At 37.2% G+C, this 62,817-nt stretch overlaps 6 protein-coding genes across 9 annotated transcripts; 3 read left to right on the top strand and 3 right to left on the bottom strand.

Moving 5' to 3' along the window:
- The first annotated feature begins 5,744 nt into the window (after positions 1-5,744).
- LOC137728690 (F-box protein At5g46170-like) lies at positions 5,745-8,021 on the top strand. Its single transcript, XM_068467431.1, has 2 exons — positions 5,745-7,147; positions 7,667-8,021. Exon 1 carries the CDS (start codon positions 5,817-5,819, stop codon positions 7,125-7,127), a length of 1,311 nt encoding a protein of 436 aa, XP_068323532.1. The 5' UTR covers positions 5,745-5,816; the 3' UTR covers positions 7,128-7,147; positions 7,667-8,021.
- Positions 8,022-12,326: 4,305 nt separating this feature from the next.
- LOC137729771 (transcription factor TCP2-like) lies at positions 12,327-18,797 on the bottom strand. Of its 3 annotated transcripts, none has more exons than XM_068468792.1 (4): positions 18,529-18,797; positions 18,006-18,166; positions 15,614-17,553; positions 12,327-12,546 (listed from the first exon to the last, which is right to left on the bottom strand). In XM_068468792.1, the coding sequence occupies exon 3, from the start codon at positions 17,110-17,112 to the stop codon at positions 15,661-15,663; it is 1,452 nt and encodes a 483-aa protein (XP_068324893.1). In that variant the 5' UTR covers positions 17,113-17,553; positions 18,006-18,166; positions 18,529-18,797; the 3' UTR covers positions 12,327-12,546; positions 15,614-15,660. The 3 variants fall into 3 exon arrangements, with proteins under 3 accessions (XP_068324893.1, XP_068324894.1, XP_068324895.1); XM_068468793.1 differs by lacking the exon at positions 18,529-18,797 and adding an exon at positions 18,361-18,515; XM_068468794.1 differs by lacking the exon at positions 18,006-18,166.
- Positions 18,798-36,947: 18,150 nt separating this feature from the next.
- LOC137728064 (endoplasmic reticulum oxidoreductin-1-like) lies at positions 36,948-40,769 on the top strand. Of its 2 annotated transcripts, none has more exons than XM_068466951.1 (10): positions 36,948-37,307; positions 37,641-37,772; positions 37,937-38,192; positions 38,345-38,455; positions 38,937-39,055; positions 39,198-39,302; positions 39,460-39,662; positions 39,885-40,008; positions 40,182-40,491; positions 40,590-40,769. In XM_068466951.1, the coding sequence occupies exons 1-10, from the start codon at positions 37,161-37,163 to the stop codon at positions 40,601-40,603; spliced, it is 1,521 nt and encodes a 506-aa protein (XP_068323052.1). In that variant the 5' UTR covers positions 36,948-37,160; the 3' UTR covers positions 40,604-40,769. The 2 variants fall into 2 exon arrangements, with proteins under 2 accessions (XP_068323052.1, XP_068323053.1); XM_068466952.1 differs by having other exon boundaries at positions 36,949-37,307; positions 40,182-40,495.
- A 140-nt stretch (positions 40,770-40,909) lies between these two features.
- LOC137728065 (uncharacterized) lies at positions 40,910-43,566 on the bottom strand. The gene is made up of 3 exons (XM_068466953.1): positions 43,208-43,566; positions 42,168-42,280; positions 40,910-41,462 (listed from the first exon to the last, which is right to left on the bottom strand). Exons 1-3 carry the CDS (start codon positions 43,341-43,343, stop codon positions 41,376-41,378), a joined length of 336 nt encoding a protein of 111 aa, XP_068323054.1. The 5' UTR covers positions 43,344-43,566; the 3' UTR covers positions 40,910-41,375.
- A 699-nt stretch (positions 43,567-44,265) lies between these two features.
- On the top strand, positions 44,266-47,752 carry LOC137728991 (uncharacterized). The gene is made up of 3 exons (XM_068467808.1): positions 44,266-44,989; positions 46,765-47,062; positions 47,335-47,752. Exons 1-3 carry the CDS (start codon positions 44,333-44,335, stop codon positions 47,394-47,396), a joined length of 1,017 nt encoding a protein of 338 aa, XP_068323909.1. The 5' UTR covers positions 44,266-44,332; the 3' UTR covers positions 47,397-47,752.
- Positions 47,657-49,877, bottom strand: LOC137728990 (pentatricopeptide repeat-containing protein At1g11290, chloroplastic-like). Its single transcript, XM_068467807.1, has one exon. The coding sequence runs from the start codon at positions 49,870-49,872 to the stop codon at positions 47,758-47,760; it is 2,115 nt and encodes a 704-aa protein (XP_068323908.1). The 5' UTR covers positions 49,873-49,877; the 3' UTR covers positions 47,657-47,757.
- Between the last annotated feature and the right edge of the window lie 12,940 nt (positions 49,878-62,817).

Genomic DNA, 62,817 nt, shown 5'->3' with positions numbered 1-62,817 from the left:
AATGTTTGAATTTTCATGTTATTATGTGAAAATTTTATATTATTTTGTGGAAGCTTATGCATTTAATAAAAATAAACTGAAAAAAAAAAAAAAAGATGGAGACGAGTTTCAAACCCATCACCTAGGCCGATGTAAAGAAGCGGTAATACCACTTGCGCTTAGACTCAAGTTTATAATATTTTACACATATTGCTATATATACGTATATACATGCAAATTTGGAAAATCGGGGGCCCTTCTGATTTTGGGACCTTGTACGGTAGAACCACTTCCACCCTCTCAGGACTGGCATGGGTCTTGTAGGATGGCGAACCTTTGTTTGAGCTGGCAGCAAGTGTGTTGCCCGAGGTATAAGAAAAATGATGAGTGGTCGTCATCCCCGCCTTCCTCATGATGTGGAGATATTTTTCAGTGTAATCGGCATACGGGGTGGTACACCACGTGTCATTGTATAAATGGTGAGATATATGTGTTAAAAAGTTAATAACTTAAAAAATAAAATTTCTCACCACTTACATAAAAACACGTGGTGTACCATCCGTGTTCCCCTCTCAATGAAAATTTTTTCCATAATATGTTGGGCAATGGGGGATGTTCAACTGGGGTTCGGTACTCTTCAATTGCTCTAAGCGAAAGATGAGTAGGCTGGTTGAAAGAATAGTAGCCGACGAATAAGCTCAGGTGTGTAACTTACGAGCCTAACTTTATGTGGCCCCAGGTTAATGGGAAAGAAGAGGTTCCATACTTTGCTTTCATCTGAATCAAAGTTACCATTAAGCTTCAAGCAAATCCCAAAGCGTCATTCAAGGTACAAAACAGCAATAAAATTGTTTAAAAGGACGGGAAAAGCAAACTTGAGAGCACAATAAAAAAAGGTGAAAAATGAAATAGGGCCGGACCAAAGCCTTAAACCAACAAAACTTGACCTACTTTGCGGCCTTATGTTGCGGCTTTTTACCGTCTTTACCCGACAATATAATCATCTTAGGATCACAAGTTGTGGACATCCCCTACCTATCCACCCACCCACCATCTTCTTACTTTCAACCACCATAAATTTTATTTGATTCTTACTAGTTACCAATTGAACCGACGTGGATTATTCGAGTTGGTCGGAATTTACTGTTTGTTTATTGTACATAAATTCATTTTCAATGAAATAGAGATATTTTTTTTGTAAATCATCATGGGGTGGTCTAGTGGTTGGGATGAATTCTAGACACATATTCCGCACGATAAGTCTTGGGTTTGATTTATGTAGTTGGTGAATTGCACAATGATGGCTAGGGGGAGGCTGAAATGCCTCTGTGAGTCTTTCCGACTTCTGAAATGATCGCCATAGCTAATCCCCTTTTAAATAAAAAAAATTTAAAAAAGAGAGATATATATATATATATATATATATATATTTTTTGTAATATTAGATGTTTTATTAAAACCTTCGCTAAATGAAGCTCACATATTGTCACATCCCGGCCCGGGGGGAACCACTTCCCAGGCCCGCTCCACCACCGTAACACGATATTGTCCGCTTTGGGCTTACCATTCCCTCACGGTTTTGTTTTTGGGAACTCACTAGCAACTTCCCAGTGGGTCACCCATCATGGGATTGCTCTAGCCCCCTTCTCGCTTAACTTCGAGTTCCTACGGAACCCGAAGCCAATGAGCTCCCAAAAGGCCTCGTGCTAGGTAGGGATGGGAATATATATTTAAGGATCACTCCCCTGGGCGATGTGGGATGTCACAATCCACCCCCCTTAGGGGCCCGACGTCCTCATCGGCACACACGCGACCAGGGTTAGGCTCTGATACCAATTTGTCACATCCCGGCCCGGGGCGGAACCACTTCCCGGGCCCGCTCCACCACCGTAGCACGATATTGTCCGCTTTGGGCTTACCATTCCCTCACGGTTTTGTTTTTAGGAACTCACTAGCAACTTCCCAGTGGGTCACCCATTGTCCGCTTTAGGCTTACCATTCCCTCACGGTTTTGTTTTTGGGAACTCACTAGCAACTTCCCAGTGGGTCACCCATCATTAGATTGCTCTAGCCCCCTTCTCTCTTAACTTCGGAGTTCCTACGGAACCCGAAGCCAATGAGCTCCCAAAAGGCCTCGTGCTAGGTAGGGATGAGAATATATATTTAAGGATCACTCCCCTGGACGATGTGGGATGTCACACATATTATGTGTGTAAATATAAAATTTTATGAAAAAAAAAATATGTGGAAAAAAAAAGAGAAATGTGAGAGAAAGAGAAAATGAAGGTTTTTTTTTTTCTTTCTAAATTATAGATGTTATAATGACATGTGTGTGAGGTTTTATTATTATCTTTTTTATTTTATTTTTTAATCAAACGATATTACCTACGCTAAGATGGTGAAGGAGCGGGCTAAGTCTCATAATAGACTAGCAATAATGTGGTTCAAATTCGTCTTTGACGATAATTGAACCTAAGACCTCTCACTTACCAATGAAGAGAAATGTCACTAGACCGTAGTACTAAGTAACGACATGTGTATGACATTTCAAAAAAAAAAAAACAGTAAAATTTAGTTTGTGTGAAATTACATTACTACCCATGATTTTATTTTGTAATAAAAGACAAACAATATTGTCTTCTCACCATCTTTTAATTGACAAGTAACTATTTGTCTAGTGATACTCTTTTTTTTCAATATTGTAAGCGTTCAAGTTCGTGCTAATTACTTTATTGCAATTAGTAGAAATAATCACTGTTTGATATTTGATTGCAAAACGATAACATAACAATCACAAAATGATGACATACGACACGTGATTACTTTTGCAATTAAATGTCAAAAAGTGATCATTTATGCTAATTATTTAGCATGTTTTTTAAAGATACTATTGGACAGTGGAATTGAGACCGGTCGATTGCTGAAAATTTTGACCAACTGGTTGCAGGAAAAAGTTGGCCCGTTGTCCACACATATAGCTCCCGCGGCCCCGGCTTTTGCCTCTATCATGGTATGTTTGAGCGACAATCATGTCATTATTTTGAATTATAGCAGTATATTTTGGTTGACTTTTTCAGTGATACCTAAACTAAAAACAAGTTATATTAGCTAAAACTTTTCTTAGAATTGATACTCTTTTTTTTAGTACGAATCGGTACTTAAACTAAAAGATCCCTAGCCCAAAAAAAAAAAAAAAAAAAAGAAAAAAAATATCTCCACAGTCCTCTCACAGCTAGTCTCTTACATGCATGTGGCTTTCGTTTACCATCGATATTAGGATGGGCGGAAGTTTTTGCCAAATTACCATACCAACTATACTATATTAAAGTTGTGTCAAAAAATTTGTATCATTGGCAATGGTACGGTATTTGTACCGTACCATTGGTAATAGTACGGTATTTGTACCGTACCATACATTTTTGGTACAATAATGGTTCAAAACCATTACTAGTGGTATATCGTACCGTACCACTACTATTAATATTATATAATTTATTTATTCATTTATATATAATTAGGTATTATTATTATAATATATACATTTTATATTTTTTCCTAGTCATTTATTCAATCATCTTACCCTCTAACATCTACTTTCCGAATAAAAAAACCTAAGCCTTCTTGCGCTGCGACTCTTCATCTTTTCACTCATCTAGCCACCGATTTCATCTCTGTTGCTCCAGTTCCGGCGACTCTCTCTCTCCAAAGTCCATCTCATCTTCTCCTTCATCAAATTGGGATGTCTTTCTCCCTGGCTTCGTCTATCAAGTTAATTTTTGTACAATTTTAAAGAATGTAGAGATGAAATTTAGGAATCTTTGTACGATTTTTTTTAGGGATATTGGGTTCTTTCAGCAATTTTTCCATCTATTTACTTCTTGTTTCTTAAATGAATCTCTATAAAATTCTCATAATTAAATAAAAAAGTTTGAGAAACCCAAAAGGGGTGGCCAAAACACGTTTGGGCTTTGAATTGGGTTGAAAAAAAAATCAAATTTTGGCGCAAAACAAAGTGGTAATTACCATTACCATATCATGTCAACCGAACTATTTAGCATGGGTATACTGAAAGTTTGGTACTATAATAGTAATAAATTTTGTCATACCAAAAGTTTGGTATGGTAATTGGTACATGAGTTTTGATACGGTAATCGTACCAGTACCACCCCTAAGGATGGAAGGATTAAAACTCGAGACCTCAAATGTACGGGTTAATATTTTACCAATTAAGTTATAAAAATTTTACAGTAATTATAATTGAGAGGACACAATTATTGTCTATAAAAGAATGAGAGGAAAAACAAAGCGTAAACGTTGATAAGAAAAATTGAAATAAAGAATAGTTCCTCATTTTACACTTAACATATTGCCATTCCTTTTAGGAAAAACAAATTATTACAATATTTCATGTTTTACATAGTATGGGTTCATGTCAAAAATAATTTTTAAAAATAAACCCTTACATCCCGGAACCATGGTGCTCTATCGGCAGCGGTCCTACGCCAACGCCAATGCCCAGGCGAACTCCAAAATTGGCATTGCCGGCTATGTCTGCGGAGAAATGTTAAGGAGAATTTAAAAAAATAAAATTAGATTTTTTATACTTTCTGTCATTTTAAGTTTTTGCTACAATATCTTATAATATTGAGAAATAAATTAACGTTAAATTGTGGAGTGACGGAGAATCCATAAAAATAGAGTTTCTTTAGTATTTCTCTTATAGAGAGACGTTGTCATGCCAACGCTCAACATTCAATCACTCGCTATTCATGTATTGATGCCAACTTAATTATCATAAATGTGATAAAAAAATATTAATTAGCAAAAGTAGGTTAACAATAAATTTCTCAACTTGTAAGAGAAAAATTTCATATTTGATATTTACGAATGACGATTTCAAGTTTCGTTTGACCAATTTGAATCTAGTCTCACGCCTCTTACATGAAAATGAATATCACAAGACTATAGTACTAGTTTGTAAACAAAATAGAGTTTTAAAAACATAAACAAAAATACAAAAATAATTAAGAAAAAAACTGATTTGATTGTTTAGTTAAAATTAAAGAAAACTAATCAAAATGATTTGAAAACTTTGAGTTTATCGATAACGACAAAATAAAAAGTAAAGTGAATAGCACCATGATTGATTTTTTAGTGTAAAAATGTGGTTTTTCGTTAAAATAAATAGTTTTGGGAGTTTTTTATTAAAGGTCCCTTAAAATTAATGTATTTTGTTACTTAATACTATGATTTAATGGATCTGAACCGAAACTTGATATTTCTTTTTATTTATAAGTATAAGGTTTTAAGTTATTGTGGGTGACCCAAGTTTCTATTATATGTTTTCCGGGAATTACTTGAAATCATAGAGAAGAGATCCTCTCTGGATCTCTTTCATCAAGGTTACCGGATCAAATGATCTTAACCTTTTAAATTTCATCTGACGATCCACTTGTATTAACTCTTTAAAAATTGTAATAATTTATCTCTTCTCGAAATTATAAGCTCAAATAGAATTTACCCAAGAGGGAAAGGAATCAAAGTTAAAGGGTGAGAAAAAGGAGGGTAAAGCCAGCAAAGTAGAAGACAAAAGTAAGAATATATTTTACAAACAAACATAATATTGTGCCGCGTCTCTCTCTGTCAATCCTCTCTCTCTCTCCTCTCTCTACTCTGCGCATCGTAAAATGACAGAACGAGAAGCCTAACCCATCAGCGTGGATATATCTCCTCCTCCTACCATTTCTTCCCCCATCTCCCCCCCCCTCTCTCTCTCTCTCTCTAAGATTTTCTCTCTTTCTCTCTCTAAAATCCCTCTCTGCAACCTGCAATCCGCCATGCATTTCCCCTCTCAGATCTACGCACCTCCACCCCAATCTGATCTCTTCCAACTTTCCTATCCGTTTCAATCCGACCCAGAATCCACACGCGAAACGATGTCCTCTGTGCGCTCAGATCTGACCTTCTCCTCTAGAGTTTACCCGGAACCCTACTCCTCCGTCGACGACGACCACTTCGATCGCCTCCCGGACTCCCTCCTCCTCCTCGTCTTCAACAAGATCGGCGACGTCAAGGCCCTCGGCCGCTGCTGCGTCGTTTCCCGCCGCTTCCACTCGCTTGTCCCCCAGGTCGATAACGTCGTCGTCCGCGTCGACTGCGTCATCTCCGACGACGACTCCTCCCCCTCCTCCGCCTCCTCGTCTTCCTCCTCCGACAAGTCCCGGGCCCCCTTCTCTGCCCTCTTCCGCCTCGTCCTCGGCGGCATTGTCAAGCCTCTGCAGGCGCTCGGGCAGTTCCTGGGACCCAACCGGCGATCCCCGAATGGGTCCCACTCCGCTCTCTCCGTCGATGACCCAGATTCCTCCGCCGCCGACAGCAACAGCCTCGACCAGTCCGGCGTCACCCACCACTCCCCGACCCAAGTCTTGAAGAATTTCAACGAGATTCGATTCCTCCGGATCGAGCTTCCCAGCGGTGAGCTCGGCATCGACGACGGCGTTTTGCTCAAGTGGAGGGCCGATTTCGGCTCCACCTTAGACAACTGCGTCATCCTCGGCGCATCCTCAGTCATCCACCCGGGACCCACCAAACCATCGCTCCTTCCGGACACTGGGTCCGATGGGTTGTGCGCCACCAACAACGCCACCGTGACGGAAGACAACGGAAGCATACCCGACTCGTTTTACATCAACGGCGGCCTGAAGCTGAGGGTTGTGTGGACGATCAGCTCGTTGATCGCCGCCTCAGCCAGGCACTACCTGCTTCAGCCAATCATTTCCGAGCACAAAACGCTAGACAGCTTGGTTCTGACCGATGCCGACGGTCAGGGGGTGTTGCACATGAACAGGGACCAGCTCGAGGAGTTGCGGGTGAAGCCATTGTCGGCCTCTTCGGCGTCGAAGCGGACGCTCGTGCCGGCACTGAACATGCGGCTCTGGTATGCTCCCCAGCTGGAATTGCCTGATGGGGTCGTGCTAAAGGGTGCGACTTTGGTTGCTATAAGGCCCAGCGAGCAATCTCTGACCGCCAAGAAGGAGGTTTCCTCTGATCTGTCCTGGATTTCGACCGCCTTCGAAGAGCCGTACGGGACGGCGGCCAAGATGCTGGTCAAGAGGCGCACATACTGTCTTGAGATGAATTCCTTCTGATTCTATTTCAGGTGTCTCAGGTAAATTTGCTGTTAATGTATTCGTGTATGAATGATTCGGATTGAATTGGATGATTGCTTGGGTTTTAATGTCTCTTGGCTGCAATTCAATGACTGGTTGGCTTCAAATGTTCGGCAAATATTTCCTGTGCATTAGAACCAGAAGTCATTTATTTCGTCCTTGTTCTTGCTTGCAATCCAAAGTTCCCAAATTTAATGGTATTACAGGGAATTGGGTTGATCTGCATGTTGCTCTCAGTCCAAAGTTCCAAACTTTAAATTGTATTAGGTATTGGATTGCCAAGACAATGCATTATAAAGTAGCTTAGAAGCATATGTCATTTGGTAAATAATTGAATGAGAGTTTGGATAAACAATCGAATGCATAATGTTAGGTAGCGATTTTGGCACGAGTATGTTTTTGGATTTCTTATTCCGCTCTGGTTGTCTCTATGATTGCTTAATGCTAATGTACAAGTTTCCATGTGATTACTCATTCATGGTTTGGTACTGATTTAGTTCAACTTGGGATTTTGACAGGGGAATCTCAGTGTCCTTCAAGGGAAAATGGGGAGCTGCATAATTGAAAGTGGAGAAGGGGAGAACAATTTTGCCTCATCGGAAGACTAAGTTAACTGCGGTGCCTCTCAGTTGAAACGAATCTTGATTGGAACGATGCAGAAAGAGGAGATACACCGACGGAACATGCACTGCAGATCCTCCACTCTTGTATGCTTGAGCTGAGAGTTGAAAATGCTTGCTGCATCTGCTGGATGTTTCTGTTTCGGGCATTACGCTTGTAAGAGTGAGTGCTCGCATGCAACTAAGATTGATGTTATAGAGATTTTGGGTTTGCAGTGATCTAGTTTGACCTTTCTTTCTTCCAAATGTATGTGAATATTGTAGGTATCATGAAACTGTTCTCTGGTTATGTGATGTATGTCAAAAGTTCATTTCAGAAACAACTTCCATTCAAAGTTTCCGTCCTCGTAGAAAATAACAGAAATGTGCTTCGTTCTCATGACTGCGGGTATAGAATCGATAGCAGGAAATGTCCGAATGGTGTAACGTTTGAATGTTCTGTGAGAGAACTTCCATGGAGATAATGAAGTAATTGTTCCCTTTTCTTCTCCCATTTATGTGCTAGGATCAGTTTGTGAGATCCACAAAGAAGGACGAGTTCCGGGCTACCGATCCTCCTTTGTGGGTATCATGTTTGTGAGACCCACAAAAGAGGACGAGTTCTGGCCCGGGCTACTGATCCTCCTTTGTGGGTATCATGTTTGTGAGACCCATAAAGCAGGACGAGTTTCGGGGGACTGAACTTGCTTTGTGGATCTCACAAGCACTCGCGATGGCGAGGATAAAAAGGAAATGTTCTTTGTGTCACTGTGTCGTTCACTCAACCTAAAAGGTATCTTGGCTTTTCAATTTCATCGCATTAAGCCATGGAAATGTTCTTTGCGTCACTGTGTCGTTCACTCAACCTAAAAGGTATCTTGGCTTTTCAATTTCATCAAGAGCTTAGTTTAGTGAAAAAAATTACGTAATAATTCTGGAATAAAACATCACTTTCTGGCTCCCAAATAGAGAGGGAATATCATCTTCTCTTGGTTTGTGAACAAATGCTTTGTCTCCCAGTAGAGAAGCAGCAGGTGGTTTAAAAATAATTACACAAATAAAATTCTGTTCAATTGCCAAGTGGGTTGAATTTTGTGTGACTAGATTAGGCGATAAATGAAGCATGAAAAAGATGCCTATTAGTTTGCGCAAATAGTTCGTGTGCGTATCGTTTTCGTGTTATAATGATTCAATTTGTTAATGGGTCATGTCGTTTTGTATCAAGTTAACAAGTCATGCAAGACATTGTCATGACTAATGTCTAGATCAGACAAACGATATTTTATCGGATTTTTAACGGGTTGGTAACCGATAATCCAAAATCTATTATTTTCATATCATTTCATATCAAATTAGTGCAAAAAATAGTCAATTCTATTATTAGTATTCGTGGCTGCCCCTGCCCTGCCCTACTAAAGGGGGAGATGCTTCAAAGATGTCATCCATCGTCGTTTTGTTCTTATTTATTTCAACTTGCATGCACCAATATAATCCTTGTTTTTTTTTTTTTCCTTTCCCATAAAATAGTATGTCTTTATTTAAAATGCGATATATTATTTTGACTGGGAAGGGATCCTTTTTACTTAATCCACCAAGACCATAAATCCGGACCTTTAAAATTTGATCCAACGGTTACAAATAAGGGCTCACTTTAAAGGTTATAATAAATTTAGTCGTTGAATCAATTTTCAAAAGTCCGAATTTATGATCTTGGTAGATCAGAGGGAAGGGATCTGGATTTGTGGTCTAGATTCGTATAAATCTCTATACTCAAGCGTCGTTGTATTGCCACCGTCATCTTGTAGATCGAATTCAGCCACCATCGTGACAAATTTTAGTGGGAAAGGTAACTTTCACTGTAAAACATTTATATTGTTTATTGGGAATATATTCCAACTTCCAAGTTATGGACGCATTTAATCGCATCTTCAATGCCCTTGTAGGCTGGGAGTCGGAGGCAACAGCGTATCGTTTTCCTTATATATTTTAATTTCGTGACATATCAACTATATCTTCTAATTATATTATAACATCTAAATTATCAACGAAAAAAATACCACGTGATAATATTTCGTTAAGACTATAAATTCCAGAATTTCTCCAATATCGTAAGCGGGAAAAAAAAAAAAAATGGGGTTTAGGAAGTTTCCAGGTAACGTTTTCCAGCCACATTATTTATTTAATTCAATTTATTTTGATATAATTTTAAAATATGAGCTGGTTGTGCTTCCACCTTTATCTGTTTATTATCACATGAGATTTATTTGCTTTGTACACCCACACAGTCACAATCCACGTGATTTAAATTAAAACCTGGACTCAAAACCTAACACCCTCCAAACGCTCCACTCTATTAAAACTAGAGAGTTTTAACGAAACATTTTCGGTACCGTTTACTTTTAACGAAAATGACATTTTTACTCTAAAAAGTCACTCCCGGTCCTTTTGATTTGATTAAAACTCAAAGTTTTCAAGTTTTTTTCATTAATTTTCCTTTAAAACTATGCTTATAGATTGACACCTACTGAAAAACCACTCATCTTAATGTTTTGATGTGATGGTCATGTTGTCGCACGCTGTTACTAATTTATTGTTTTTGTAACCAGCGTATGGTTGGAAAATAAAAACAATGAAACTCAATAATCAATTTCAACAATTGAAGAAGTACACATGCTCCTTGAATTTTCCTGCTAACAGTTGGAGGGTTTGTTGATTTTAATTATTGACATTCATTGTAGTAGTACTAATTCTTGTTTTTCTATTGTTCTTCCAAAATTGATATAAGTTATGTTTAAATTGACAAAGAATCCGACAACCAAAATTTTTAATGCATATTATGCTTCGATTCATACTAAAATACGAGCATTGCGACAAACTCTGCGTATGAATATATTTAGGCATTGTTGTTTGGGTACGTTGAGGATGAACTTTAATTGTATGTGCGAAAGCAAAACTTACTTCGAGTGTGTGCTCTCAAAAGAATGAAAGTACTTTGAAGAAGCTTTCTGAAAAGTACAAGTACTACATTTGGACGTATGGATCTTTTCTTTTTCTGAAAAAGTACTTTCAACTATTAACTCTTAGATTATTTTGCCCTAAAAAGCCTTGATGCTTATATATTTTGGGCTTAATTCATGTGACCAGATTTTTGGGCTAGTACATAGGTTCTTTTTAAGTAAGTGTGAGTTTGGTTTCAGTCGGTTCGGTTGTTTGTCAAAATTGAAAATCTTATTTAGTTTGGTTTTTTTTGGGTTTTTTAGTTCTACTCAATTCGCTATCATTTCGTTTCAGTTCGCTTTTTATTTTATTTTTTTATTAAAGCTGAAAATTATTATTAATTTTTTCGAAAAAACAAATCTAAAAGTTAGTCCTTTTAAAAGTAGATAACGTGTTTTGAGTTTGAGCTTGAACTTGACACCTTTGAACTCATTTGAATATAAATTTTTTCTCTATTAACATATTGATTTTTGTTATTGATTGCATCAACCAGTTTGACAAAATAAAACAAACCGGTACAACTGAACAAAGAAGACGCACCAGATAGAAACTAAGAACATAAGACCATTATTATTAAATACACTCCCTAGATCCCATCTCAGAACCTCAAAACCATAGCAATCAAAATAAATAGCAGACTCCCCAATCGTTTTAAGGGTTTATGAGTTTCAGTTTGATTCGGTTTGGTTCGATTTTTAAATTTTGAAACCTAAACCAAACCAAGAAAATTCAGTTTGGTTTGATATTTCTAATTTGGTCCCTTTTTTTTTAGGAAAACTAATGAAAAGGGTTTGAAAACTTTGAGTTTTAATGATAAAGACAAAATAAAGGGTAAAGTAAATAGTACCAGGTTTGACTTTTTAATGTAAAAATATGATTTTTCGTTAAATTGAACAGTACCATGAGCTTTTCGTTAAAACTCTTTTTTTTTTTTTTTTTCTTCGATTTTGATATTCAATTTTTTTTTTCTTTCAATTTTCGGTTTTTTTAATCCACCCGTGCTTTTATGATGTATCAGGCAATACAAATCTGCATGCATCGTGTAAGTGGCAGTTAGTTAAGAAAGTATGTTCCTCCTGTAGAAGATATTAAATTATTTATTTGTTAGTGTTGCTTAAGCCTTATTACTTTTGGGCCTACATCATACACCTCTGTACCTATTAGGCTAAAGTAATACACTTAAGATATTTTTGGGCCCACTCTAAATTGAATTTCAACAGCAAACTTTCCTGAAAAATACTTGCATTTCAAGTTCAAACTTCAAACAGCAATATCACTAAAAGAAATTGAAGAGGAACATCCTATCTGCCAGAACAATCCACCACTTTCTCTAACTTTCAAGTTACGTTAAGCAAGATTTTATGTTTGATATGCATATAAATCATGTGCGCACGAGTTGGGCAAGACCTTGAGTGCAAAGGAGCGGGAACACTATCTCGGCCAACCGACCTAACCCCGTATCGAAGATTACCAACTTAGCAAGCATGTCAAGTATATGCATGCACATTTTCCTAGTCAACTTATTGGTCCAAACTTGAGCTTCAACAAAACCAAATACATTCAAGATCACTTGAAGAGCAAGAAAAGGAGAAAAGAAAATAACTTCAATCAAATTGTCAGTTACATCTTCTCCAACACAGACAAATAAATATATATATCCGAAAATAAAGAAACGGAAAATGGTTAAAAGCAGAAATACCAACAATTCCAGAACGATTATAATATTAAGTTATCATCCGATATGCAGAGAAAAGCACATGAATTCCCTCGCAGCTTCCCCTTGCTTGTTTAACTTCACTTTCCTGCATAAGAATTTATGATCGAAATTATCATGCATGAACTAATAAATAACTAAAGAAATAATTCTAATTGAAGATATTGGTAATAATTAGTTAAATACAAGTGAAGGACAAAGCCTGCAGTAAACTTAAGGGAAAATGCAGAAGATATTATGATTTGAGCAGTATAAATCGCAAGAAAATTGAGACTGCATGCAAATACCATTAACATCCGTCAGTGTACCAGGAACACGACCCCATATGTCATAATATAAGTGGAAGGACACTTGAATGAAAAACTTCTCTCCACTTATATTATGTCACGTGATGTAACGGGCCATGTTCCGGTCACATAGAAAAATCTCCCCTACTGAATAAAAGCAATCAACAAGAACTAAGCGTGACTACAGATTTTCTAAGATCTGACCAGTGAGCACCTTTAAATCACAGCAACAAGCAATATCTAGCACATGAAGAACATACTCGGTTTGAAAACTCAAAGATTAAGTCTGCAAATGATCCGAGGTCTCAAAGTCCAAATCTCGACCGCACTTTTAAAGGCACACTATGAAGCATTAAAAAACACTACAAGGGTTGATCACCACTGAAATGGACTAGGTTTGAAATACTACCAAGGATAATTCGATCCGACTAAGAAATTATAATGTCCATGAAGCCTAATTATATCTTTATTATCTGTCTGCCTCTTACCCTAATCCTTTAATCTGGAAAGATGAAATAAATACCCTTTCACAGAGTCCTTTTTCGGAAACTGTTTCGTTTAAACTACGAACAGAACTGCAAATATTTGCCTTCCTGCATTACTTAATTAACTAGCAACATCAATAGTAGTATTGAAGAAGAAGAAGAAGAAAAAGAAGACACATGCTTCAACTCTTTCCTCCAACCGCCAGTCTTATGACACTAAACTATACAAAACAAAACAAAGATGAGGAAGAAAGAAAAGAACAAATTGGGTTGCATGGATTGTTGAGCAAAAAGATTTACGCACAACTAATTTCAAGAAATGTGTTTTGAAAGGAAGGAACCTAAAGGATAAGAAATAACTAAGCAAGCAAAATGTGTACTATAGTTCTTGAAATTTTGTCATTAATGGCAGTTCTTTAAATATGGAAACCCTAAAGGGGCCCATTGTACAACGTCTTGCCCATTAACATAAACAGATTAGTAAATATTCCGAAAGAGAAAAAGTATATGAATATATGTATGGCAATTGAGAAGCTTTAACTAAATTGGAGTTGTGGTGGTGTGGCTCAATGCAAGCCAGAGATGGGTAACTGTGATCACACAGAAACATATCACAACAATCTATAAATTAAAAGTCTATTTTCCCTACAAATAACACCGAGGTCTTTTATAATAAGAGAAATATTAAGGAGACTCTCAAAAGTGGGACTCCCTATGAACTCTCTGTCACCTCATATATTGGCACCATGTTTTATAATACTATCACGAAAATAAACGTTAAACTATAAAATGACACAAAATCCATGAAGAGTCCCACTTTAAAAGAATCTACTTTTCATTTCTCTTTTAATAAAACACCAACTTATAGAGGTATACTTCTGAGCCAGAAACAAACTACAAGATACCCAACTATTAGATTAAGTTAACTGCCATCTAATCACTTAGGATAGAGAGTCGAGAACATACCCAATTTATGATTCATTTTAACCCTTATGTAATAAACTAAAACTAAATAAAATTCTATACAAAACATATATAGTTGTTATTTTATAAATATTTTGCTCCTTTCCCTTAACATTTATGACTTAAACATATTTCTTCTCCATTTCAAACCCTTTCTTTTTTCTCTTTGGTGTCTGATTTTCATATACACTCCTATTTTATCTATTTTCACTCATTGTTTTCTTGTTTTGGTAATTGAGTAAAGAAAAAGTAAAACTAAAGCATAAAAATACAAGGACCTGCGAACGCATAAAATGAGTGTCAAAATCGCTCCAACTTTTCTGTAAATAGGAATTATTTTTTTAAAATTCTTTTTCCATATATACATGTATTCTTATGTTTCTTGTACATTTTAGAGAGAACAGATTGAAGCAACTTAGTTTATTAATGCCAATGCTTGCCTACGTGCATGGGATCCTAATAAAAAGGAACCAAAAAGTTAGTTAGGGCTCATGCTAACTGCTATATCCTATATGCTAAATGCTAAGCAAACAAAGTTGAAAGTTAGCTCTCCAATACGATTCACCATGCTAATTAGCAAAAGACAACAACTCCTGCCAAATTATTTACAAGCAAAGACCGACAGGCCACCGAGCAGTTTGTCATGTGGTGCAGCTTGGAAGGGCAGAAAACAACAAATTAGGGGAACTGGATCCTCTCCTGAGCTCAGGATGGGAATCCTCATGAGCAGCCATCCGAGCCGTTCAAACTTGATCCAACGGCAGCAATTATTATAATTTTTAGAGGAGCCCCCTGTTTGAAGCCTTTGGATCAAAATTCAACGGCCCGGATGGGCTGCTCAGGAGGATCCCCATCCTGAGCTCAGGAGAGGATCCAGTTCCCAAATTAAGTATCCTAAAGCTAACCAGAAAAGCAAAGCCTCCTCCGAGTGACAAACGACATGGCCTGAGCCAAGTGATTGCCAACACCTGTCAAGCCTCCATGGAGGACCTCATATGCTAAGAGAGAAGGGAACCAAAACAAGAGAACAAACGAGGAGACAACCAGCCGATCCCCCCATTCACTCCACTCCATGCAGGAATCAAAAGCAGACAGACAACAACATATTTTAAAATCTCCATGAAACCTTTGACCCGATTCCTTCACTTGTTTATGATTACCAAGAAAAGCAAGCAAACCCTACTTCTATGCAAAATTATAAACAAATTAACAATTATATATCAATAATGCTATAAAAAGATGGTATAAATAGGATTATGTAGATACACACATATATATATATATATGAGGCAAAAAAGAAGCACAGAAATAGAGAAGCAAGCAACCAATGCAAAGAAAAGAAGCAGAAAATGTATATCATATGTAGAGAAAAAGAAAAGAAAAGAAAAGATAATAAAAAATCAGATCGTTGAAGGTTTACCAGAAAGAAGCTTAGATGGGTTATCAAGTACTGATCGTGGAAAAAGATCAGTTCTTTGCCTTGCCCTTGTGGTCTGAATGCCGGGTTGCGTCACCGTAGAGCTGCTGCAAGCGGCGATCAAATCCACCAGGGAATTGCTGCTGGTGCTGCTGATGGTGGTGGTGGTGGTGATTCTCCATGGTTGGAGAAGCCGCAGCAGCGGCAGCTCCGATGAAGAAGGGTACATTGGACGATCCGTCTATGGGAGAAAACCTCTGAAGGTGATGAGGCAAAAGAGACGGTGAAGAGGAAGAATTGGACTGAAGGGTCCCCCTATTGAAACCAGCAAGGCCGCCGGAAGAAGAGATCGAAAAGTTCAGGTTGTAGTCAACGCCACTGCCCGGTTGCGACGAAGTAGTGACCGGGATGAGGTCGGGAACAAATGAGAAATGCTGAAGCTCCGAACTGTGATGTCCGTGGTGATGTTCCCCGGACACATTGAACGGGGAGACAACCGACATTGTCTGCGGAATCGAGTTCATCCCCAGATGGATTTGTCCGGAGAATCCGGACGAGTGATGGGTCCGGGCCGAAGACGACAGCCCCAGAAGCCCGGGGCTGAAGTAATCCATCGGTGCTGCTGCCTTGTGGAACAAAATGGGCTCGCCGCCGCCACCATGATTCTGCTGATGATGCTGAGCAGATGCGGTCGGAGAATTGTTGTTGTGAATGTTGCCGATGCCGGCAGTGAGAAGCTCAGTGAAAGAACCATTTTGTTGGGATATGTTGTTTATGTTCCCTGGGTAAGTTGACTCGATGCTCTCTTTCTCTTTGTCCTTAGCGGCTCTCTCCCTCGCTCGCTCCCGGGCCTTCGACCGGTTCACCCGAATCTCCGACCGAGAGAGGGAAAGCCCCGATCCCTTGCTGGTCTCGGAAGTACTCGAGCAAGCAGGTTTCGACAACGAAAGGTGCTGGCTTTGATTCCCGGGCTGGCTCTGATTCTGGTGGTAATTCTGATCGAACTCAATCTCCGCCGAATCAAATCCGCCACGCTCGCAGCTCGCCCTCTTCTCGTCGCTGAGCTGCTTCGGCGTGTCGGGGAACGAAGAATTGTTCAGAGAAGGGAGCTCAGCGATGGCATCGGCAGCGGCTTTGATCAGCCACTCAACTGCTTTGCTGGGCTGGTCGTAACCCAACCGATCTTGGAGATCATAGAACTGAATAGCGGTGGTTACAGACAAGCGGACCCTCCGGTCTCTCAACCCTTTTGAAGTCCACACCTTGCTGTGCCGATCTTTGCCGCCGGATGCTCTGGAAACGCGGATGATGCGGGAGTGGTGCCACCCACGGAGACGGTTGCCCGCATCAGCTGCGGCGGTGGCGGCGGCGGCAGCCCTCTTCAGGTCTAGGCATGATGGGTCTTGATTGTCTTCGTCTTCGGGTGATGGCTTGTGATCTCTGCTGCTGCCATTTCCGATTCTTGGGAACTTGTTGCTGGCTTGAATCTCCTCCACCTCCATAGCAGTAGTTTCATGCCTTTCTCACATAAAGACTCATTCAATTTGGGCACTTCTGCTGTTCTGCTTTGCTGGCTTCTTATCCTTTTCACCACTTAGCTCTTTCTAGAGAGAGAGAAAGGGGAGGAGAGAGAGAGAGGGAGAAAGGGGTTGAATTTGGGGGAGGGAGAGAGTGGTTTTAGAGAGAGAAAGAAGGGAAGGAGGAGTGCAGAAGGAGGTGGGGTTGCAGTGTCCTATGCATTGATGACGATAACTCAGAGGGTACTTTGGCTGTGTAGTGATAAAAAGGCCTTTTTTACGCTGCTGATATATCACGGTCTAAGTCAGGAGAGAGAGGCTCTCTCTCTACTCTCTCTCTCTCAAGCTTTTTGCAGTTCCCGCAGTGTGCTTTCAAAAGCAGCAAACCAAAGCCTGCACAGTTTTACTCTTCACAGTCTCTCAGCTCTGCAAAAAACCATCAGCAGTAATTTTGATATTTCATTTCCATTTTTAATTCAATAAATGAAAAGAAAACGAAGAAAATTTTCCCAAAATACACATAACACAAAAGCAAGTAAAAACAGCTGATCAGATGCCTAAATACAGTACATATTTACACTCAAAAAACCAGCTTTCAGAGATCTCAAGCTAATAAAAGTTAAATGCCTAAACCTAACAAAAGGGTTTTTAAAGATGAACTTTTCAATATAACCAATTTAGAAACCAAAAAAAGTATAATTAGTATGTAATCCCTTTTCTGCTTTAGATTCAAGCAGCAGCAGTAAATTTCACACAATTTTTTTCCTGTGCCCTAAAAATGCCAGGCATGTTCTTGCTCTCCTCTATATATATTAAACAATTACAAACTAGAAGAAATGATAATTGGTAGCTTAAATAAAAAATGGGAAAATTAAAACCTTGAATAATGTTGTGGGTTTTGATTGGGACAGACAGATGTCAAGCTCTCTCTGATTGTTAAAACTTAAACAAATGTAAAGACAGCAGAAATGGAGCAGTGTGATTCTTTGTCTGCAGATTCATGAGCAGTTTGAGATTTGGAGCACGCAAGCTCACAGATCTGCGCATTTAAACTTGATGGGATCAGTTCATTTGCTGCAAAGAATCCGTCAAATCAAGACAAAATGTTGAAACTTTATCCCTCCCATTGCCTCCAATCTCAAACCCCATATTAATGACAACCTAATTAACACTAATTACAATTAAAAATGCAAAATTCAAACTGAATCAAGAAAATTAGACTGATGAGATGACCTAAGAACCTCCCAAGTTGCAAGGACTACCCTTGGCATACAAATCCAGACTTCCAGAAACCAGAAAAGCACCACTAACTGGCCTAACCAAAGAACCCAGAAACAAAAAGTAAACAGATTTGAGCTTTATCTGCAGAAAGTTGAAAAATTGAGTGAGAAAAAGACTCACAGAAGCTGGATATGTGTTTGTGAGCTGAGAATTCGAGAGGGGTCGGGAGGTGGGAGCGAGTTAGGGTTGATGTTTGGCGGGTAAGAAAATAATCAGAGAAAATGTGGGAAATTGATGGAAAGCGGAGGGGAGAGGTTTCAAAACTGAAAAATGGAAAGTGGGGTTTGAGAGGGTTAAGTAGCAGAAGAAGTGAACAGTGAAAGAAGAAGAGGAGAGAGATGGAAGAGGAGAGAGAGAGTTGTTTGCTTCTTCCCCATTTGAGCAAACCACGGGGCTTATCGGGAAAAGACAGCACACAGCGCCGTTCTCTCCACTTTATAGATATATATTATCTTTCTCTCCCTTTTACCCCTTATTCTCTTTCCTTTTTACCTCTATGCTATTACGCTCTTTGTTTGTTAATTTTATTATTATTATTTTTTTCTAATTATAAATTCCGACAAGAAAATTAGAAAATGGACGACTAAATATATTTTGTATTTTCTTTCATTTGGAGGGGTGAAGAGTTTGAACTAAACAATAATATCAAATCTATTAATATGTTGTTGATAATCTAATGAATATTGTCAAACTTTTCAGTATTTTAAAATTTCCGTCATATGTAGTTAATTAATAGCAACTAGTAGGCAATTAAGAAGGCAAAAGCGGATGAACGTGACTCATGCACGCAGGATGATAGTTGGCCAAACTCAATGTAGACTTTAGTATAACACCCACATCTATAAATGGTTAGCAATCAACAAACAGTCAGACAAAGCAAAAGTTAACAAACATCGTTCATGCATGAATTGATAATTGCTAATTGTAATTCAATGTAAATTCAAAAAAAAAAAATTGTCGAAATACAGTAAATTAGAAAGAAAGACTTTAAATATCTTTTTATTTATTTCTTATATGTATAATCTGTTCAAGATAACATGGATTCCCATTATTGGAGTGCACAGTGCAGCCCATGTTATGACTTAACAGTCTTAACTGTACAAATTTAGGCTGCAAAGATCCATTATTTTACCAAAAAAAGTTGATTCCCAATTAAAATCAGACTTCTTTAGATCCCCTAATTTAATAAAATCTGCCTCAATTTTCAGCCACCACTGACATTAGTTGTCATCTAATCAGAAACAAGTTAATTTGCCTCCTTGTATTTGACTTTGAAAACTTTTTTTTTTAGGACCAGCTGGTAGTTTTGTTACGACAATTTATTTTTCCTGTCAAAATAAAAATGACTCATAGAAACATTTTATAAATCCCTCTGGCCGGATTAGATTCTCTCCCTCCAATTCCCTTTCCTTCCCTCTCCTTCTCTCACACTTTCCACTTTATCTTTCTCTAAGAACTCATCACAAGATGTTGACGTGTCTTAATCGTAAGCATTCAAATAGAAGGAGAGGGAAGAGGAGGGAAAGAGAGAGGAGAAAATCATGCTCTCTTGTAACTACCATTCATACGATTCACTAATGTTAAAATTGAAACAAATTAAAGCATGGAAAAAAGTGAGAAATAAGTTAATTTTACCGGTTTGTTTTTGCAGTTATTTTAACTTTTGATGGTAAAAGTTTCAGCATTGAATATTTTTACCCAAGAAATTAAATATTGTGTTATTAGAGTACAATGTGATTGCATAATTTGAAATCAATGAGAATCTACCAAGTTTTAAATTTACAAACTGAGGGAAAAAAAATATACCAAGAGATAAAAGTTCATAAAGAAACACTTACGAAATTAAATTCTAGAAATGAAAATGATTTCATATGTAGTGCAATAACAATTGTTCATGATTTGTGTTTTTTGACATTTGCTTTTGTTGGTTTGGCATTTTCTTGTGATTGGTTTGAATGTTTTTATCACATCCCATATCAACTCCGCTATAACACAATATTGTCCGTTTTGGGTCTCGACCACACCCTCACGGTTTTGTTTCTAGGAACTCAGACGAAAACTTCTCAGTGGGTCACCCATCCTGAGATTGCTCGCGCCCGAACTCGCTTAACTTTAGAGTTCCGATGGAATCTGAAGCTAGTGAGTTCCCAAAAGGCATTGTGCTATAGGAGGTGAGCATGTACATATAAGGCACATCACCCCCTCTTCGTTGGTCAATGTGGGATATTAAAACTCCGAAGTTAAGTGAGTTCGGGCGAGAGCAATCTCATGATGGGTTACCCATTGGAAAGTTGCTCGTGAGTTCCCATAAACAAAACCGTAAAAGAATGGTAAGCCCAAAGCGGACAATATCGTGTTACAGCGAAGCCGGTTTAGGATGTGATAGTTCTGCTCATCGTCGTTGATTGATAACAAGATTTATAGATGCGTTAGAACAAAAACTTTAAATGTTTTTAAAATGTAATTGAGTTTTGAGAGGCATGTTTACGAAGAACCCATTAATTAATTATTGTTTTGAAATGGCAAAATTGTAATTGAGAGTTAAGCAGGAGGATTAGTGCTAATTAGAATCCATCACAAAAAGGAGAGCACCAACAAGTTCTCCTCCAAAAATCAAGTACAAGAATAAAAGGCCTTTCCCACCACCCAAATGTCGAGTTGAGAACTTACTCACCTTCCCAACCAATCAGCCTTTAAATAAAGTGTCCTTTGGGGGGTGATTTATATTTAATTAATTCACTTGAAGCAAGGACTTGAGGGGCATATAAAAGAGATAAAAAAATAAAATTCTCCAACAAAATTAACAAGAATTCTCTCACCTATATTTTTTTTCTTTCCCTTCTCTCTCATTCTATTTGAATACACAAGATTTCATCTTGTAGAGAGAGAAAGAAGAAATAAGAACAAAAAAAAAAAAATTAGTTCATGGCAGTCGATCTACTTTTTCGTGGACTAAAAAAAAACTTACAGAGGCATTTCAATATCTCTAGCCTTCATTGTGTCATTCCTACGTTTCAATAATTGAATTCATAACGTATTATGCAAAATAAGAGCATGAAATTCGTTTTCAATCACTAGACCATCTATGGTGGTTATTTAAAAGATTTAATTAATGGGATTAAGCCTTATTGGTCCGTACGGATCATGATGTGTCTCTTTCCTACCCATCCTTATTATGTAATTAAATATTTTTGTTCTTTTTCTTTAATTATGTTTAGCGTATAAACAATGTGGCAGCAGTCTATGGGCCAACCATATGAAACTATGATCTCTTTGCTGGAAAACAATGTACAAAAGGGGGAGATCAATTATTTTGATTTATTGAGCACCTATACTTAATCAAAGGGATAAAAAGTTTTGCATTAATATTAGTGACTACCGGATAAATAATTCGAACTGTTCGGTTTTAAAGATTAAATTTTGGGTATTTTATGGTTATGAGTAACTACCGGATAAATTTTTCAGTTTTGAATTCAATTATAGTTATTGTAGCATCCACCTCGAACACATACTTGAAACCGAACTATTTTCATATATATATATATATATTGTATTATATATAGAGAGTTATCAATGGTCATCCATTATTAAATATGACAGTTCGTGCTAGTAATTATATGCTTATAATTATCAATAACATAATTTAATAATATTTTATTATATGCATTTTATCACTTATATTAATAAGTAATCTAGCTAATCTTATTTTTATTTAACATTCCCTATTTACTTAATAATATAAACAGATATATAAATATCATAGTGGGAAAAACCGTTTTTTGATAGAAATTCATTATTCGACGAGTTCATTTACAGGAAAAATCCGTTCAAGGTTATTAAGGTTTCAAATTCAAAGAAAATATATAGGTTCAAGTATGGAGATGGCACATTTGAACTCGATCTGACACGTTGTCATCCCTACTCTAACATGACAAGAACAATTATATTTTTATAATTGTGTTAGGGGAGACAAGCTTAGAACCCACATTCTCATATATGCACAAACCTACAAAAATCCCATGTAGGCCACTCAAGTTATTATACTTTGGAATGGAGTGGTGTTATTTTTATTAGAAGTGCATTATTCGTGTCCACTTATGTCTTTTTATATGTTGCTATCATGTTTCGGTAAAATAATGTAAATAAAATGTATGTAACGTTTTCACTTGTAAATAGTATTACATGTTTACTTTTGAAACATACATAATTTTTTTAATAAGTAGACAAAAAAACATCTACGACGTTGATTAAGTTAATTTTAAAAAATCATAAATTTTGGTTTAAATGAAGTTTTCTTTGAGAAAGAACAAATTGTAGCAATGTAGGCCAAAATTGTTATAGATATGGAGGTATTTTCTTATTGTATAAAATGTTACAAAGAAATTTTGTAGATTTTAAAATTTTGAGAAGTTTTGCATTGCATACTGTCCTGCATGGCTTGACCTTTATATATTGAGATTTGAAAAACCCGAATACCTGGAGTATATAATAATGCCAAAATTCATAAATATTATATATGCATAATAAAAAATAAAATAAAAACATCGCTCTTGACTTCGACTGGTGGATTTATCTTGAAAGTTAGAGTCAAAATTGTCACTTCTTCCTGGGCTATCCAACGAGTTGGACCGTTATCAAGTTACCTATTAACGAGTCACGACGTTATTATGTTACCGATAAGATATCATTTGTCAGATATAGACACTTGGCATGACAAATTCTTAGATGACCCATTAACTCGACATGAAACAATGCGACTTGTTAACAAATCGAGTCACTATCAAATCACCTGTTAAGAACTCATTAAGATAACGGGTTTAACACAACACGACCCGTTAAGACAACATGTATAACACAAAAACAACATAAATGTGACAAACACGACTTCATTGCATTGCACATTTCGTATTGGGAAGGAATGATAAGAAAGATACCATGCTGGATTTGTCCGGGTAGGGTTTGAAAGTAGAGTTGTTTGGGCCCAAAATAATATTGTTGGGCCGAGTGTGGGTTTATGCTCGGTCCAAGGCTATTTCAAATATACTACGGGCTGCCTGGTGATCTTGTGCCATTCAGCAAGGATGGTCGAGTCATATCGCAAGAAGGAGTAGTTCGGATGAACAAAGGGGTTGAAAAAATCCTAGTGCAATTTGGATTCTCGACCAATAATGAATGTAGCCTAAAAAAAGGGGTGAGTTCAAAGTCCTAATCCTAATAGGGGTAAGATTGGTCGAAGTAGAGTTGGAACAGAACAAAAGGTCCCAATCCAGATATGATTGTAACTCGATCTCAAGGAGGATTTGGTGCTATAAATTCAAGACATCATGCAACAATTAAAGGACCGCCAATTCAACACACAATTGCCCTGCGCAAAACCTCTCAACATCTTGAGATTTTTTTCATTTTTTTTTCTCCGCCGACACATCTTCAGTTTGGATAAACAGCACTGTGAAGGCAACCGGCGAACACCTTCAGTTTGGATAAATAGCACTGTTGCCGTAGAATCAGCCGACCGAGAAGCACCTTCAGTTTGGATAAACAACACTGCGTCGATGCCGAATGGTTAGCTATCCAAGTCTCGGTCGAGAAAGGTTTTCGAACCATTATTGGCAGAGGTCATCTTATTAGCCTTATCGGCGAAGTAAGGTGTTACGAGTTACGACATTCGGCGTATTAGACGCCGAGTGATTTTATGATTGGATACTCATAAGTGAGTTTCAGAGTTCGGCATTCTGACGGCCGAACCACATTCACCATCAAGACATACATCACATTTGAATACTTGTGTCCATACAGTCTGATGTCGATTCGACGTGCTTATACTCTTACGAATATAATCACTGTGAACGAATCCGGCGCCGACGATTTGTGAACTTCACAAAACTAGCAGCCTTATCTTCAGGCTCAAGAATCCAAAGGCCGAGATTTATTCCTTCCTCGGCCGCAGTCGTAAGATAAAGAAGTCAACGACGCACTCAACGCAACATCAACAAATTTTACTCCTCGGTCGTGCTCGGCCGACGAGTTGGCACGCCCCGCATTCAACCAAATGACGTAGTTAGCTTATTAGTTACTCGACCTGCTTACCATGTAGACTTTGTAATTTTTAGGGTCAACAAGAGTACAACGTATACAATTTATCCAACCTTTCATTTCTAGGCACCAAGGTTGAGTAGTTTAAACACATTGTATAATCTTTGTGCTTAGCTAATTTCGGGTTAGCAATTAGGCTGGAATGTCATGTGAGAAACATGAACCAATTTCACCTTAATCGAAGATGTAATCAACTATGCATTTGAACAAATAGACCAAAATGGATTCATTACTAAGTTTCATGCGACATTGATATTTTCTCAAACTTAACTACCCAGGTTCATCACCAAGTGACTCAAGATCAATGTTCTCATCCAATTATCTGAATGTTATGTTATTATATGAAATTGTCTTGATACTATTAGAGCACCGCCACCCATGGTCCCGATGGAGGCAATTTGGCCAAGGGCTTGTGCCCTTTCAGCTACCCATTCAAGAATTGTCTTGGCTTGTGCCTTTGTAGTTGCCAAATTGCAGCAATGGGGCTCACCCACAAGCACAACCCAACGACCTTGTAGACCGTTGCCTTGCCTTTGCAGACCGTTGGATTTCCAATGTTCAAAAAATTGAAAATTAAATGTTGTCCCAATTGGCACAATTTAATGCATTTGATTTAAACAAAATTTAGTAAATCAACAGCCTGGATTAATTCGAATGTAACAAAATCTAAAAAAGTACAAATGTTTTCAACAACACACTTAAAATTACACACTTAACAAGCCTACAAATTTCAACTATCTTCTTCATTTGCCTTTTATTTTAATTAATTATGTTTGTTTGTAATGTTATGATCTGTTTTGTATTTAAAGATAAATTACGAAATTAGATACGGAGTTTCATTTTCAAATAACAAACTTATTAAGTACACACTTACGAGACATAAAACATAAAAAAAATATTTATAAATAGTAACTGCATTTACCTTTGCCCTTCCTCTTCTCAAATGAGTTAACTTGTACAAAGACAATTAGTTTCCCATGTGAATAATAAGAAAAGGTCATTGTCCTTACGGGCCTTACCCTTACTTTATCATTGCCCTTCTGCCAACTACTTATATTATAATTTGTTCTGATATTTTTCGATATTGTATTTAGGTCTAGCATCAAAACAGTACTAGGCATGGAAATCATAATTCATACCATTGCCAAAGTGATGGCAAGGACGGTAGAGAATAATGAAACACCTATTTCTTTACTTAATTTCCCATGATTAAAACGGAATACGCACAGTGTCATATGCTTTTCTTTATGTCAGACAGCTCAGTAGTTTACTATTACAAATTAGACATTAATTTTTTTTAATTTTTTAATTTTTTATAGAAAATGTGAAAACTAAGAAAAATTGGCAGTTGCACATAAAGCTGGTAAATTGGATTGTATTTATTGTGTTCGTGTTATATTCGTTATCTTAATGAGTTTATAATAGGTGCTATTTAGTAATATGATTTAGTGGTTGTCCTCTTTATTTGTAAGTTATAAGTCTTAGGTTCGATTTTCGTCAAAAGAGAATTTGAAGCACATTATTGCTAGCCCATTGTGAGACCAAACCCACCCCCTCCCTTTAGTGTAGATCATATTGTTTGTTCAAAAGAAAAGAGTTTTTAACAGGTGACCCGATATCGACACGATTTGTTAATGAGTCATGTTGTTTTGTGTCGGTTTAACGGATCGTGCAAGAAATTATCATTCTTAATGCCTAGATCTGGCAAATGATACTTTATCTAGTTCTTAACAAGTAACCTAATAACGACTCCATTTGTTGATGAGTTCTTAAACGGATAACCCGATAACGACCTGACTCATTATCATGTTAACCCGAAAATCTGTTATTTTTGTATTATTTTATATGGATTAACGAGTCATATAAAAATTTGCTAGACCTGGTTGCACACAACACAAACACTAGGTATCTAAATCATAGTACTATGCACAGTCTCCTCCGACAGTAATTACGAAAAAACGAAATTAACGTACATGTTTAGACTAATTAACAGCAAAAAAAATTGATTAATTTATTAAGAGAGCGTGTACTCAGAGTTCCATGCTCAATCACTTGCCGGGTAAAAAGAAGCCAACATTAATTTAATCTCCCAAAGAAAGAAAGTACCCACTTTATGCTTCTGCACTACTAATTCCTTTATCGTTGTTAGCCCTAATTATAAAATTAAATATAATATACAAAGAAACATATACAATTTCGTACTAAACAAAAGCCAATCTCACGTACTATATACTATTAAACAAATGTAGACTTGGGTTTAACAAAATTGGCGGAAACAATGTGTTTCATTTTTTGCACTCAAGTTTACAGCTCTAAATGATATTGGTACAATTATTTTGTGGTTTGTTAAAAAAAAATCAAATACTTATTTTATTAGTTGATAAAATTTTGGATAATTACCACACGAGCTAAACAATTTTACATTTAACCACTCGAATTTCATGTTATGCTGTAATTTGGTTCCCTAACTTCACGAGAACCATTTTTTAAGAAGTCATATTTTTTTTCTTGAATGAACTCTATTCGAGTGAAAGAAAAACCGTAACAAAATGGGTACGTGTTCTTCTTGCATTCTATTGTCATTATTTAATAAAAAAAAATGGTGTGCGAAAATTGGCGAAATTGTAAGTTTGAATCGTAAACTACTGATTTGCATGAGTAACTTCACAAAACTGAAAAAGTTGAACTGCATGCAATTTATCCAAGTTTTTCATAAGTTAATTAAGCATGCATATGATATGAGGAAGAAAAAAGGCTGATGAAAAAAGCTTACGTTAAAGGAAGTGGGAGATGCAGAAAAGTTGGGTTATTTTGAGGGACTAATATTCTCTCTCTTTTTATTTGCATCATATTCTCTTACATTCTTTATTTTTACAAAAAATTAATATAAAATATTTGTATAATTTAATCGTGATCGTTCAAAGTAAAAAAAAAAAAAAAAAAAAAAAAAAGGAAGATAATCCTTCCTCTATTTTGAGTTAACTAAAGCAAGGCCAACTTGTGTGTCTGTGTGTGAGTGACAGACTTTGTGAGTGACACGCTCGAGAGAGAGAGAGAGGGGGGGTTTGAAGGAGGAGGACGACGACGACGAAGACGAGTGAGGGAGGGAGAGAGAGAGGAGGCAGGGGCGCGTGTCGATGTGTAATGCATCAATACATATGCGTTGGGGTGAGATATCGATGAGTGGATGAGAAACAGAGACCAGAGCACGTGTCACGTTCTTCGTGAAGCAGTAGCCCCATCGTGCAATGCATCTCCTGAGTCCTAATGCTGCTAGTGCTGTTGCTATTGCTTGCTAGTTGCTACCTGCAGGTGCAGGCAGAGGCAGCTGCTCCTCTCTGCACTGCATCCAAGCATTGCTTTGCTTTCCTACTTCTCATGACTTCTGCTTTCTTTCTTTCTTGCTTTGTACTTGTGTCTTTTTTCACTTTTATTGACTGCATTTGTACCCCCTTGCTAGTTTTTTGATTTTTCACTTTGGAAGATCAATTATTTTTGGTGGTGTGACAGAGAACTCCTCTAGCTTTTCAGACCAAAAGTATGACAGCATGAATCTAACCCACCCTATATATGGTTTAGTACATTACAGCGTCAGTACTCTCAATTAGATTGTTAACCACATAACATGTTTGATTATTTGGCAAAGGAGTACTACTTTTAGTGCCACTAAAAGCAACAATGTTCTCCTTTCAAAAAAAAAAAGAAAAAAAAAGAAAGAAAAGAAGCAACAATGTTCTTTTCTGATTCCAATCATAAACAAGGAAGCGAAAGCCAAACTATAATTGCGATCACAATTCATTTGTATGTTCTATCATCGAAGCTACACATATCATGATAACATTTCATTTACTCGATAGCTTTAGCCCTTTTAGTTTAAAGAAAACATGTGAGACCATAAAATATGATAGCATGAAAACATGTCTTTTAAGTACATAGTTACCCTTTTTCGGTTCTCTCAAAAGAAAAGATCAGTTAAGTATCAAACCTAAGAGTAACTCCACCCCTAAAAAATGAGCTGGTTCAAAGTTCATTTAATCCAACTAAATGAATAGTAATTGACTCCAATGAACAATAATTGGCCAAGTGCACCTCCACTCGTAAAACTAAATAGCCTAGTCAATTTTATTAAATTTTTATTATAAAATAAAAAATAAAAAATTGATTTTTAATTTATGATTTTAAAGTTTTTTTGTCGAAAAATCTAGACTGTTGATCTAAAAATCGAACGGTCCAGATTGTGACACGTCAGTAGCCGTTAATTTTGAATGTCAAATATTTTTTACCGTTGGAAATCCAACGACCTAGAAAACTAGCCATTGGAAATCCAGCGGACATGGAGGTCCACGTATTCCCACGCCAGAATCCCATAATGTGCCTGCACGGTGGGCCCCACCTCTGCTACGCTGTCGGCAATTCGCGCCCACATGTGCTTGTTTTCTACATGTCTGGCGCAAAAAAAGGGTTTCATGTGGCTGATGTCAGCTATACCGCATACAACTCGGTTTCTTGCTCAATCCACTATGTGCTATGCTCAAAGCTGGCCTCCATTTTGGGCCAGCCTATTGGGTGGGGTGGGGTGGTTTTTTTTTTTTTTTTTTTTTTGGGGGAGGGGGGGCCTGAAAAATAGACTTTAAACTAGCACATTTGTTAGGGGTAGAAGTGCTCTAAGAAGTTGTTCTAACTTAGGTGCAAGTTCATAGAACCAGAAACAGATCCAACTTGGCTTTAGAAGAATGAGAAGGTACTAAGACTTGCCTTGAGGCCCAAGGAAAATTAGACTCCAAGGTAAGGGCTAAAAACAACTAATTAAGGAGTAATCCCTTGACAAGATCCTCTCCTAAACTTTTAGTCACGCGTATAGTCTAGGTGTACGACTACCATAAGGACCCAAACTCCAAGCTATATACATACATACATATATATATATATATATATATATATATATATGTAAAAGCTACTCATCGTAACCCTAAGATAAAACACTTTCAAACTTCAATCAACATCATCATATTGAGCATATGTCGAACGATCCTTGGTCAGCACTACACGGATGCTTCCTAACTCTTCCAAACTCTTGTAGTTGTTGAACTCGGGATAGAATAATAGTTGAAAAGAAAAATCCTGACCAATAGGGGGCAATCCATCTCTTCTGTTAATTGTTAATATGAAATGAACTAAATTCTAACGTATTTTATCGTAATTCTATAGATCAATCTTAATTATATACAAAATTAAACTTTAAACATGGAAAAAGAAAAACAAAATAGAATCTTGTGTCAGCATCACTCAAGGCAACTAATTAATGAAATTTGGTTCAAGGTTCAAACAAGTATGCATAATTTAACCACCAAGTTGATACACATGATATTTCATTTCACTAATGAAATCATATTGGTTAATGGTTTCTTCTTCGATATATCATTTTCAATTAGGCATATATCTCGCAAGTGGCCATTTTTCACAGTGATGAAAAAGAGTTGAGCCCTTGCATAACAGTATGGGTTCGAACCTCGTCAATGCCTAATCTCACATCTATCGTTTGACAAAAAAAAAAAAAAAAGTATATGTTCTCGCATTAATAAAAATCTTTCTATTATTATTATTATTTTAGTTTTTTAAATGGACATGCGGTCTAATAAAATCTATCGTTTGACAAAAATAAAATAAAATAAAGTATATGTTCTTGAATTAATAAAAATCTTTCTATTATTATTATTATTATAATTTTTTTTTAAATAGGCATATGTTCTCGCATTAATAAAAATCTTTCTATTATTATTATTATTATTATTATTATTATTATTATTATTATTATTATTATTATTATTTTCTTTAAATGGATCTGCAGCTTCACCATAGCAGTTCACATTTTCGGGGGTCGGAAAGACTCACAGAGACATTTTAGCCTCTCCCTAGCCATCCTCGTGTGATTCACCAGCGTAAGAAATCCAACTCAGAACGTGCCGTGTGAAATACAGGTGTAGAATTCGTCCCGAACCACTGGGCCATCCCATGGTAGTTATTATTATTTTTTAGAAATCCAAGGGACCAAGAGAAAAAAAAAAAAGAAAAAAAAGAGCTCCTTTTAGTTTAATGGGGCATGCGTCTGACTAATTGGATTGATTATCTGTTAATCACAATCTTAACAAACATGCTCAATCATGTACACGCGCAAGCTTACTCATTAATTAATAATATAAAGTATAAATATTCCCTCCTAAAACCTAATAATATCTCTGTGGGATTGTACGAACTTCATACTTCTTTTAATGGAAGATTGCAATCCAAATTTAGTCTTAAACGGCTTTCTTTAGGAGATACAAAGTTGTACGAACTTTATATCATGTGACTTACAATTACAACACAATTTAAATGGTCCATCACAGTTTTCTCCCTCCCTCACACTATAGGTCATTTCAAGTATAAATGGTCCGTCGTTTTTTAGAAGTTTGGCTCAACCGTTGATTGAATTTGACATTTGCACATAAATTGCGCCTTAATTGGATCACATCCTTAAACTCCAATAATATGCAACTCACACCAATAAAATATTTTAATGAAATTGGATTAATATCAATTTTTTTTTTTAATAAAATAAAAGAGGATAAGTGAACGAAAAGAAAAACATCTCTTTTAAAATACAATATTGAAATTGTAGAAGAGGTTTTCCTCTTGGGAAAGATGTGACGGGCAAAGTGAAAGCAACATGTGGTATAAATTATAAAAGGCTAGAAAAACAAAATACATAGATAAATAATTAAAACCTCTTTGTTTATGATCAGTTGGTCTAGCACTATTCAGTCTTCGGTTGATTAAAAATTTACAATTTGTGTTTCACCTCATACAAATACACAAACAATACATCTGGTATACATTTAGCGAAATAAATATTAAGTTACAACCTATTGTGAGTTTTTACAAGCAAGTTAACGTCACGTTGTAAAAATATAAATAAAACCTCTCCCACGTCCAACCCTAATTAAGAGAAATTTTTAATTGTGACGGGAACATAAGTGGTACGCCACGTGTTTTAATAGGGATGGTGGGAAATTTTATTTTTTAAATTATTAACTTTTTAACACACATATCTTACTATTTATATAGTGACACGTGATGTACCATCCTATGTATCGATCATATTGAAAAATTTCTCTCTAACTAGATATTTCCAGTTTGGTAGAGAGCAAACTGTTCACTTGTTTTACAAGTGGTCCAAATCCAAGCTTGGGAGTTGACTGCTTCCTCAGCCGCAGGGGATTTTTTCTGCTTTTGTTGTCAAAATTGGACCATGCATTTGCCTGATCTGATGAGCTTTGGTTTTGCTTTCAAAATAATGACATTTGAGACAAGTCAAATTATAACGACAGAGATGCATAAATCATGGTTATTTTATCAAGGCATAGAGAGAATACACATTTGACGTAACGTATAGGAAGAACAATCCTTTCAGGGGAAACCCTACATGCTTAGTTGAATTTGACCTAAATGTCTAGGAATTGACCCTAACATGTAGGGTTTACTTTACTTCCACGTTGTGATTTCTCTAGTGGAAAATGGTTTGTTAGATTTGCTTAATTTTGGTAAGATTTTATGCTCCTACAAATTTTGACTCCCTCCACAACGGACGAAAGTTGGATTAGGATAATATACTGATCTTCTTTAAGAGTTCACATCGACAAAAATGTTGGCACCTATATCGCCTAATTATATTGTATATGTATGTGGTTTTTGTATCTTTAGACAAATCACGTAAAAGGAAATCATTCAAATATATGTATTAGTTGAATTTGTGAATGAAGCAAGCTAGTTAAGATAGTATGTTTGTATTTTGAGCGACAATTTTATGAATTAATAAATGAGCATTGTCACTTGAGGGACAAATTTTTTAGCAGACGGCATGTTAATTCGAATGCTTCCATTGTATGGCAATAGGCGCTTACGCACTTGAAGAAACTATATCCCTTATTGGTGCATTAATTATTAATAAATTTTATTACATGTTATGTTATCAAACTGTTAATAATTTATTTATAAACAATTCTCACAATTAACAGTTTTAATATATAGCCACTTAGTACTACGGTCTAATAGTATTTCTCTTCACATGTAAGTGAGAGGTATTATTTTTGATTCTCGTCCCTTAGTGTAGATAATATCGTTTGTTCAAAAAAAAAAAATACAATTTTACAATACAAGCACAATATGTCCAACTCTTGTTTTTTTCTTTCAAAAATACGTCCGACTCTTTGATAAAACAATATTTTCTTACTTCTATACTTTAATTTCATGTACTACACAATTATTTCATTCCATGCATGCAAAGTTGAAGTTTTAAGTTCGATTACCGTCTTCAATTATCGCTTGTATTAAAAGTGGTTTAAACTTTTTATTTACTTATTTTTAGTAACATCATTAAGAAAAGGTTTACAATAGGTGGCTACTCTTCCCAGTTCTCACCCCTAAACCATCATTTTCGTGGTTTTAAACTCCCACTTAAAAGGTCAGATATAACAATTAGTTATCAACAAATTCGACAACCTCATGATTACAATAAAATGTGCACGAATCAACAAACTCCATGACTTGATCATTTTTCATAACTTATTTTAGGGTTGAAATTTGGTAGGTCAGAGCTTTCCCATGGACGGATAACGCAATTTTTAAATACGCACCCCCCTAAAAAGGCTTCAAATACTCCTATTGGGCTAAGTCGGGCAGGAACCGCCCAACCCGGATTGTTTTGGGTGGAAAGGATTACAAAAAATCCCACACATGATACCGCAACATGTATGAAAAAGTGACAATTTGATCCAAATTTTGGGAGGAAAGTAAACCACGGAGATAAAAGTTAAACAAAGTTGACATCACAGTAATTAACTTGAATGACAATTATGGTGAAACATTCATTTAACTCAGATCATTAGCGCTCCAAACACCTCTTTTCATATCCCACCTAACCTTTTTCATCTCTCTTCTTCGTCTCTTATTTCTCTCATCTATCCCTAATAAAAAATTTGAAAACTATAATGGCATTTTTAAAACTAAAAACAAAATAATTATCAAACGGAACTCTCAGTAAAGTGTTACTCTTTTGGTTAAAATGGGATCCCACAAAGCCCAAGCAAACAGCAAACGAAAGGGAAAAAACTAGCTCACTTGGCGTATACAAACGGCCTTCGGCCTTGCAACTTCAGCCAGTTCATCGATCCGAAGACAGCAGGATTATAACCGATAAGAGAGGGAGTAGATTCAAAGGAGCATCCTATATCAATGGAGAACAAACTTAATTAGTCTGAAAATCTGCCAGTGTTCTTTTTCAAAAAAATTCTTCAATTTTTAGAAAAAGTCGATGAGTAATCTCTCATCACAACCAAGTATATTGTATTTTTGTGAGATGTGACCAATTAATGCATCGAGTCACAAATGCTCTTCATTACGAAGAACAATGTTATCACCCGTCACCTACACAAATGTTTGTGAATGCAGACCGTTGATGCAAGAGAGGCTTACATTACATCAACGATGCACACCGATGCTAACAGAACTTATGTTCAAAACTTCAAATATATATGGGGGAAGGGGGTGGTTTTCAAAAGATGCATGATGAACTTGCAAGAACCCTAATTTAGCACCATCAATTATAAACCGGCCATATGCGAGTTAAATAAAACCAATCTTTATATATAGCATTTCCCCAGTTTAACTGTCCTGTATCAAAGGAAACCCGCAAAAAATGTAGCTCCTAAATCCAATATAACCAATGAACAAAAATATAAACCGGATTGGTTAATTTTGAATCCAAATTCATACATAGAAACCTCTAGCATTTTCCCTCTTTCACAATATACAGCTTGCAACCCAAAACCAGTTAACCTAAAAACTTCCCTTCAAAAACCCTAATAACTTCCCGATCGGCCTTTTCCAGAATGCCCATATTTGTTACACACAAAACTTCATCGTTATCAAATTCTCATGCTTTGTAATTATAATGGACGCAGAACTTCACCTCACAAAAAGCCTGCCTGCCATAATTCTACGCAGAAACTCATCAACAAGCAGCAGAACGGACCCCGAAATCGACGATGAACATCGGTACACAAGTTTGAAGGACATCATGTTGAACTCACCGCAACACAGCACTACAGTTCCGGAGGAAAACGACTTCGAATTCGACCCTTCGAACATAACAATTCGGAACAAGCTGGTGCAGCGTGCAGCTTCGGCGTACGTGCAGTCAGCTCTGTTGGCCAGCAGTCGGAACCAAAACTTCATTGTGAGCTTCTGGGAGAGGGCATTAGGGTCACGCTGGTATGCTTTTGTTAGGAATCCTATAGACGCTTGTTTTCGGCCTATTTTGCAATTTTTAGCTTGCATGGTCGGGAATGTGAGGAGTACGTTGAACAATATTCCAATATCTTGAAGCTATATAATTAGGTAGCAAATATGATTAATTAATTAATATTGATGTTCTCTAAGACGGGTTTTTTTCCTTTCCGGATTTTTACCCTATAATTTCTGCCTTTTTTTTTTCTTCTAGGGTTTCAGTTCCATGTGTATATAATAATATTCGTTTTGTATTATAATTTCTGAGTTACATATATATGTAATTGTATTGTAACTTTTGACGGTTTGATAGAATGCTTCTGTACTTTATAAGTGGAAGATCTGAGCTTCTTCCAAAATGCACTTAAAGTGTTTTTAGAACCCGAAAATACTTTCATAAAAAACGCTTTCAGTTATTTTAAAAACATCCAAACGAGCACTTAATCAACTAAAACAACGTTATTTCATACAAAATAAATCCCATAACAACAACTTAAATTGGTATTGGAAGTACCTCAGACATAAAATTGACACAATTGAAATCATGGTTGTATACAGAGGAGGTTGAATTGGCAGATTATCAGTCACATTCCATAAAGACATGCCATTCATTGACTGAATCAAATGGGAGTATGTTTCCAAGTATTTTGTCTTGGAATAGCATGGATGTACATAACGTAGTCCTCGGGTTGCTCCATCTTCAAGTTGATACCAGCAATTGCTTGAGTGCAGGGTATGCATGTGAGATCATATATACTTTCTGCATGAACAAGTCCTTTCCACTAAGGCCATGTTGGATTAAGACTTACTGAGTTCACCATCTTCCCAGCCATGCAAAACCAAGGGCAATCTCAATTGCATTCTGCACCAACCTTGTATCTTTCGTTCCATGGGAAATGTACATTTCGTAGCCATGAATAAAGAGAAAGTGTGCTTACAGCCTTCTTGAACTGCATTGCATCTCTAAAAATCAATCCAACACTCAACTGTGGGTTATTCATATCAGTTTTCTCCTCGACTATTCTGGATAAGTAACATGTTCTGTGCCTCCTTCCTCATCCTCTGAATGACAATGTTGTAATCTGACCCATGCACAACTTCAGCGTCAACCTCAACATCTCCTTCCATTTCTCTAACCTCCTCATTGAAGTCCCTTGCTCCTGATGACCTTGCCTCCTCCTCATTCCATTAAGAACTCCATCTTCTTGTACATGCACCGAAATCTATCCACATACTGCATAAACAAACTCCCTATGGCCTTATCTTCAGGGTACTCCACTACAAAGTCACTGTCATCTTCATCATCTAAGTGTTTGGATTCATCCACTTCAACATCATCACGTGGAGCCTACGTGACACTTTTTGTCTGCGTGTCGAAAATTTGGCGAGAAACAATCTCCTAAGGTGGGCTCCGCATGCGCCACATCATAATTTAACATGAATCGTAACGACAAGTTAAACCAATGTACGATATTGGTACGAAAACGAGAGTGGTTGTATGAGATTGAAAACATTGAAAAATGTTGTGCGTGTTGAAAAATATTTGTGGGTTAATGAATGCCCACACAGTAATATTGATTAGGGAAATGAATAAGGATTGTATTTTCAAAAGGTGTGTGCTGTAAATTTCAAGGTGTAATTATTACGCTTGATTAGAGTTGCTCTATAAATACAGCGCTTCATGTGCTATCAAAATAGACTAAGAAGAAGAAAAAATCAATAACATCAGTATCTATCCCTCCCTCTTATATTTGTCATCCCCTTGTGTTATAGTTATAGTATGATATTTTATACCTACTTCGCTCCTGTTACTAATAAAGATTATCTCTTTAACTTTTACCTATTTATAATAGTGCGACATTAAAATTAGGCTAAATGTTGAAGGGCAAAGGGCCCTTAGCTCATTGCATATTCAGATTTGGGTTTTAAAACCAGCTCAGCCATAGATAGAAAAACACTAATCCAACCCAATATTTCCTGACTCGGCCCAGCCCAAAATTCTCACCCCCTTCCCCAAGCCCGCTGGCGCCGATTTTTCTAGGACCTTGCCCACCCGCCCACAGTCGGCCGTTGATTTTCCCGGCACTTTCCTTCTCGCCCACAGTTACGCCGCCTAATCAACTCAAATTAATCACCCCAAAAACCATCAAACAAAACTTACCGCTCTTTAATTCTTCCCAATTAAAACTTAACCCTCCTTATAAATACATTTCCTTCCCAGCTAAGCTAGCAGAGATCACAACCAAAAACCCATAATTTTCCTCCTCATTTTCTCGGGAAACAAACAGGGTTTTATTGAGATTTATAGGCTTTTGCTCTCAATTTTTGTTGCATTAATGGATGGGGCGAAGGGAAAACCGAGACGATGGGTTTGGGTCGTCGGGGCGGTGATCGCCGTCTTCGTTGCCGTCGCCATGACATCCGTACGTGCTCCGAAGATATCGTTCTTTGGACGGTCTAACAAGGCTTGTAATTGTACTCAGGTATGGTTTCTTGCATGTTCTGTTTGGTTGCCGAGAAAGTAGAGGGAAAATGTCATGAGAAAATTGAAAAGTTGGTTTTTGGTTGTGAAAGTTTTGAGCTTTAAATTATTGGTCATTGTAAGTAAGATGGTATATTGTCGAAATTGTTTAATCAGAATTGTGCTGAATTTAAATCCTGCTTTACATTAATCAGATGAATGATTTGTTGTTTGAATATGTGCAAAAATTGGACTTGCTGTTAGTAAAAGTTTAAATTTTATTTCTGTTGGTTGTTAAAATTGGGATTTTGATTGTTCTTTTGCTTAACTTTTACCCCTGTCATGATCTGTGTAGAAAACGCATAAGTACAGTGGGATAGTGGAGGATTGTTGTTGTGATTACGAGACCGCAGACCACCTTAACAAGGAAGTTCTGCATCCATCACTCCAAGAACTTGTCAAAACTCCGTTCTTCCGGTATTTCAAGGTTAGATGATCTGTATACATTGGCTAGATTTGCATGTTTGAGTATCAATTAATCGGATATTTGATGCTTTGCTGCCGTATACGATTCTTGAAATTTATTATTAGCACTCGGTTGTTCTGCTGTGTATCTGATTTGTGGAGCATGGTTGATATAATTTGTATTAGGTTAAGTTATGGTGCGACTGCCCTTTCTGGCCTGATGATGGTATGTGCCGTCTGCGGGATTGCAGTGTATGCGAATGCCCAGATAGTGAGTTCCCCGAGTCGTTCAAGAAACCCTATCATGGCCTTCCAGTGGATGATCTTGTTTGTCAGGAGGGAAAGCCTGAAGCAGCTGTTGATCGTACACTGGATAATAAAGCTTTCAGAGGATGGACAGAAATAGATAATCCCTGGACAAATGACGATGAGACAGACAATGGTTTGTATCCTTGCTTTTCTTTCTCAACTTAACAGTTCTATTTCGTATATGTTAGCTTATGTTTGCAGTTGAATGCCATTCCTGCCAATTGTATCTTCTTCGAAAATATTTTATTGAGTTTGCAACGATTAACTGCACCTTTAAATTTGCAGCTGAGATGACATATGTGAATCTTCAACTGAATCCTGAACGATATACCGGCTACACTGGTCCATCTGCGAGAAGGATATGGGATGCTGTCTACGCAGAGAACTGTCCTAAATGTAAGATATTTTCTCCTCTTTTTTTTATCTTTTCACTCTAATGAATGTAACTAAAATGTTCTTGTCTATTGTTTCTAGACATGTAAGTTAGTCGATAAATGCTTATTAAAGCTTCTTAAAAGTTGCTCTACTTGCACAAGTTTAATGGGAGCTCTTATCGAACCCTTTTGTTGGACTATTGCGGGCACCATAATCTTATAACTTGGGTTAGCCGGGATCTTTTAATCTCATTGTGTCCATTTCCGGTTGTACTCCATTCTACTTTGGGTGTCTATTCATTAGCAGATTAACTTCTGTTGACCGTAATTATGTTACATGGTGGGTTTCGATCTTCCTATTCAAAATGTTTGCATGTGTTTTTCAGTTGACTTGTATGCTTATTTTTAAAATTACAAGTTAGCAGTTCTTCATCTCTAGATCCACTGCATGTTTCATTGTATTTAAGACTAAGTATCGTGTTCATTTTCAACTTCATCTCTAGATCCATCCGAAGAGTTATGCGCTGAAGAAAGAATTCTGTACAAGTTGATATCTGGTCTTCATTCCTCTATTTCAGTCCACATAGCTTCCGATTATCTCCTTGATGAAACTACACAGATGGTACAAGTTCTGATATATAATTTCCTTTAAAACTTACATTTTATGCAGACAACACACAGTTTCCATGGTTTCTGAAACATTTCGTGCTGTTCATATGTAAAGATCTTACTTCTTTTTCTTCTTTCTAAACTTTCTGTTTCAGTGGGGTCCAAATCTCTCATTGTTGTATGATCGGGTCCTAAGATACCCAGACCGTGTCAGAAACTTGTACTTCACGTATCTCTTCGTTCTCCGAGCAGTGACAAAGGTGGGTATAAGCTAGAATCCTTTTCAAAGTAGTATGTTATTCTTACTGGCAGGGATACTGAAGCATACTGAGTCTACTGACAATAGTTTTCACTTTACGTTTTCATATTGTGTATCTTTCTGAGACAATAATATCAATCTTGGTCAAATGCATTCAGGCTGCAGATTACTTGGAACATGCTGAATATGACACTGGTAATCCTACTGAGGATCTCAAGACACAATCCTTGGTGAGACAGCTACTCTATAATCCCAATCTACAAGCTGCTTGCCCTGTCCCATTTGATGAAGCTAAGCTGTGGAAAGGCCAACGTGGACCTGAACTAAAGCAGAAAATACAGAAACAGTTCAGAAACATCAGGTATCATAGGTTTTCTTTTGGCCTTAGTGTCTTATATATAGTAGTTGATCATGATTATCATTTTCGTAGAAAATGTTGAGGGTAACCCAAAGTTTTAACTTGCATCAACTAAGTAGTGCATTGATGGGTTTGAGTGTGTGCGTGTGTATTTTTTTAGGGCCGGGTGGCTTCAGAACCATATCATTTATGTGACTAATTTAAATGTTTGCATTATCATTGTAGTGCATTGATGGATTGTGTCGGATGTGAAAAATGTCGACTTTGGGGGAAGCTTCAGGTCCTTGGTCTTGGCACCGCACTTAAAATCCTCTTCTCTGTTGACGGTCAACAAAATGCTGTTCAAACTGTAAGTATCTCGTTAAAAGCTAATTCTGTATGGCACTCGGTTGAAGAAACATGTTTCCTGCAATGGTCTTTAGTAAGGTCACAACAGCTATTTTATATAGTAACCAAGGATTGTGTAATTGAGTGTCCGACACACTCTGTATTTCAACTGAACTCTATTGTATTGTTCTTCAGCTGCACCTGCAAAGGAATGAGGTGATTGCCTTGGTGAACCTACTAAATCGGCTCTCAGAATCCGTCAAGTTTGTTAATGAAATGGGATCAGAAGGGCAGATTTCTTCACCCACCACCCCAAATTGCCCTTTGCAAAGGATGTGGGCGTCAATGTTTAATACACCAGCCCCAAGTTGCCCATTGCGAAAGATGTGGGCGTCAATGCTCAATACACCAGCCCCAAGTTGCCCGTTGCAAAGGATGTGGGGGTCAATATTTAAAACACCAGCCCCAAGTTGCCCGTTGCAAAAGATTTGGGCATCGTTAAAACGTAGGTAGGTAACTTGATGTTCAACATGTTTAATCACCCTTCCTATTCTAGCTCTTCGATTTTTGTTGTTGCTAAGCGGATTACCTATGTTTTCGCAGGTAAGGAGAACTAATCGGCGAGACATCCATACAGAACATCTTCAAAATCGTTTAAGCAACAGCAAAGGGATATAGACGTGTACACAAACGTGAAGTAAAACAACGTGAGCATTGTAAATTTTGTACTTCACTGAAATTTGAACTTTTGGAATACAATTACCCTACTTGACTTTCTTGCGAGGATAATGCCATTGTTATACTTAATTAAGTACCATTATTGTGAGGGCATGTTTGCGCCTTCTTTTGGAAGGTCTAAAGGCACTTTCTAACAATCAAAAGCACTTCCAAGTGAATAAGTGCTTCCAACTGAAGCAGTCCCACACATGCTCTTTGTTTCATCTGCAACATGATTATATGTTGGCAGTTTTGTACCCTGCTACTGGAGAAATTTTTCTCAGTGTCCGGTATTCAAACGCGTACGTGTCCAAAGCGTCTAAAGAAACCCAACACTTGGAAAAATCCCTCCTGTTATTGATATTTGATGCACTCAAACAAGATACATTCTGACAAATAGCATTCATCTGATCCACATTTGATAAGTCAAACCTACACAAAACTAGACAAAGGAAGCTCCCTTGCGATTACCAATTTTTACAAACTGCTGCTTCTGCGACCGTTATGACCAAAATAACAGGGCACTTTTTGTGCATCGTTCCAAATTTACATTCATCATATGAGATGATAAACTTTTGTATCCTGTGTTGTGCCTAAACAAACCGAAAGTCGGGAACTACGCTTCAAGGAACTTTTCTGTGCATATCCGAGAGTAAGCTGCTAACAACAATATCAGCGTCTAGTGGGTTTCTTTAGACGCTTGGGGGGCCGCATTATCTCCTTCTTCATATCCTCTGGAGGTTTCAGGTCAATAAATGGCTGCAACCATATTCAAAATCCAACTAGAGTGAGAACCAATTGAAAGGAAATCATCATTATATGTAAAACTTAAAACCAGTGATCACGACATACATACAGCGAAATTCCATAATCGAGAAGATTAATGAGAACTAAGCAATTTTTTCAAGGCATAATAAGTTTCCGAGATATCCTTCAAGCCATAGAACGGGAAAACTATTCACCGTAGACCTACCAAACTCCAACCTACACTACATAGCATTATCGCCTAAGCCAAGAGTCATCAACGCGTTACTAGCCAAGCCCCATGCGGACCAGTCCCGATGGGAGTGACTCTAGGGACGGAGAGAGTGCTTATACTCTAACTCCGATTTCAAGAGATGTAATTACAACTGACCAGAATGGGAAGGCATCACAGGAATTCTAATCAAACGAACCCCAGTTTCATCAGAATACTCTGGGAGCAAGCGTAACATCTCCCCGCCACCCATTTCAACTCTATTAGCAGGATAAGGTGGGGACGGAAAAACTGACCCTGCCTTTGCTTTGTTGCCGTTCCTAGACAAACTGTTTAATTCGAATATACAGATCACTTGACGAGGGAGTTAGACTGTACTGTTAAATTAACGCATTCCACAATGCGTAAACATGCATAGCGTGTTCATCAGATGAGTAACAATAAATCAAAAGAAACTTGTAAATAAATAAGAGTGCATCGTCTCTGACCTCATCCGATTTCCTTTGAAGTTCCAAAATCTCTTGACAGTATGCAAGGCACTCTGCGTGGTATGCAGCAGCTAACTCTTTTATCATGGCCTTTCTTTTGATGATGCCAATCACTTCAAAAAATAATATGACAAAGGTTAGGATCTTTCTAAAGGTTCATTACAATGTCAGTGCTCGGAACCCACAAGGAACAAATAACAAATCCTGCTTTAACAGTAAATGGCAAGAACAACACATTTGACCTGAAGTTTCCAAGGAGAGATAGCACTTGAATTGGGGAATGAATTTCAACATGTGATTTGGACGCATGACAAATTATGAGTTCGTTTGGATGTGCTTTTAAAATAATTGAAAACGCTTTTGATGAAAATATTTTTTAGAAACAATCTTCAGTAAAAATGCTAGTAAATCTTGGAAAAGCACTTAAAGTGCTTCTTGGAAGAAACACATAACTGGTGCTTCTTGTATAAAACACTTCAAGGCTTTTGGAACAAAAAAAAAACATTTTCTCTAAAAACACTTTTAGTCATTTTAAAAGCACATTCAAACAAGCCCTCTATCATCAGTTATTGAAGTATCAACGCGTGTTCTGAGCTTCATATCAAAACCATCTCAAAGAGATTGGGAAAGATTACAGAACTCTCAATCATAAATTACATGGAAATATGTAAAACATAAGAACAAGGATTCATCTTTGTTCCTACATCCTACTGGGAAATACATTACTTTTAACACAGATGTAGTTACACAATAAATCGCAATCACTGACCCGATATTTCAAATATAACAAGAACTCGCCCAACATAAAATTTAACAGATTGACAAACTCTAACACCTAAACCTTAACTAAATCGCATTATACAACCTGCAGAAACTCAACTTAGATTCTGAAATTCAACACCCTTCAATAAACCCAGATTCCATAAGTAAATAAAAAAAATAAAAAAACAGATGCAAAATTCAGATACATAAAAAGGCATCTTAAAAACATTAGTTGCAGAGAGAGAGAGAGAGAGAGAGAGAGGGAGAGAGAGGGTTACTTCGACTGGGATCGAACGGGGGAGGAGGAGGGGCGGTTTGGGTGGAGGGTTCCTGAGAGGTCGCCTGAGAAGAAGGTGGAGGAGCTTCTTCTCCTTGTCGCTGCTGTAGTTGTTGCTGTTCTTCTTCTTGACCCATTGGGTAGGGGGTCCTTTTCCCTCTCGGAATTCCCAGAAATCCTCTCCGGGCAAATCACACTAATATGAATAGCTCGGAATTACCAAGGATGTTTCTGTACACGTATATAAGTACAACATCGGTAAACAAAGTTAGGTATAATTATAAGCCGACAACATTGTACGGCAAAGGTGCCACCCTGACCTTTCTTCTCACATCTCTTCTTCCGTTTGCGGTTTATGCCACGGACACGGACACGGACACGGACTTACGACTGCGTTTCCTAGTTTCCCCTCGAGTCTCAAGCATGCTGTGTTTGTTTGGGCCTCTCACCTGTCCTTTGGGCTTTTTGGGTCAATTTTTTGTCATTTAAAACATAAGAAATTTTAGCTAAAATGGGGATACGATTCACATAACTCCTTATTTTGATTTTTGAGATTTGAAATTAATAGAATTGGTTTCTGAGTTTGTCTATTGTCAAGCATTTTCATTATTTCGTGAAAAGTTCTGTTAATAAAGACCAAAATGATAAAAATGCTCTCAATTTAATAAATAATGAGCCAATGATTTTTCTTTTCACAAAAAACCAAATAATAGAAAATTTTCACGTAATGATCAAAATAATTGACGATGAACAAAGTCAGAGATTACTATTGACTTCAAATCTTAAGGATCAAAGTGAGAAATTACGTGAATATGATGGAACATATTGGCTAAAAAACCAAAAAAATAAGGAAATTTTAACGAAAAGCTTACGGTACTATTTATTTTAACGAAAAACCACATTTTTACACTAAAATGTCAATCATTGTATTATTCACTTTACTCTTTGTTTTGTTCTTATCACTTTACTCTTTATTTTATCCTTACGTTAAAACTCAAAGTTTTCAATTTCAATTCTCCTAAAAAATAATTCCGGGTAAGAGTACTAAAACCCTTCTCCCTTCCCTAAAACCCTTGCAGACGCACATCAAGCAAAATCAGCAGAACCGCTAGCGCCAATTTCCACCATGAGCCTAATCGCCGGCTCCTACGAGAAATTCATATGGGGCTTCAAGCTCAGACCCCTAAACCCTAGCCCCGATTCTCAATCCCTAACCCTAACCCCTCTCTTCTCCTACCCCTCCCACCTCTCCTCAATCACCTCTGTCGCCACCGCTGGTTCAGCCGCCGCATCCGGCGGCACCGATGACACCGTCCACCTCTACGACATGTCCTCCGCCACCTCCCTCGGCTCCCTCCACGACCACTCCGCCACCGTTACCTCCCTATCCTTCTTCACCCCTCCCCACCTCTCCTTCCCCCTCAACCTCATCTCCGCCGACGCCGAGGGGTCCCTCTGCATCTACGAGGCCGACCCTTTCGTCCTCCTCAAGACCCTCAAGCCGCACAGGAAGGCGATTAACGACGTGGCGTTGCACCCGTCCGGGAAGCTGGCGTTGACGGTGGGTAAAGACGAGTGCTTGGCGATGATTAATTTGGTGAGGGGGAAGAGGAGCTTCTATTGCAGAGTGGCGAAGGAGGCAAGCTTGGTGAGCTATGATTTCTCCGGAGAGAAGTTCTATATGACTATGGAGGAGAAGGTGCTGGTTCATGAGGCTGAGGATGCTAAGTTGCTGTGTGAATTCGAGAATTTGAAGCGGGTTCTGTGCATTGAGCCCGGTGAGGTGAGTTTTCGGACATTTGGGTTTTCGGTTCCGGGTTAAATTTGTCTCCTTTTTGCAGTTTATGATCTGCACATTGATAATGTGAGTAATCGGGTTATCTGCTGTTGTGATTTGTGCGTAAGAATCCCAAAAATTGTATCCTAAGGCACTTGATGCCCGTTTGGATTGCTTCTGTAAGCACTTCTGATCATAAGCACTTATGCTAGAACTTGTTTTATTATAAGCACAACAAAAGTTTTGTTAAAAGTCCAAGTGCTTCCAGGAGAAGCACCTGAAAGTGTTTTCTGAATTGCAGGTGCTTCTCTAGAAAGCACCAAGCCAAACTGTTCGGGCAAAGATTTCTCCGGAGATGGCTCCTCGGCTCTCAACACAGCTCCCCAAGGGATTGGCACTTTGGATGGGTAGTCGGGCTCTTGCCTGTTGATGTGCTGCAAGAAAAGGGTATAGTTAGTTTTGAAAGGTGCCTTTGTGGGGTCTTAGGTGTAGGCCTTGAGGCTCGCAGTCAAAACTAAGTGCTAGGCGTGCCTCAGTATAGCAAATGTAGAACAAGATTATGTTTAGTCGATTACTTGCGCCCCAAGTTACTCAGACTTCTTGTTATCAAAGAATTGTCGTGGATGGGTTAAGTCCACATTAAGTTCTTTTTCTTGTCTTGTGACCAAGGACTTTCAGTTCATAGTCTTGTATATTCGAATGAGGAGAGTCCAGATCCCTTAAGTCATTTGTTTGGTTCTTGATTGGTTTTAAATGAAAGCATGTCCGTTAAGCTGACCAGATCCAGATACAAATAAGACTTTTAAAGTAGGAAAACATGCGGAAATGACTTGAATACATATTGGAGAATACATTAAGCAGTAGATTTATTATCTTAGAAAACACACAAAGAACTTTAAGCAAGATTTCACCTTGTCGGGTAAGGTTGAACTTCTTGCAATCATTTCTCTTTGAGTTTACAGAGGTTTCTATGTTAGAAAAAGATGGATGGTAAACCAGTTTACACAAGGGAATCCATACTACGCCACTAGGGGTGATAGCAAAGCTTCTAAACAAGACAAAAGATGGCTTTTGTAAGGGTGATATCCTGAAAAGGACTGAGATCTGAGCTAATTACAGCTTTTAGATGCAAATCTGGCTTGAGAGCAAAGTTTGTATGTTTGTTTGATTGGTTGAGTGCTTGTTTGTTTGTTTGATTGGTTGAGTGTCCTTGTCTTTGGGGCCTCTTCCTCCTTTTATAGGCAAATTAGCCTGACTGCAGTAACTTTGCTTTTACCCGAAAGCACTTGAAGGGTAGTGAGTCATCAGCTTTTTACTTGTATTGCCATTGAAAAGTACTTTTTGGCTGATTGTGAGTTAGTCTTCATCACTTGACATTTAAATCATAGGCACATGGCCTATGCATTAATGGGAAGGCGCCAATTTGTCTTTGGGCTTAATGCTGTCTTCTCTTAATTGGCATCTCTGGGTTTTCACACACTTGCAGCCCAATGTTCAAATATTAACCTAAACACAAACACTGCCATAAGCGCTTTTGGTTATCTAAGAGTGCTTCTAGCCCTTCCGAGGGCATTCCCAAATTGACCCTTACACAAAGCTATATGTGTTTGTTGTATATGGGGTAGTTCTGTTGGGTTCAACCCGTGGGGGAAATATTTATTACCCATTATTATACTGTCTTTAAACTTCCATTTGTTTAAGGGAATTGCTCCATTGCATTGCCTTTTGGTAAGATCTTTCACCTTTCAGTTTGCCTAAGTTTACATTTTAATGTTTGACAGAATGGAATTTTATTTACCGGTGGTGAGGACCGGAGTATTACAGCGTGGGACACAAACAGTGGGAAAGTGGCATATTGCATTGAGGATGCACATCCTACTCGTGTGAAGGGAATTGTTACGCTTACAAGCAAAGCTGGTGCTGAAGTCAATGAGGATCCCTATCTTGTGGCATCTGCCTCGTCAGATGGGATTATACGTGTTTGGGATGTTCGCATGGCTGTTACCGAGAAGCCAAATCCATTGGCCGAGGCTAACACAAAATCGAGGCTTACTTGTCTGGCTGGATCATCTCTTAAATGTAAGATTTCTGCCTGTGTGGTTGCTTGAATTACTCTATTGTTGGATGTCATGTATAGTGAATTATTAGTCGTATTGTTCTAGAGTTATCTTTTTCTCCCGAACAGTTGGATTTGCTTGTGTAGTACCATAGTACCTATCTTGATTTTCCAATTTACCCGCTCCGATGCTGCAATGTGAATATGCGATTATGTTTATGAATGTAGAATTGTTCTGTAATTCTTGTGTCAAGTGGCCAGTTCTCTTATTATTCTCTCGTTCCTTCTTGTACAGCTTTCAAACGGCCACAGGTTGGAAAAAGCGTTCCAGAAGAGAAACACGATGCAGAAACATAAGCCATATAAGTTATAACCAAATCAAACTAGCTGACCAACGGAAATTGGCTCGACGGTCCTTGTAATGGCTTCCCGTGCGTGTGCCTGTGTGGTTATTGGCGTTGCTGAGAAACCGGAAACATGAGAGTTGTTACCGAAAGTGGCGTTGCTTGATCCAACATATCAATTTTGCCTTAGAACTTGTTTGTATCGATGTTAAAGCATTTAATCGTGAGCTTATTATCTGTATTTCTGGATGCTGTTTGAGTTTTGAGTAAAACTTTATGGAAGTAAAATCAAAACTTAAATGTGTTTAAGAATTTAAGTGAAGGCTAAAATGTTCCTCCAAATCCAATGTACAAATCGGAAATTATGACTGTTTCTATACGCTATCTCTGTCTCTTGCGTCCTTGATTTCCCACTCCAGGTTTCTTAATATGGCATATATACCGTCGGATCTCGGATGAGAACGGTCCGCTACTCGGAATTCATGTTGAAGTCCGTTTATCTCAACCCAGCTCAATCCGGGAGTTTTCTTCAGGCCTAAGTTTCTGAGGGAACTCCTCATCTTAGCAACTCTATCCCACTTTCCATCTGCAGCATATATGTTGGCAAGCAATATATAATTTCCGGGATTTTTTGGTTCCATAGTTATAAGCTTCTCAGCAGCGAACTCCGCAACTCCAGTCTCCGAATGCAACTTGCAAGCGCTCAACAAAGGCCCCCAAACCCGAGCATCCGGTCTGAAAGGCATAGATTTTACTAGCTCTCTGGCTTCGTTGACATGCCCGGCACGCCCTAGCAGATCCACCATGCAAGCATAGTGTTCATGGCTTGGTTGGCAATCGTATTTTTCAACCATCTCCTTGAAACATTCCTTTCCTTCTTGAACAAGACCTGCATTTACACAGGCTGTCAGTACTCCGAGAAAGGTTACTTGATCTGGTTTCAAGCTCGATTTCTTCATTTGGTGGTACAACTCGAAAGAACGAGACCAGTCTCCATGCTTAGCATACGCGCTAATCATAGAATTCCACGTGATTACATCTTTAGTGTTGATGTTTTCTTCGTCAAAAAGCTTCCGGGCCATCTCTATGCATCCGCATTTCGCATAGCTAACTAGAAACGCCGTATTAACAGATGAAAGCGAGTTAAGGCTGAGTTTCATCGAGTACCCATGAAGGTACTTTACATTCTCTAGTGCCCCAAGGTTCACACAAGCAGGCAAGATGTTAATAACTGTAATGAAATCAACAACTAATCCATCAGCTTTCATCTTGGAGAAGAGAGAAAGCGCATCAAGACTCCGACCATGGGTTACATATCCTTTGATCATTGCACTCCATGAAACCACAGTCTTGTTCGGCACCAAGTCAAAAATCTTTTGTGCCGAATTCAGATCATCACAAGCACAGTACATGTCAATTAGAGAATTGTGAATAGAAACTTGATAATCTGAACCATTTCTTATCACATGAGCATGCATTTGCTTGCCCCAATCAGTAGCTCTTAACTGCGCAATTGACGAAATTGCAGGGATTGCAGTAAATAAATCAGCTCTAACCCCTGATCTTCCCATGCATCTCAATAGCTCAAGTGATTCCTTAGGATGCCGATTTCGAGCATAAGCTGAGATCATTATATTCCAAACAACAGAGTCCTTGTCAGGCATTTTTCCAAACAACAATTCTGCATATTTCAAATCACCCAACTTGGCATACATAGACAACAATGCAGTATTCACAGACAAATCCTCACACAAATTTCTCACAACCACCACACAATGAACAGCCTTTCCCGCCTTCAGTGAGTTCAAATCCACACTTGATCTCAGCAAGTTAATCACAGTAACTAAATTAACCGATTCAGGCTCAAGTTTCTCCATTGCTTTCCCACTTCGCGAAGCCTCAGAAATCAAAAAATCCAAACCACCCTCCCAAACAGACATTTCATCAACCACCTCTCCTGCATTCCCAAATCCACCATAATTTCCATACACATCAACCAAAGCAGCATCCACCAAATCATACGAATCAAAACCCAATTTCACCACATGCCCATGAATCTTTCCCCCAATTCTAGCATCCGAACACGATTTCAAAACAAAAGGGTAAGTATTTCCATCTGGGTAAATTGATTTCATGACCATATCATTGTAAACCAAAAGGGTTTTCTCGAACTGACCAAACTCCGACAGCTTTCTAATGATTGCGTCGTATAGAATCGGACTTGGGTCGGTGACAGAGTTGAAGACCTGTTCGGAACGACCGAGGAGGCCGAGGTTGGCATAGCGGTCGATGAGTTGGGAAGAGAGTGTTGGGTTTTGGTGCAGGCCGTGAAGGACGAACCTGGCGTGGATTTGCTGGAGCTTTCTGGGTTCGGTGCAGAGGCTGAAGAGGGAGGAGAGCGTGCTGAAAGGGGTTGTTTGGGTAGCGGGAAAGTGAAGGAATTTGAGGAGGAGAGGGTTGTGGAGAATGTGTGGTGACCGTTGAAACATGTCAGGCAGAAGTGAGGCCACCGGGCATATTCTTGGTGTGATGGGTTTATGTAAGGAAGACCGTATTGAGGTGATTTTGAAAAAAGTTGGTGTAAAAAAAAAGCTGTAAGCTGTTTTTCTGTTTGGTAAACATTCAGCTTCAGCTTTTTTTCACAGTTTTGGGTGAAAAAAAGCCAAAAACAAGAAGCTGCAAAACCCAGCTTTGAAAAATCGGTTTTTTTTCACATCTGTTTTACATAAAAGTTTACCAAACACTATAATACTGTTTTTTTTTTCAAAAGCACTTTTACAAAAAAATTTACCAAACACTCTGCTGCTTTATTTCACAGCCACTTATTCTCACAGCACAGCAGAATCAGCTTTTTTTCAAAACACAGTAATACCAAACCAGCCCTAAGAATTGCCTCGTGCTTCGGAGCACAGTAAACTCCTAATTTTTTTAAAAGATTTAATCTCGATTTTTTTTATTTTTAAACAAAAATTTAACGGTTGAAAATTCAAAATATTTCTTGTTCCAGTGAATTTTAGAAAAATTCTATTTATTTAATGGAAGCATAAGGAACACATAAAAGAAACACATAACCAAACAACACCATATATCAATCTTAATTAGTTAGAAAATCCATTACACTTATACGTGCGAGAAAGAAATTTAAACTCAAAAATATCGACAAACACAACTGTCTTAATCAATGTGACATCACGTCTGCATGTACCGATTTCCAAACAGAAGAGGTGATGATACTTTTTGAATAGTTTGAATCAAGTGGAAGTAATTTAACATCAACACTCACACACGAATTATCGAAATCTCAAGCGATTTCAAAATTGTACTTGGAAAAATAGAAAGGGGATCCTTTTTTTTTTCCTTCTCTTTATATTTTTTTTCTTTTTTTCATGAGGAAGATTTTCTCTGTATCCTTGTACTATAAGATGAATGAAAATTTATTTTGGGTGAAATGCAAGTTGGTCTCTATTTTTAAGTAACCTACATGGAAAATGCTATGGATAGCATATTGGTGTACCATTTCACGTGGCAGATGATGTATACTTGACACATCAATTAATGAATTCATCTCATTGACTAGTGATTGTAGGAATCATTTGCCATATCATGCAGTGCACCAATGTGGTATAAATATGTGGTTTCACAACGACTATGAATTTTCTATTATATTTCCTAATTTTATGAAAATTGATATCCCTTTGAGTGAAAAAAAAAAAAAAAACATTTAACAAGTTTCATGGATTCCATTGGCTAAAAAAACCATAATTTGAAATTTAGTTTTAAGACATGTTCAAACATGGATTTGCCTGCAATATATTGGTTGGTTCACGTTTCCAAAACCCATCCTTCCTTTCCCTATTTTTGGAACCCTAATCATCCTTTGAGCCCTATATAATCTATGTCACTCTATCCCAATTAATTCCCAATTGAAAAACGCAATAATATTGACGATCAATTCCCTACACCATTGATTTGCTAGTTCCTTCAAAGCCTTTCTTCATTCTTCTCCTAAATTAATTAAAACCCTTCACCCGAAAAATCTTCCAAAAAGAAGAAGACGACGACGAAGAAGAAGGAACTAGCAAGTCATCTTCAAAAGCAATCTTTATACAAAGAGTTTGGAGAGAAATAAAATGGGGAAGGGGTTCAAAAGCATGCAGAGTTGGGGAGAGGCTGCACCGGCGGCCATTTCGACATCCCACAACAGAAAATCTTCCAGCTTTACAAAACTAGAGCCCATAATCGAAGAGGGGTCAGAAGGGAGCTTCCAAGTTGTGCAGAAGGGGGTGTTCTTCTATGCTCTTCCTTTGTTCCTCTCTGGATTTATGTATATCTTGTTGTTCAATGAATTTGTGGCTTGACATATATATATATATATTGGTGCATGAAAGCATATATGTGGCGCTGGGTTGTCATCGCGTTCACTTCATTGTCTCTATTGATCAGCCTGATGATGTGCTCACCTAGCCTTTTTTTATGCAAAAGTAGAAGATATGAGATATCTAGCAAATGCATGCATGTCATGTATTAGGAAGAAACATATTGAAACAAACATTACGTTGCAATGTGAGGCATGGAATGGTTTTTATCCAAATTTTTTTGGCAATAGTGCCATTAATTGAAAAAGGAAATTGGCTTCCCACAAGGTACAATATTTCTTATCTCTCTATCTCCCCTCTCAAAGCCTTCAAATATGATCTGGTCATAAATGAATTGGCTAACTTAATAGATTCTTTAAGGAAATGAAGTAATTTTTTGTCCTAAGGTGAGGTGAAAATAAAAATACCATGAGGAAAATTCATTCATTTCGGTCCCATAAGATAGTAGAATTAATTCTTCTAATCCCCCAGAAAAATGAAAATCGTACGCTTCTATCTTCACTTTTTCATTCATCACACATTGAATTTTATGACATATACCATCCACTTCAATCCTAAACACGAAGTGAACCATAATGATGATTGGGATATATACTACATTAGTGATATATTTTGCTTCATCGATGCTTTAAGGCGCATTTGGTTGGCGAAAAAGAATACATGGAAAATAATTTCCCATGTCTTTTCTTATAGGATGAGAAATTCATTTTCCTATTACCATGTTTTGTAAAGATAGGAAAGTAAATATGAAATTCTGGAAAAAAAAAAATTTGTATTTTTATTTCGTACTAGGGATAAAATTGAAAAAGAAAAGTACGAAGAGTAATTATGGGCATGTTTGGTTTTTTAACATTTAATGAGGATAATATTGTCCTAAATAAATGTGATTGATGTTCGAAGTGCGTAATAAATGACGAAAAAAGAGTGGGTAATATGCAAACCCTCCATCCCTCGTGGGTTTTATTTTCCCACCTCATTTTTGGGCATTAATTACATTTTTTTTTCCCAACCCGATTTACAAAAGAGAAATTTTATTTAAACTCATGTAATCTCTTTCTACACTTAATTTACTTTTTTCACCTATATTACTTTGAATTAAACTACCAATATCTTTTTAAACCCAAATTTACTACCTAAACTATCATCACAAACTTAATTCAATTTATAAATTTTTCTCCACACCCATTTAGAAAATAGAAATCCTAAATTTGAAAACAAAAGTCCATTTCAAGTTAGGACTATGAAAAAAAATTGACAAATTCATAATATACGCAATATGATCGTCCTTGCAATTATATTATAATAGGGTTACCAATCAATAATATTTCTTTTTCTGTTTCACTAAACTAAATTATGAAACTATAAAAACCATGCATTGGGTTTTTTTTGGGAGAGAATTCATCAAAAGTTGAAATCAAACCACCTACTGAAGCATGGCCCTTTTCTCCATGGTTTAAAATCTCTCTCATTCTCTAGCCCTCTCACTCTCCCATTCGTTTATTGACATTAGTTCAGTCAATTAGGTACATTGTTACTCTTTCATATCTGAAATGGCTTTATCAATTCTTAAAGGACTTCTCATGCGAAGTTTCATATAATCTATCCATACCAGAAGTAGATGAAGTTTCAGTGGTAGCCAGTTTCATGGCTTGAATGAATCATGTCTCATCCTTGGTACTGTATCTGTAGTGATTTAATCAAACGAAAGAACCATGCATACACTAGAAGGCCGAATGAAATCATTACATGGATTATTTGGATGAAATAAGGGGTGATGCTAGAGTTTAATTATGCAGTAGGTTTATTGATAAGTTTTAGTTTTATTGTTAATTTCATTTTGTACTTGATGGTAATTATGCAATAAAATAAAAAAGACAATTAAAATTAAAGTTTAAGTTGAGTGTAGAAAGAGGTTATTTGGGTTCAAATAAAATTTCCCTTTACAAAACTTAGGAAAACAAGTGATTTTCCATTCCCAAACCAATAAATTGATTGCACAAACACACAACGAGTAAAACCCCTAAACGGCTACCACATGCACAAAACTACAAATGACACCAATGCAAATCTATCACTAAACACGACAGACGCAACATATCCGAATCAACATCCACACCGGTTGTCGTTGAATAGAGAAGCCACATAAAGTCATCATCGAAGAGTAAGATCATGTAATGTCATTGTTAAAAGACGAGACCACATACAGGAGAAAAACTTGTGTGGGGCTTGGCTTGCCACTGGATTTCGTTGAGTGGCACTACAATCCACTCAAAATTCGCCACGTGGTAAGTCTTAAATATATTCTTTTATCATTCTTTTATATAAAATATCATTCTTTTATATTTAAAATTTTTATAATTGTTTTTTTAACTAATTAATATATTATATATATTAATGTTATGTTTCCTTTTTTATTTCTTTCCCCCTATATTTTTTCTTCCCAAATCCACCCCACACCCCCCCCCCAGGGGCAACTTTGTTTTGCCGTAGATCTTAGGTTTCAGTACTCTCACCCCTTTCTTTCTTTCCCAGTTTCGTTTCTTTCTTTCTTTCTTTTTTTTTTTTAAAAAAAAGTTCTACACCCACTCCAATTTTATCATGGAAAACAACTAAGAATTTGTAAGTTTTTCTTTCTTTCTTTATACAATAGTTGCTTTGATCATGTGACATGAATAACCCACATATATATATATATATATATATATATATATATGTAGTAGGGTTATTTTCTTTTCTTTTAATTGGGGGTTTTTGGGTTCGGGTGAGGTTTTTTGGATTTTTTATATTTATAATATGAATTAGGGTATCTTCTATGTTTGCTACCTTCTTTACTATGAGTCTTTAATTAATATATTAGTCTAATCTTTGATTTTTTTTTTTTTTCAATTGATAGGTTGCTGCTGAGGCAATGGAGTTTGAAGAAGATCTGAAAATCGGAATGGTGGTGCATTCAGACGCTAAAGCTTACATATACTTGGTTGCTTTCCATGATAAACTTGGAGTGGGTGCATAACTTTATTTTATTTTATTTAAAGAAAGAAAGAAATGAAACTGGGAAAGAAAGAAAGGGGAGGGAGTCCTATGACCTACGGCAAAACAAAGTGTGGGGGGGGGGGATTTGGGAAGAAAACAAAATAAGGGGAAAGAAATAAAAAAGGAAACATAACATTAATATATATAATATATTAATTAGTTAAAAAAATAATTATAAAAATTTTAAATATAAAAGAATGATAAAAGAATATATTTAAGACTTGCCACATCGGGGGAGGGGATTTGGGAAGAAAAAAATAAGGGGAAAGAAATAAAAAAGGAAACATAACATTAATATATATAATATATTAATTAGTTAAAAAAATAATTATAAAAATTTTAAATATAAAAGAATATATTTACGACTTGCCACATGGCAAGTTTTAAGTGGATTGTAGTGCCATTCAGCGAAGTCTAGTGGCAAGCCAAGCCCCATACAAGTTTTTCTCCACATACAGTCATCATGTGATCAATACTTTATACAATAACAAAATTTTAAGATTGAAATGCAAAATGTTATCAATTCATGAATTCAAAGAATCTGCCTTTATACTTTCCAATGTGAATGCCATGAGCATGTACATTGCAATGAAACTAATCAATCTGCTATGATACATAATCCGGATCCATTAGCAATTAATCCTAAATATCTTCGGAGACGAATCTACCCTCAATCTTTCAATCTATTCCATGTACACCAGTCAAGAATCAAACATCATATCTGTACAACAAGAAATAAGAAATACAAGCAACAAACACTGGAACCAGAAACAACGCCCTCTTTGAAAACGGTAGAATTTCAATGTTAATCTGAGGTCCAACTGGTCCCGCTTCTTCAACAATTGTCTCCAGCTCTGGACATTTCGAAGATTTCTGATGAGATATGAAAAGGGTCGGTGCAACTTCACCCCAGTTGTGCATGTAGCTCACCTCCTTCACCATCATGATCTCTGCGAGATAATACAGCTTCTCTAAATTAAGCACCTTGAAAATACAGAATATGATCAATAATCTTGTAAGATTACTAAGAGAGAAGTGGAGATATTGAGTTTGTAGGAATCGATATGTGCAAACGTTCTATATATACTGAAAACTGATCCGAGATTCTGGAAGGTGGGAGCTGGCAAATGACCATGTTGGATCAATCATAGGGTGACACGTAAGGCATTAAGTTTGAAGAAGTCCAGGAACTTTCTAAAATTTGCAGATTTGTCGTTTAACAACGTCGTAATTTTCACAAAGCCACATGTTAGAAACCGCGTGCGATGCCTCAGCCATTTGGAATTATACAAGTGTTAGGTACACAGGAAAAGTCGACGGAAGGAAATCTAGAAGACTACAAGTTTGTAACACAACGATTTTGTATACATATCCTTTCTTTTACAATTTGCCTATCATATGGCGGTTTTTTATTGTTAGAAGTGTTTCATTCTCAAGTAAAAATTTTGTAATTCGAGTGATTAAAATGTATATATATTCCTATTTGTACGAAAAAATTATAAATAAAGTTTTTAGGTACTTGGCATATAACAAGCCACGAAGTTCACGTTGTATTGTATTGACATTGTAACTTTGGCTTCTCACTTATACATAGAGATAAAAACGAATAAAAACGAAATCTCCCCCAATTGCCGAATAAGATAGAGCTCAACTTAGAGTATTTTAACACAACGGCTAGTCAAAATTTGGTTAATTTTACTCAATGACACACAAGTTGCCAGTTTCATAAGGATAATGCTTCTCCAATAATTCTATTAATTGAATATGTAATTGTTTTTTTTTATTGAGATTGAATCATTTAAGGGGAAGAAATCATTCACAAAGCTGATTCATAGATCGGTGAAAGATTTAAATTTAACTTCAAAGTAATAATGCTTTTACGAGTTACGAGAGTTAGGGGGTAATTTGAGTCGTATTGTGTTCTTGTTGTGTTAGTTTGATTTCTTTCAAGCATGACCTATTTAATTAATCGTGTCAAAACATTTAACTTTAATCTGTGAGAGAGAGAGAGAGAGAGAGAGAGAGAGAGAGAGAGAGAGAGAGAGAGAGATCAGCAATGAAAGAATCGTTTATAATGTGCAAAATGTATCATCACTTTTTTAGGTGAATACACCCCAGATTCTAGTCTGCGAATGGATCCATTCGACATACAATTTTGCCTCTAATGGCCACATCACACGAGAGAACTCCCCATACAGATTAGGCAATCTGTCTACAGAAGATGAAGTATGTCATTAAAGAAAGAAACACTGGAAAGAGAAACACCACTCGTTTCGGTAGAATCTCGAAGCTCTGGCATTCAGATCCTTCTTCAGCAATGGTCTCCAATTTCGAAACGTTATTCGAAGGCTTCTCGTGGGGGATGACAAGAGCTGGTGCAACCTCACCCCAGTTGTGCATGTACCTCATTTCCCTTTCCATCAAACCCATATTTTACTGAATGTATAATTCTTGAGGTGGAAAGGTAATATTATATATGTTCTCTTGTAGGAATTGTATGCTCATGAATATTGTTGTGTTGGAGAAAAAGGGTTTGGTGAAGCATGGTATATATAGGTGCAGGTTCGTGAAGGAAGAAGGGTGCAAAAATAGGAGGGTGATGGGTGGCCCTGCTGCAGCAATCAGCGGTTGACAAGATGCCTAGTCATGTGATGAGCAAAACGATCGGAGAAAATGTAGGAAACGATAGATTTCAATTTTAACAGTTAACAGAATGGCAAAAGCACGCACCTCACAAGTAGTAACAAATAAGCGCGTAATTGCCAAATTGGCAAAATTGCGTAACCCTAAAACCGCTTGTATGGGTTATGCACGGACACGTGGACGGTGTAGACCCAAAGTGCATGCATCTAGCATGGCATTCGTAGATTAATTATATGAAGGAGTAATGTTAAGTAGACTAACATTTTATACCAAATTTGTAAATTCTATGATGTGTTATCAATAGAAAATAAATACGTTAATCAACACTGAAGTAATAATTCAATTATCAATAATCAAGTAATAATTCAATTATCAACAATCACTGCATATAATTTATAAAATTTAATTTAAATAACCACTTAGTACTACGGTCTATTAATATTCCTTTTTACTTGTAAGTGAGAGGTCTTAGGTTCAATTTCAATTATCGTCAATGGTGAATTTGAACCACATAATATTTTTTATTAAAAAAATTTAAACCTACCTCCTAAAGTGAGATGTCTTAAGTTCATTATGAGGTTAAGCCTACATCCTTCTCCTTTAGTATACATAATATTTTTTATTAAAAAAATTTAATTTAAATAAAAGCTCTCCCGAGCATTATCCTTATTCAAGGACGTGGAGATTTTTCTCGACCACACAATAACTAGAGCTAGGTTAATCCGCCAAAGAAGTGTCTGATGGAATCATGATAATTTCAGCATATTTTTCTTACACTTGTTGGTGAGTTGGCTCGATCAAGTACTAGATTATTTAAGGACATACATGTGAAAATGATGCTATATTAAAAAATTTGGGCCACATTTAGGAGAAGGATAGTGTTATTCATACATTCTTGTTAATTTTTAATCATTGATTTTCTTCAATTTATTTGATCTGACAGTTTAAAATTAAAAAGAGTGTATAAGAAGTAAAAATGAGTATGTAGATAACACTATTTTTTTGGAAAATGGATCTCCATCAATAGTCAGAGTTGCATTATACGTGATATTACTTTTAAGTCTTCACTTGGTTTTTAAAATTGAATTGATATAGATAATTAATTAATTCACTAAAGTTAAGATATATTGGAGATGGAAGTAAATGATTTTTTTTTTCTTCAGGTTTAGAATAAGGCATTAGGCATAATTATGTACTCTTTCATTTCTCCAATTTTGAAGAGAATTGGAACTAACAAGTTTTTTCAATGCATAATCTGTCTTTACCTTTAAGTTGGCCACATTTTTATCACTTCCTTTTTTTCAACATATTTTAAATATATTAGTTTTCCATTCCAATGCAATCTTAGAGACCAAACGATCAGGGAGTTATTGGTGTTTTCTTTTATCTTCAATGACATTAGAGACACTAAGAATTATACTAATTTTTGGTTACCAACTGATGTGGAAGTATTTAATTGATGTGAATAAATTAGTTGCAAAGTAAGGTTAAATAAAAAAACAGATGAAACATCATATAGTTGCGAATTGTAATAGGGGTGGGCATGGGCCGGGTAGGCTGGGCCCAAAATTAAAAGAACCGGACCAAACCTTTTTGTAAATAAAACAGAGCGGGACAGGGTGGGTTTTGAATTTTTCAAAATGGGATCCAGACCTAACCCGGTCTCTTTTGAAACGGGCCAGTTCGTACGGGTCCAAGTGTGGGAACCTCAGCTTCCCTCGCAAGTCCACGTGTCTCCTAAACTCTTCCATCCTTGGGTACCTCGTGTCCTTCAGCCGCTTCACTGTCATGATAAACCCGGACTCCATCACCGCCCTGTATGTACTTCATATTGTGCCCCTTCCCAGCGCCTCCGCCGACGCCTTGAGCAAATCCTCCAGATTGTAACCCATCTGCTGATCCCCTGCTCCGCAGAACACTAAACTCCCCAACCCTTCACCGTCCCAAGAAAACCCACCCTGTTTCCCACCATTATTACCTCCCTTGCCACTGGGCCCCTCCCCTGATCCTTCTCCTCTCTCTATTGCTAGCTTAGCACCCCCAACAACGACGCATTGAACAGAATCAGAGTTGGTGTCACCGGAATTTCTCCGGATAGCTGGTTAATCGACACGTTGTAGAACCGGAGGGAGGTCTGGTTGAGCAGTGGAATGGGACCGATGAACCTGTTGTCCTGCAAGTATAGGACGTAGAGGCGGCGGAGCCTGAGCAGCGATATTGGGATTTTGCCGAAGATTTTGTTTCCAACGAGGATGATGACTTTGAGGCGGTGGTGGAGGTCGGATATAGAAGAGGGGAAAACGCCAGAGAAGTTGTTGTCGTTTAGGAAGAGGGATTTGAGGTTGAGGAAGCTGGAGAAGTCGAGGATTTGGCTGGAGAGGGAGTTGCCTTTGAAGCTGAGGACTCGAAGCTAAGCATGGAAACGGTTTAGGCCGGGCCCACTAATTCCATGGAACCGTCCCGCCCCGCCCCATTTGGTGTTTATAATTTTAAGACCCGTCCCCACCCGCGAATCCAGGACCCGTTTGCCCACCCCTAAATTGTAGCATGTAAACTAATTTCTTATCCAAAAATCTCCGCACAAATTATAGTAAAAAATGAATTAAGGCAATGGGCAAAATTAATAGAGAAAATAGGCTGGGGAAGGGGCACAGAGATTATTACAAATTAAATACTCCTTAATTTGTGATTTAATTAGGCTTAACTAGGAGCATAAATGACATAACCAGTTTACAATGGAAAAGGCTTGTAGCCAGGCAATGAAAGGATAAATGGAAGCATACACTTTTGGCTTAAGCTTAACAAAACGGTTGAAAAGAAAAATTAATTAGCTAATGGATCCTAAATATATTTAATTTCTTTTCTAAGCACAGTACTGGCATGCAATTGTAGGGCGAGTGCACGATGGAAGGGGCTTGTCCATCACTTGCAAGAAGCAGGCTGTCGAAAAGAATGATGATACCGGTGAAGAAGGCACCTGAGAACACACTTCTTCAGAAATCATATTATCGCCTTCGGATTCTTCCTCGTGTATTGTTTCCAAAATTTGCACCCTGCTAGAATTTTTAAGCAGTGGAAGAAAGCGAGAAGGTGCAACTGCAGATAATGGGGTCAATGACAAAGTTTCAGTAGCGTTGGCCATTCTGTTATAAATATAATAAGTAGGTCGGACCAGATTTTAGAACCTCAATAGGCTAAGCTTAATTTGTATATGAATATTGCAGAGGGAGAAGGAAGGATAAGTTGTGGGTTTGGTATGCCATGGTCGGTTTATATAGAGGTCCTGATGTGGTTGCAATTGAAAAGGGGTATTACTTGATCATGTAGTAACTAATTTTGGATAATGGATATTGTATATTGAAGTTGAAACTTTTCAACTTGCTCCATTTCCTTTTTTGTTTTGTGGAAAAAGAAAGCAAGTTGCTCTCCTTGTTTGCAAACAAGTAGCTCACAATTACCTGCCTACTTCAATACCATTATCAAATAATTCCAGATATTTCTGAGTTTTTATTTATTTATTTGTTTCATTGAATTTTGGGTACAATTGTTGGAAAACATTTTTTTGAAGAGAGTGTTGGAAAATAATTAAATTAGGACACTGTTTTTTTTTTTTTTTCCCTTAAGTTAGGAAGTTGGTTTGCTTTTACGTTAAGGCTTTTTTGATATTTATGTACATGTTTTTTTAGTGGGATAAAGATTGTGGTTTATTCCTTGTTTTTTATTAGGGTTAGATTGCTACTCTATTTGTTTCAGAATTAAGTCTTTATAAATACACCTTGTAATTTAGTAGAAAAATGAAGTCTTCACACAATATTCTTCTTTCTTATGTGTCTTTGAAATAAAAGTCAGAGTTTTTGCAATATCAGTGTCTCTTTCTTTTCATCATTTCATCATTTCATCATTTGTTAACAACGTTCTTTTACAATTGACTACACTATGACTCAATAATGTTGAAAGATCGTCGTGCTTAACCTAAATCTGTTTTGATTAATGCCTCATATATATATATATATATATATATATATTATATAGGAAAATATGAATACACGTAGTATAATATATTTGGTACGGGATTGAACTTTCGTTAAAGGTCGTGCAGGTTAGGACCTATCATTATCTTCTCTCCGCCGCCCCATGTGAGCTGAGCAGCCTGAGCTCAGAGGTGATTCTTCAACTAATACAACTTTATTTGAGGAAACGTTACTATAATTAACTTCATTTTAGGTAAAGAGAGAAAATCATAACATGTATTGACTGTAACTCAGTAAAATTAACACGCACATGTATCTTCCTCTGTAAAATTTAGAACATTTACTGATCATGTATTGCATGGAATTAGGGTTTGGGGGATTGAAAATCAGATGAACACTTCGCTGCCAAGTTTAGAAACTGCGTCGATCGCTTGGTAAGCAGATGAGCACGAGTACTTTATGAATTGAATGGAAATCTTGGAGCTATGTGCGTACTCAGTCTTCATCCAGTAAGGTCTTTTTAGTTTTTATCCACATAAGTCAATGGAGTCATTTGACAATTTGGGGTAAGGGGGGCCTGACTGATTGTCCGTTCTCGATCACACGGGCTTATTCACAGACCAACATACTGTACCAATTTCGACAACTTTATTTTAGCTCTTCGCATTTATTGGTGTCCTACTTCACACGGCACACGTACGTCAAGATCGTCATATGCAGAGGCAACCCAAAGATAAGGCGAACAAGACATGTGTTTTGAGTCTCACTTTAAATTAGGCCTCATTTATACCCTTGTTATATGTCTTAAAATTTTCCTCATTAACGAAAAAAGTTATATATTCAAATAGCTATCTATAGTTATTGTTACAAAACACATGTTATTCAAATATCTAGATAGATGTATTGCATTTCTAGACCGCATTAGTGAACCACATTATGCGACTAATAACATCATATTATGATCCATGGGTATTGGCACATCACGGATCATTCACTATAATATGGCCCCTCTGGCATTATTATCAAATTACTTCACTAACATATTCTTAAGATATATATTAGTCATTGGTCACACTACAAGTTGATCTGTTACTGATTCGGCGGCCGACATATTAAGCAGGGTTTGAAGTACATCAGTAAATTCCTTTCTACTATGCTCACAATGCTGTGTTCTCTATTCATGCCGTCTTAGGTCATCATTCCTTTGTTTTATCACGGTCTAAAAGGCAAATGCCACGTCCGGAAAAAAAAACTAATTGGAAAGAACCAGCAGAAAAAAGCCCTAAATGTCTGATAGGATGCAGACGAAAAGGGAAAGAGCATGGAAATTATTAGAGCAAGAATATGAGTGTGGACCATTTGACACTTTTCTCCAAGAGTAGTGACTGTTCATGAATCGGATAAGAAGCAA

Source organism: Pyrus communis, chromosome 3, assembly GCF_963583255.1.
Source record: "Pyrus communis chromosome 3, drPyrComm1.1, whole genome shotgun sequence".
NCBI lineage: Eukaryota > Viridiplantae > Streptophyta > Magnoliopsida > Rosales > Rosaceae > Pyrus > Pyrus communis.
Note: the sequence above shows the minus strand (reverse complement) of the source record. Positions and strands in the feature narration are given on the sequence as shown.

Bases quoted from the DNA above. Each gene is read 5' to 3' on its own strand.
- LOC137728690 (XM_068467431.1), top strand. From the start codon at position 5,817: ATGCATTTCCCCTCTCAGATCTACGCACCTCCACCCCAATCTGATCTC.
- LOC137729771 (XM_068468792.1), bottom strand. From the start codon at position 17,112: ATGGAGGTGGAGGAGATTCAAGCCAGCAACAAGTTCCCAAGAATCGGA.
- LOC137728064 (XM_068466951.1), top strand. From the start codon at position 37,161: ATGGATGGGGCGAAGGGAAAACCGAGACGATGGGTTTGGGTCGTCGGG. The intron at 37,773-37,936 runs GTTAGATGATCT...AATTTGTATTAG, and splicing joins CGTTCTTCCGGTATTTCAAG to GTTAAGTTATGGTGCGACTG. The intron at 39,303-39,459 runs GTGGGTATAAGC...AAATGCATTCAG, and splicing joins TTCTCCGAGCAGTGACAAAG to GCTGCAGATTACTTGGAACA.
- LOC137728065 (XM_068466953.1), bottom strand. From the start codon at position 43,343: ATGGGTCAAGAAGAAGAACAGCAACAACTACAGCAGCGACAAGGAGAA. The intron at 42,281-43,207 runs GTAACCCTCTCT...TATTTTTTGAAG, and splicing joins CCCGTTCGATCCCAGTCGAA to TGATTGGCATCATCAAAAGA. The intron at 41,463-42,167 runs GTCAGAGACGAT...ATATGGTTGCAG, and splicing joins TTCAAAGGAAATCGGATGAG to CCATTTATTGACCTGAAACC.
- LOC137728991 (XM_068467808.1), top strand. From the start codon at position 44,333: ATGAGCCTAATCGCCGGCTCCTACGAGAAATTCATATGGGGCTTCAAG. The intron at 44,990-46,764 runs GTGAGTTTTCGG...AATGTTTGACAG, and splicing joins TGTGCATTGAGCCCGGTGAG to AATGGAATTTTATTTACCGG. The intron at 47,063-47,334 runs GTAAGATTTCTG...CTTCTTGTACAG, and splicing joins GGCTGGATCATCTCTTAAAT to CTTTCAAACGGCCACAGGTT.
- LOC137728990 (XM_068467807.1), bottom strand. From the start codon at position 49,872: ATGTTTCAACGGTCACCACACATTCTCCACAACCCTCTCCTCCTCAAA.